Source organism: Engystomops pustulosus, chromosome 8 (assembly GCF_040894005.1).
Source record: "Engystomops pustulosus chromosome 8, aEngPut4.maternal, whole genome shotgun sequence".
Taxonomy (NCBI): Eukaryota; Metazoa; Chordata; class Amphibia; order Anura; family Leptodactylidae; genus Engystomops; species Engystomops pustulosus.
This window is the reverse complement of record NC_092418.1, coordinates 106,872,963-106,945,051: the sequence shown is the minus strand read 5'-3', so window position 1 is coordinate 106,945,051 and position 72,089 is coordinate 106,872,963. Positions and strand designations below refer to the sequence as shown.

General features: G+C 42.7%; 1 protein-coding gene across 2 annotated transcripts; it reads left to right on the top strand.

Annotated features, from left to right (window-relative positions):
• The first annotated feature begins 12,194 nt into the window (after nucleotides 1–12,194).
• Nucleotides 12,195–62,775, top strand: LYPD6 (LY6/PLAUR domain containing 6). Of its 2 annotated transcripts, XM_072122193.1 has the most exons (6): nucleotides 12,199–12,317; nucleotides 42,460–42,586; nucleotides 44,261–44,428; nucleotides 45,379–45,477; nucleotides 60,624–60,754; nucleotides 61,345–62,775. In XM_072122193.1, exons 3-6 carry the CDS (start codon nucleotides 44,311–44,313, stop codon nucleotides 61,513–61,515), a joined length of 519 nt encoding a protein of 172 aa, XP_071978294.1. In that variant the 5' UTR covers nucleotides 12,199–12,317; nucleotides 42,460–42,586; nucleotides 44,261–44,310; the 3' UTR covers nucleotides 61,516–62,775. The 2 variants fall into 2 exon arrangements, with proteins under 2 accessions (XP_071978295.1, XP_071978294.1); XM_072122194.1 differs by lacking the exon at nucleotides 42,460–42,586 and having other exon boundaries at nucleotides 12,195–12,317.
• The last annotated feature ends 9,314 nt before the right edge of the window (nucleotides 62,776–72,089 follow it).

Genomic DNA, 72,089 nt, shown 5'->3' with positions numbered 1-72,089 from the left:
ACACTTTAATTCCTATTATAACTTCTTATTCAAAGAAACAACTACTTGAATAACTGCTGTTTGCTCTTTGCAGCCCAGTCTAATAATATCCCAGCAGTGATGGGTGTGTCGGGTCTAACAATGACGAGATAACAATAACATCATGTAAATACGTGTAAGGTAGTGATCCGTGAACCCAGCCTGGTGCATGCTGGGAGGAGTACACATATATCTACACTATACAAAACGTCATTTATCAGAATTTTATTGTATATTATTGTCATCTTTCCTCCACTGCATCTAAAATAACAGATGAAGTTACTTTGTAAATAGTTTTCATCCTCTTTATAGTTACAGATCCTGCAATCTAATGGCGCTATATAACCCCAAGTCTTGCAGTATAAGAGGGACAATCGCGGGAGCTCAAGCTTTCTTTTTGTGATGCCACCCAGTGTTGCACGCTGCCACCGCTTTAGCCATGATACTATCGCAGGGTGCTGTCAGTGTGGTCACCCTCTGTACTCTGTACTGCACAAGATTTTCCTGCAGATAGCCCTAAAACAATCATTAGTAAAGATGACCGGACCCATTCGGCTTTGCTGAATTTGGCCAAACCTGAACGCTCACCCCCACATGTAGCCCCCGCAATCGGTACTGGCACCAATCACGGGTGTTTCCCTTTAAATGCCACCCGCTTCCATTTTCCATTGTTGCTCCGAGCAAGGGATGATCCTAAAGTACCAGCACTGATTGTGGGTGTTACCGTCAGGGATGAGCCCAAATGCCACATCTGAACTTCTGGCTTAAGTTCAGCAGGTGCCCAAATATTGCAGGTATGGGTCCACTTACCCCTGATCAGAAGTAGGGATGAACAACCTTCTCCGGTTTGCTGAGTTCAGCTGAACCTCAACCTGAACGTTCAATTTGGGTTCTGTTACACTGACGCCCACCCCCTCCTGTAACATCCGTAATCAGTGCTGGTACCCATCATGGGTGCGCTGACGGCATTTAAAGGTTGATCAACTGCAATTGGTGCCAGAACCACTCATGGATGTTACCAGTGGCAGTGAGTCTGGGTCGGGTCTGCTCATCCCAAAACAGGAGCTGTGTCAATTGTTGTTAAATAGAAGGCAATGGGTGGCAATTTAAGATGGGAATCGGAGCACTTGTGGTCTTTGGCCCAGCCCTGGAGCACTTGTGGTCTTTGGCCCACCCCTGGAGCACTTGTGGTCTTTGGCCCACCCCTGGAGCACTTGTACTTCCCAGCTAATTTGCATATATTATGCTGCATTTCTGCAACACAGAAGGTACATTTGTGCTCCTAACAATGACTCAATTACTAAATATTGGGTTATATTATGGCTGGAAATCTCAAAGTTGTGTCCACAGTCCCTATATATAGGAATATGAGATACAACAGGACTAGAGGCGGATCACTGAGAGCCCAGAGAATATTGGGGGACATTTACTAAGGGCTTGGCACCAGTTTTCTCTCAGACTTTGCAGGTCCTTTTAGGTGCAAACTGCTTGCACAGGTATTTAAGAAGTGTCCGCGCTGCCATTGTGTCGCACACAACTGTTTTGTCGCGCGGCTGCATTGCTCATCATGTGACACAAATTAGGGGGCGTTCTGGTGCTGATTCGGACCTTTCACCAGGTTTAACACACAAAGTCTGTTGCACGCCCTGTATTGAAAGTGCACCAAAAAAAAGTTGGTGGACCCAATGCAGGGATGAGCCAGATTCATGATTTCTAGCCCTTGATCTGTCGCACCGAGCATTATACATGGGCAGAGATCTTAGTAAATGTCCTGCACTATGTATATATTTTATCTATAGTCCTCTTTTCTGGCCACATTGGGCCAGATGTATCACTTTTCTGTCTTAAGTGTTTTTGCTGCACCTATATTCTGGCACATTGTTGCACCTGAATTATGAGAAGTTACAATGTGCAATGTTAGATTAAGGCAGTTACATGTGATCCTCCTGGCACAATGTTTTTACAGACAGGAAGGGGTGCGTGGCCGCGTCATGACGTCATCATGCGGCTGCGCATCCTAGTTCATGGAGCGATGTGCGCCGGGGTTGTCTTCCGTCCAAATCTCTCCAGTAATAGTGCTTATACAGACGTTTCCGGCGGCATTGAGCATTTAACAGTAACGGACCGGACGGAGGCCCTTACCCGACTGCCAAAGGCCCCAGCAGGAGCCAAATCAATGGCGCTTTTGGTACGGCAGCTCCAAGAGCACCAATGACGACGGGGGCCGGTCGTAGTTTAGGGATCCCTGTTGTAACGTGTGTAGTGTCTGTAGTGTCTGTAGTGTGTGTAGTGCCTGTAATGTCTGTAATGTCTGTAGCGTGTGTAGTGTCTGTAGTGTGTATAGTGTCTGTAATGTCTGTAGTGTGTGTAGTGCCTGTAATGTTTGTAGTGTGTGTAGCATGTGTAGTGCCTGTAGTGCCTGTAATGTCTGTAGTGCCTGTAGTGTGTGTGGCGTCTGTAGTGTGTGTAGTGTGTCTAGTGTCTGTAATGTCTGTAGTGCCTGTAGTACCTGTAGTGCTTGTAGTGTCTGTAGTATGTGTAGTGTCTGTAGTGCTTGTAGTGTCTGTAATATGTGTAGTGTCTGTAGTGCTTGTAGTGTCTGTAATATGTGTAGTGTCTGTAGTGCTTGTAGTGTCTGTAATATGTGTAGTGTCTGAAGTGCTTGTAGTGCCTGTAGTGTCTGTAATGTCAGTAGTGTGTGTAGTGCCTGTAATGTCTGTAACGTCTGTAGTGTGTGTGGCGTCTGTAGTGTGTGTAGTGCCTGTAATGTCTGTAACGTCTGTAGTGTGTGTGGCGTCTGTAGTGTGTGTAGTGTGTGTAGTGCGTGTAGTGTGTGTAGTGTCTGTAGTGTCTGTAATGTATGTAGTGTGTGTAGTGACTTCAGTGTCTGTAGCGTGTGTAGTGTCTGTAGTGCGTGTAGTGTGTGTAGTGTGTGCAGTGTCTGTAGTGTCTGTAGTGTCTGTAGTGTGTGTAATGTCTGTAGCGTGTGTAGTGTCTGTAGTGTGTATAGTGTCTGTAATGTCTGTAGTGTGTGTAGTGTCTGTAGTGTCTATAATGCCTGTAGTGCCTGTAATGTCTGTAGTGTCTGTAGTGTCTGTAATGTCTGTAGTGTGTATAGTGCCTGTAGTGTCTGTAATGTCTGTAGTGTGTATAGTGCCTGTAGTGTGTGTAGTGTCTGTAATGTCTGTAATGTCTGTAGTGTGTGTAGTGTGTGTAATGTCTGTAATGTCTGTAGTGTGTGTAGTGCAAGTAATGTCTGTAATGTCTGTAATATCTGTAGCGTGTGTAGTGTCTATAGTGTCTGTAGTGTGTGTAGTGCCTGTAATGTCTGTAGTGTGTATAGTGCCTGTAGTGTCTGTAATGTCTGTAGTGTGTATAGTGCCTGTAGTGTGTGTAGTGTCTGTAATGTCTGTAATGTCTGTAGTGTGTATAGTGCCTGTAGTGTGTGTAGTGTCTGTAATGTCTGTAATGTCTGTAGTGTGTGTAGTGCATGTAGTGTCTGTAATGTCTGTAATGTCTGTAGCGTGTGTAGTGTCTGTAGTGTGTATAGTGTCTGTAATGTCTGTAGTGTGTGTAGTGCCTGTAATGTCTGTAGTGTGTGTAGCATGTGTAGTGCCTGTAGTGTCTGTAGTGTCTATAATGCCTGTAGTGCCTGTAATGTCTGTAGTGCCTGTAGTGTCTGTAAGGTCTGTAGTGTGTGTGGTGTCTGTAGTGTGTGTAGTGTGTCTAGTATCTGTGATGTCTGTAGTGCCTGTAGTACCTGTAGTGCTTGTAGTGTCTGTAGTATGTGTAGTGTCTGTAGTGCTTGTAGTGTCTGTAATATGTGTAGTGTCTGTAGTGCTTGTAGTGTCTGTAATATGTGTAGTGTCTGTAGTGCTTGTAGTGTCTGTAATATGTGTAGTGTCTGTAGTGCTTGTAGTGCCTGTAGAGTCTGTAATGTCAGTAGTGTGTGTAGTGCCTGTAATGTCTGTAGTGTGTGTGGCGTCTGTAGTGTGTGTAGTGTGTGTTGTGTGTGTTGTGTGTGTAGTGCGTGTAGTGTGTGTAGTGCCTTCAGTGTCTGTAGCGTGTGTAGTGTGTGTAGTGTCTGTAGTGCGTGTAGTGTGTGTAGTGTGTGCAGTGTGTGTAATGTCTGTAGCGTGTGTAATGTCTGTAGTGTGTGTAGCATGTGTAGTGCCTGTAGTGTCTGTATTTTCTATAATGCCTGTAATGTCTGTAGTGCCTGTAGTGTCTGTAAGGTCTGTAGTGTGTGTAGTGTGTCCAGTGTCTGTAATGTCTGTAGTGCCTGTAGTACCTGTAGTGCTTGTAGTGTCTGTAGTATGTGTAGTGTCTGTAGTGCTTGTAGTGTCTGTAGTGCTTGTAGTGTCTGTAGTATATGTAGTGTCTGTAGTGCGTGTAGTGTCTGTAGTGCTTGTAGTGCCTGTAGTGTCTGTAATGTCAGTAGTGTGTGTAGTGCCTGTAATGTCTGTAACGTCTGTAGTGTGTGTGGCGTCTGTAGTGTGTCTAGTGTGTCTAGTGTCTGTAGTGTCTGTAATGTCTGTCGTGTGTGTAGTGCCTTCAGTGTTTGTAGTGTCTGTAGTGCGTGTAGTGTCTGTAGTATGTGTAGTGTCTGTAGTATGTGTAGTGTCTGTAGTGTTTGTAGTGTCTGTAATATGTGTAGTGTCTGTAGTGCTTGTAGTGTCTGTAGTGTCTGTAATGTCAGTAGTGTGTGTAGTGCCTGTAGTGTCTGTAAGGTCTGTAGTGTGTGTAGTGTGTCTAGTGTCTGTGATGTCTGTAGTGCCTGTAGTACCTGTAGTGCTTGTAGTGTCTGTAGTATGTGTAGTGTCTGTAGTGCTTGTAGTGTCTGTAATATGTGTAGTGTCTGTAGTGCTTGTAGTGTCTGTAATATGTGTAGTGTCTGTAGTGCTTGTAGTGTCTGTAATATGTGTAGTGTCTGTAGTGCTTGTAGTGCCTGTAGTGTCTGTAATGTCAGTAGTGTGTGTAGTGCCTGTAATGTCTGTAACGTCTGTAGTGTGTGTGGCGTCTGTAGTGTGTGTAGTGTGTGTTGTGCGTGTAGTGTCTGTAATGTCTGTAGTGTGTGTAGTGCCTTCAGTGTCTGTAGTGTGTGTAGTGTGTCTAGTGTCTGTAGTGCGTGTAGTGTGTGTAGTGTGTGCAGTGTGTGTAGTGTCTGTAGTGTGTGTAATGTCTGTAGCGTGTGTAGTGTCTGTAGTGTGTATAGTGTCTGTAATGTCTGTAGTGTGTGTAGTGCCTGTAATGTCTGTAGTGTGTGTAGCATGTGTAGTGCCTGTAGTGTCTGTAGTGTCTATAATGCCTGTAGTGCCTGTAATGTCTGTAGTGCCTGTAGTGTCTGTAAGGTCTGTAGTGTGTGTAGTGTGTCTAGTGTCTGTAATGTCTGTAGTGCCTGTAGTACCTGTAGAGCTTGTAGTGTTTGTAGTATGTGTAGTGTTTGTAGTGCTTGTAGTGTCTGTAATATGTGTAGTGTCTGTAGTGCTTGTAGTGTCTGTAATGTCTGTAGTGCCTGTAGTGTCTGTAAGGTCTGTAGTGTGTGTAGTGTGTCTAGTGTCTGTAATGTCTGTAGTGCCTGTAGTACCTGTAGTGCTTGTAGTGTCTGTAGTATGTGTAGTGTTTGTAGTGCTTGTAGTGTCTGTAGTATGTGTAGTGTCTGTAGTGCTTGTCAGTGGCGTAACTAGAGTCCACTGGGCCCCGGGACAAAATTCCTAATGGGGCCCCCCCCCCCTCCCCAACTTTACCTAAAAAAAACCCTCAAAACCCTTTCTGCTAACCGATATTTCAGTGATTATTACATATTCTGCCCCCCCACAATTAATGATTTAATATTCTCTCCCCCCATAATGAATTATTAAATATACTCTCCCCCCCATAATGAGTTATTACATATTCTACCCCCCACAATTAATTATTACATATTCTACCCCCCACAATTAATTATTACATATTCTGCCCACCCCCCACAATTAATTATTACATATTCCCCCACACACACACACTTAATTATTACAATCTCTCCCCCCCACACAATTAATTATTACAATCTCTCCCCCCCCACACACACACAATGAATTATTACATATTCTCCCCCCCCCCACAATTAATTATTACATATTCTGCCCCCCCCCACAATTAATTATTAGATCCCCCCCCCCACACACACAATTATTACATATCCCCCCCCCCCAATTAATTAATTATACAATAAGCCCCATTTAAAAAAAAAACCCTATACTCACCACTGGCAGCGGGTCCGCGTCTTCTATCTTCTTGGCGCGGGCAGGCAGGAAGGGGTGGGCGGCCGCGTGATGACGTCATCACGCGGCCGCGCATCCCAGTTCATGGAGCGATGTGCGCCGGGGTTGTCTTCCGGCCACATCGCTCCAGTTATAGTGCTCGAGCGGCCGCTTACTGCCGCATCGAGCACTATTCAGTGACGGGCAGGAGCTTCCTGTCCGGACGGACGGAGGCCCCTGCCCGACTGCCAGTGGCGTACCGACCGCGGTCGCCATTGAGACGGTCGCCCGGGCCCCCCCGTCCGATGGGCCCGGTCTCAATGGCGACCGCTGCGACCGCGGTCGGTACGCCACTGGTGCTTGTAGTGTCTGTAATATGTGTAGTGTCTGTAGTGCTTGTAGTGCCTGTAGTGTCTGTAATGTCAGTAGTGTGTGTAGTGCCTGTAATGTCTGTAACGTCTGTAGTGTGTGTAGTGTGTCTAGTGTCTGTAATGTCTGTAGTGTGTGTAGTGCCTTCAGTGTTTGTAGTGTCTGTAGTGCGTGTAGTGTGTGTAGTGTCTGTAGTGTGTATAGTGTCTGTAATGTCTGTAGTGTGTGTAGTGCCTGTAATGTCTGTAGTGTGTGTAGCATGTGTAGTGCCTGTAGTGTCTGTAGTGTCTATAATGCCTGTAGTGCCTGCAATGTCTGTAGTGCCTGTAGTGTCTGTAGTGTCTGTAATGTCAGTAGTGTGTGTAGTGCCTGTAGTGCCTGTAATGTCTGTAACGTCTGTAGTGTGTGTGGCGTCTGTAGTGTGTGTAGTGTGTCTAGTGTCTGTAGTGTCTGTAATGTCTGTAGTGTGTGTAGTGCCTTCAGTGTGTGTAGTGTCTGTAGTGTGTGTAGTGTCTGTAGTGTGTGTAATGTCTGTAGCGTGTGTAGTGTCTGTAGTGTTTTTAGTGTCTGTAATGTCTGTAGTGTGTGTAGTGCCTGTAATGTCTGTAATGTCTGTAGTGTGTGTAGTGTATCTAGTGTCTGTAATGTCTGTAGTGTGTGTAGTGCGTGTAGTGTCTGTAGTGCGTGTAGTGTCTGTAGTGTGTGTAGTGTCTGTAGTGTCTGTAATGTCTGTAGTGTGTGCAGTGCCTTCAGTGTCTGTAATGCGTGTATTGTGTGTATTGTGTGTAGTGTCTGTAGTGTCTGTAGTGTGTATAGTGTCTGTAATGTCTGTAGTGTGTGTAGCATGTGTAGTGCCTGTAGTGTCTGTAATGTCTATGATGCCTGTAGTGCCTGTAATGTCTGTAAGGTCTGTAGTGTATGTGGCATCTGTAGTGTGTCCAGTGTCCGTAATGTCTGTAGTGCCTGTAGTACCTGTAGTGCTTGTAGTGTCTGTAGTATGTGTAGTGTCTGTAGTGCTTGTAGTGTCTGTAATATGTGTAGTGTCTGTAGTGCTTGTAGTGCCTGTAGTGTCTGTAATGTCAGTAGTGTGTGTAGTGCATGTAATGTCTGTAACGTCTGTAGTGTGTGTGGCGTCTGTAGTGTCTGTAATGTCTGTAGTGTGTGTAGTGCCTTCAGTGTCTGTAGCGTGTGTAGTGTCTGTAATGTGTGTAGTGTGTGCAGTGTGTGTAGTGTCTGTAGTGGTTGTAATGTCTGTAGTGTGTGTAGTGTGTGTAGTGTCTGTAGTGTTTGTAATGTCTGTAGTGTGTCTAGTGTCTGTAGTGTCTGTAATGTCTGTAGTGTGTGTAGTGCCTTCAGTGTCTGTAGCGTGTGTAGTGTCTGTAGTGCTTGTAGTGTCTGTAATATGTGTAGTGTCTGTAGTGCTTGTAGTGCCTGTAGTGTCTGTAATGTCAGTAGTGTGTGTAGTGCCTGAAATGTCTGTAACGTCTGTAGTGTGTGTGGCGTCCGTAATGTCTGTAGTGTGTGTAGTGCCTTCAGTGTCTGTAGCGTGTGTAGTGTCTGTAATGTGTGTAGTGTGTGTAGTGTCTGTAGTGTTTGTAATGTCTGTAGTGTGTCTAGTGTCTGTAATGTCTGTAGTGTGTGTAGTGCCTTCAGTGTCTGTAGCGTGTGTAGTGTGTGTAGTGTGTGCAGTGTGTGTATTGTCTGTAGTGTCTGTAGTGTTTGTAATGTCTGTAGTGTGTGTAGTGTGTGTAGTGTGTGCAGTGTCTGTAGTGTTTGTAATGTCTGTAGTGTGTGTGGCGTCTGTAGTGTGTGTAGTGTATCTAGTGTCTGTAGTGTCTGTAATGTCTGTAGTGTGTGTAGTGCCTTCAGTGTCTGTAGTGCGTGTAGTGTCTGTAGTGTGTGTAGTGTCTGTAGTGTTTGCAATGTCTGTAGTGTGTCTAGTGTCTGTAGTGTCTGTAATGTCTGTAGTGTGTGCAGTGCCTTCAGTGTCTGTAGTGCGTGTATTGTGTGTATTGTGTGTAGTGTCTGTAGTGTGTATAGTGTCTGTAATGTCTGTAGTGTGTGTAGCATGTGTAGTGCCTGTAGTGTCTGTAATGTCTATAATGCCTGTAGTGCCTGTAATGTCTGTAGTGCCTGTAATGTCTGTAAGGTCTGTAGTGTATGTGGCGTCTGTAGTGTGTCCAGTGTCCGTAATGTCTGTAGTGCCTGTAGTACCTGTAGTGCTTGTAGTGTCTGTAGTATGTGTAGTGTCTGTAGTGCTTGTAGTGTCTGTAATATGTGTAGTGTCTGTAGTGCTTGTAGTGCCTGTAGTGTCTGTAATGTCAGTAGTGTGTGTAGTGCCTGTAATGTCTGTAACGTCTGTAGTGTGTGTGGCGTCTGTAGTGTCTGTAATGTCTGTAGTGTGTGTAGTGCCTTCATTGTCTGTAGCGTGTGTAGTGTCTGTAATGTGTGTAGTGTGTGCAGTGTGTGTAGTGTCTGTAGTGTTTGTAATGTCTGTAGTGTGTCTAGTCTCTGTAGTGTCTGTAATGTCTGTAGTGTGTGTAGTGCCTTCAGTGTCTGTAGCGTGTGTAGTGTCTGTAGTGCTTGTAGTGTCTGTAATATGTGTAGTGTCTGTAGTGCTTGTAGTGCCTGTAGTGTCTGTAATGTCAGTAGTGTGTGTAGTGCCTGAAATGTCTGTAACGTCTGTAGTGTGTGTGGCGTCTGTAGTGTCTGTAATGTCTGTAGTGTGTGTAGTGCCTTCAGTGTCTGTAGCGTGTGTAGTGTCTGTAATGTGTGTAGTGTGTGCAGTGTGTGTAGTGTCTGTAGTGGTTGTAGTGTCTGTAGTGTGTGTAGTGTGTGCAGTGTGTGTAGTGTGTGTAGTGTCTGTAGTGTTTGTAATGTCTGTAGTGTGTCTAGTGTCTGTAATGTCTGTAGTGTGTGTAGTGCCTTCAGTGTCTGTAGCGTGTGTAGTGTGTGTAGTGTGTGCAGTGTGTGTATTGTCTGTAGTGTTTGTAATGTCTGTAGTGTGTGTAGTGTGTGTAGTGTGTGCAGTGTGTGTAGTGTCTGTAGTGTTTGTAATGTCTGTAGTGTGTGTAATGTCTGTAGTGTGTGCAGTGTCTGTAGTGTTTGTAATGTCTGTAGTGTGTGTAATGCCTGTAGTGTGTGTAGTGTCTGTAGTGTGTGCAGTATGTGTAGTGCGTGCAGTGTCTGTAGTGTTTGTAATGTCTGTAGTGTGTGTAATGTGTGTAGTGTGTGTAGTGTCTGTAATGTTTGTAATGTCTGTAGTGTTTGTAATGTCTGTAGTGTGTGTAGTGTCTGTAGTGTGTGTAATGTCTCTAGTGTGTGTAATGTCTGTAGTGTGTGTAGTGTGTGCAGTGTGTGTAGTGTCTGTAGTGTTTGTAATGTCTGTAGTGTGGGTAATGTCTGTAGTGTGTGCAGTGTGTGCAGTGTGTCTAGTGTGTGTAGTGTTTGTAATGTGTGTAATGTCTGTAGTGTGTGTAGTGTGTGCAGTGTGTGTAGTGTCTGTAGTGTTTGTAATGTCTGTAGTGTGTGTAGTTTTTGTAGTGTGTGTAGTGTCTGTAGTGTGTGTAGTGTCTGTAGTGTGTGTAGTGTCTGCAGTGTGTGTAGTGTCTGCAGTGTGTGTAGTGTCTGTAGTGTGTGTAGTGCCTGTAGTATCTGTGGTGTCTGTATTATCCGCACTAGTGTCTGGCTGAGCTCTGCTGCTGGGGATGAGCTGCTCTGCACAGGAGCTCAGTGCTGCTTCTCAGTTTATGCCACCTTTGGGCTGGAGTGTTTTTGCGCCTGAATGAATAGTCACAAGTGATGAATGTGATCAGGCGCAGTAAAGCATCTGGCAATATTACAATCCTGTTACAATTCCGCATGTCAACACCAAGACCAGAACAGTCCAGACATAACACACAGGACTGTACAATGTGCAGAAGAAAGGTAGAATTTGTCAGATGCTGGATTTCTGTCTGGGGCCACAATCAGATGGAGATTTATTACCTGCTGTCTGGGCCCACAGAAACCTCAATATATCACTGTCATCCAGAATCCGGAGCCTGCAGTGACTCCATCAATGTCACCGGCACTGGATACACACATGAGGTCACCAGACCGGTATTCAGGTGTCATACAGATGTCAGACCGGGGACTATAACCTGATGTGTATAGCAGAGAATATTATATGAGGAAGCAAATCAAAGCTAAAATAATACAGACACATCACTAATAAATAATAGAGAGATATGAGAAATATACAAGATAGAGAGATAGATAATAGATATTGCGCCAAATTTGTCTCAAATTGTTAGATCTCATTTGTGAGCAATAATGAAAGGAGATTGAGAAAATGTGACAGAACGTTCAGGGCGTCATCTCTGCACATAAACCTATCATTGTGATGTAACTGCAGGGACTAAAAGTGACAGAGATGGAAAAAAAAAAATTCTTGCTGAAATGAGTCTTTTCCTTTTTTTATTATAATTTACAGTAAATGGAGACTGATAATATTCTCACATCTGTACAATAAGACAATAATCACTCCCAGAGATGATCCTATAGATAGATAGATAGATATGAGATAGATAGATAGATAGATAGATAGATAGATATGAGATAGATAGATAGATATGAGATAGATAGATATGAGATAGATGGATAGGAGATAGATAGATAGATAGATAGATAGAGAGATAGATAGGAGATAGATAGATAGATAGATAGGAGATAGATAGATAGATAGATAGGAGATAGATGATAGATAGATAGATAGATAGATAGGAGATAGATAGATAGGAGAAAGATAGATAGATATGAGATAGATAGGAGATAGATAGATATGAGATAGATATGAGATAGATAGATAGATAGATAGATATGAGATAGATAGATATGAGATAGATAGATAGATATGAGATAAATAGATAGATAGATAGATAGGAGATAGATAGATAGATAGATAGATAGGAGATAGATAGATAGGAGATAGATGATAGATAGATAGATAGATAGATAGATAGATATGAGATAGATAGATAGATAGATAGATAGATAGGAGATAGATAGATAGATATGAGATAGATATGAGATAGATATGAGATAGATAGATATGAGATAGATATGAGATAGATAGATAGGAGATAGATAGATAGATAGATATGAGATAGATAGATAGATATGAGATAGATAGATAGATAGATAGATATGAGATAGATAGATAGATAGATAGATAGATAGATATGAGATAGATAGATAGATATGAGATAGATAGATATGAGATAGATAGATAGGTATGAGATAGATAGATAGATAGATAGGTATGAGATAGATAGATATGAGATAGATAGATAGATAGATAGATATGAGATAGATAGATAGATAGATAGACCGATGATAGATAGTAGATACATAGTAGTAATATATATAGTGCAGGTGTATACATTGTATCAGACAGTAGATAATTCCTGGTGTTTATCTTCGTGTCCTGCAGTTGAACATGTAATTGATCCCCCTCCTCTCCTGTGACACAGGGAAGGGGCAGCCAATGGTGGAGCCCTGTCATGTGTAGCTCCTCCCAGTGGGCGGGGCTCCCTTGTTGTGTCTGCTGTAATGAATTCAGTGCTCTCAGAGCTGCCCATCACACAATACACAGAGTCATTCCTGCTGGATACTGGATCCTGACGGAGCCGCCTATGGAGTAACAAGGTGGGTGATGGATGGCAGCGGTGGGGTCCTGAGCCTCTCAGCGGGGACTTACCTCTTTCTTAGAGTCGTTTCTTCTACCTTCAGGGGTTAATATAGAACTTTTGTTGACTTTGTGCTCCTGTGTGACCTGCCTGGTCTTGTATGATACATTACCCCTCAGCTGTATGTACCGTATGCACTGCCTCCGGTTGTACCAACCCCCCCCCCCCCGGTAGGCCCTTAATGTACTTAAAATTTAGACCAGTCCTTATTGTCCGGTTGTCCATAGTGTCTAAAATATTGTTCTGCAGCTAAGGAAGTTTGTTCTTTTGATCCGGAAAGTTCATTCTTCGGTGTCATTCTCTGTCAACAACAAACGAGTGTAGCAGGTTGTTTACTAACAGGACACACCGGTCTTGGCGGCGATGCCAACCTTGTGGGCGGATGCGGCTCGATGACTAGGTGCCATGGGTCATTGTAAGAAGGTCACGTCTAAGGTTTAATGAAGTTTTAGGGTTACAAGGTCACCTTTGTCTATCAGTCTTTGGTCATCCGGGGCTTCAGCTCAATGCCAGGCTGCTGCGTCTAAAGTCATTCATTTACATTTCCTATAGGGGAATTGTAGTTTTTGAAAAGTCCTATAAGTTGCGGACAAGAACCCGTCTGTTGAGTTGGAGTGTTAGGTATATAATAAGCTTTGTGTTTATTATAATTATGACTTTTCCGGTAGACTTAATGATCTACTTATGTGATCATTTGCTTCTGATCATCCTGGATGCTTGTCCTGTGATGCACCTCACTGTTATTAGGGCTCCTTTGTGTTTTATTATACTTTGTTATACAGATTTTTGGAATGTGGATGTTTTTGTATGTTAATAACAGAATTTTTTACGTTCTATTATCTAATATACAAAGACAGTGTAATGTTAGGTCCCCACTATTTCACTATATGGGGTCCAAGCTACTATAATGTCACCAATATCCATTGTATCCGAGGGCCCCTCGGTGTTTCTAGAGTTGGTTGCCCCTTATATTATAACGATCCAGGCCCCTTGTAATGTAATCCAGCCGTGTCCCCTTATAATAACACTTATAAACTGTTTATACAGTCCCGGTACAGAAGGATGGATGTGATCTCTGGAGTGTAGGAAAGCTCGGAGCTCAGAGCTTTACTGTCTTTGCATTTAGGCCTTGGTCAAGTTTTTGCAATTTTTGGATTTTGCTATTTGTTTGCTTGTTTAGGTTTGTTGTATGTTGCAATGTTACATGGTATACCATCGCGACGGTGGGTCAATGTATTAACCGCAAGGACTGAGATCCTTCAAATTGTTAGTGATGGAAATGCTCGGGTAAAACTATTCAAGTATCTTGAAGGTTGGGACAAAAATTGTGAACAGATCTCAATTATAAGGAGATGGAATATTGGCAGATTGTTAGAATGGATATTGGTGAAGGTAGGGACATCGATGATCATAGGGACATCACAATGATGGTTAACCACTGTATACCAGATGATATATGTACTGATCTGGAACACACAGGGAAGGGCAGGCTACATCTAGAATATTCTAGAAAGTATCCATGATAATCCAGAACTTGATTTAGATGTTATTTCTAACCGTATACATTGTATGTCATCCTATAGAATGTTCTTCAAAATTAGATTTGTGGACAACCACTTGATTTCTTGGGTGGTTTTTAGTTTTCCTAGAAATTGTCTTAAAGAATTTAGAAAATGCAGTCAGTGTTCAGCTGTAGGTACCCAGTCACTTGCAAAATTTGTCTACATTCACATTCCTCCGGTCCACAAAGAACACATGCACCCTCAGTTTGGCTGAGCTCATACCCTGAGATCAAAAGGATTGTGTAGTTGTAATCAAACTTTCAAACCAAATCTGGTATCGGAAAGTTAGGAGGCCCTATACATATTAGATGGTCAGCAAAACAGGGGGCCTAAAGATTCAGGATTCTAGATCCACCACCCGTTGAGGAACGCTGGGAGAGTTGATCTTGAAAACAAGTGGTTTATCCAACATTTTCTTATGTGTATAAGGGTTCTAAGTCATCAAATGTCCAGATGATCTTCCAGACGCCAAGGTACTGACTCTGTGGCTTGGGTCCAAACGGTCCACCAGAATACCAGAGCACCGGATACCAGGATCCTACAGTGGGCTCAGGTTCTAACCCAAGTATGGACCACAGAGATACAGCAAAAGATAATTGAATTTGGAGGCTACTAGATCCTACTGTCTAGGGGATAATGGCTGGTGAGCCCCCAGGATAACTTTGGTGGGCCTGAGGAACCTAGTCCAACAGTGTGAGACCCCAAAGGAGAACTAAATTTTGTAGATGACTTTGAAGCTACCCATCCAGGTAGGGTGGGGTTTATCTTGGTGCTGATCACCTTTTTGGATATTTGGCTAAGTACAATGGGGTTAGGTTCTGAGTTGGATTGGATATCTTTGTAGTGTTCAGGCTGCTGCGTCCCCTCGATCCCAACGTGACAATGAATTGGCGTGAGAATGGTGTGAGAAGAACGGGTGTTATAGTGGCCGCTGGAGCCACTGGAGATGTTGGGAATGTTCCTGAAATGCGTTGACCGTTGTTTTATCGACGAAACTTCATTTTTTCAACATTTTTTATTTATTACTGTATTTATGTTGTTACTGTAGTTATGTTTTATCATATTCTGGGTCCATGAACTTGAAGAACAATGCAGATATGTGTCTCACATGGTTCGCGTGAGGAGCAACTTCCCTAAATATATGTTAAGTTATGTGAGTCGCGCAATCAGGTCTGAGAAACGTCATCAACCTGACAACACATCAGCCGCCATAACCAGCCCACAGGACGAGCGACTACAGAAAATATCACTCACTTACAGGCAAATAGCAGATTCCAGGCCTCGCTCACCGGTGGTGTGCAGCATCTACATGTACATCCACACAGGAGTAACACAGCACAGAGCTCAGCAATGACTCCATAGAACATTTATCTGTTACAGTCTCTCTACAATGTGTTATAGATCCTTCTGTCATCATTTCTGTGAACTGTTTTTAGATATTTTTGCATTTATATATAAAGGATTTCCCTGGGTAATTATAGATACAAGGGAAATATAATCATGTGTGAGAAAGCTCAGTCTCATCTTATAAGGTAAAAGATCTCATGGGAAGGTCAGAAGAAACCACAGAACACTTGTGTCATGGAGAAAAATGTAACTTCCGAAATGCTCTTACCTAATAATTGAGTTGTTATAACTAGAAGTGACCTGTATCTGGAGCTGGAGGATGATAGGTAAGAAGGTCGATAGATGATAGGAGATAGATGATAGATAGATAGATAGATAGATAGGAGATAGATAGATAGGAGATAGATAGATAGAAGATAGATAGATAGATGATAGATAGATAGGAGATATATAGATAGATATGAGATAGATAGATAGATAGGAGATAGATAGATAGATAGATAGATATGAGATAGATAGATATGTAGATAGATATGAGATAGATAGATATGAGATAGATAGATAGATAGATAGATAGATAGATAGATATGAGATAGATAGATAGATAGATAGGAGATAGATAGATAGGTAGATAGATAGATAATAGATAGATAGGTAGATAGATAGATAGATAGATAGGAGATAGATAGATAGATAGATATGAGATAGATAGATAGATATGAGATAGATAGATAGATAGATAGATAGGAGATAGATAGATAGGTAGATAGATAGATAATAGATAGATAGATAATAGATAGATAGGTAGATAGATAGATAGGAGATAGATAGATAGATATGAGATAGATAGATAGATAGATATGAGATAGATTGATAGATAGATAGGAGATAGATAGATAGATATGAGATAGATTGATAGATAAATAGGAGATAGATAGATAGAAAAGTGAAGTGGCAGCAAAGCAAAATATTGTGATATAGAAGAGATTATTGATTATTATTATTGATAGATTTGTAAAAAGTTCGATAGATACATGTGATAAAGACAGATAAAAATAGTTAAGAAAGATAGAAGGATAAAATAGATAGAAGAGTCCATTGTGTGAATGCACAGGATACATATCCCTGGTATATGGTGGAGATACAGTGATGTGCGGCCGGGGTAGAATATCATTAGTGCTGATGTTTATTTTGGGAGTCTGTGGATGACACCTGCTGTGGGGCGGAGGGTATAGGATGATGTACCCCATCCCCCTCCATGTAACTGAGCACATGACTGTATGAATGGGGCTTTACAGGAGGCTGGGAGGACATTTTGGATGAGATCCAGTATTAAACTCATTGGAAATTCATAGTGTAATAAATTACAATGTATCCGTAATATATAATGAAGATGCCGTACGCATGTGCTATACCATAACGTATCCATAGTCCTGCAGATGATCGGTTACTGGATGATTCCTTAGTTTCTATCACTTCTAGAATTCTGATACTTTGTAGTCAGACATCACTATAAATACATCTATAATAAAGTACAGAACAATTAGACGCAACAAATTATACAAGAAGATTGGAGATTCATGTCCAAACAATTAAAGACAGTGACAGTTTTATGACTTTGACTTTATATATATATATTTTTTTTTTGTTTTTTTCCCCCTCAGGAAAAACTTTCACAAACAGGGCGTGAGCCAAACTGCTATCCTATTCAATGTAAATGAGATTCTGAAATAGTTTTCAAAGACGTGAGAAGCGAAAGTTTTTACGCTCACATTAATAAGACGATTAATACATTTATTTCAGATTTTCTAGATTCCTGACAATGTTTTTTTTTTTTCCAATATTTTCTTTCTGTTGCTGTTGTGTTGAGCAGTTACCGTATATACTCGAGTATAAGCCGTTTTTTACTCAAATATAAGCCGAGTTTGGGTTTTCAGCACATTTTTTTGTGCTAAAAACTAGGCTTATACTCGAGTATATAAGGTAATAATAACTTTCTCATGTGGTTTTTTTTCTTAGTGTTAGGTTCTAAAATATATAAAAAAATATGACTTTTGTGTTAGAGTCCCCAAACTTTGTCCCCTGCGATTTGTAAAACGCTCCGGAATATGATGGCGCCATATAAATAAAAAATTGTTATTATTACACAAAGATACGCCCACGTTTATTTTTTTTTTTTAGCTCCGAGGCCTTCACTTTTTACCTGTAATTACCAAACACTATGCAGGAAGTGTACAATTTTTTAAATTTCATTTATGTAATGAACAAAAAAAAAATACAAATATCAATGCCTAAGAGTAAAAAAAAAAAAAAGCTAAAAAATATTTGAGGTTTAAATCTGGAATTATTCAGCTTAATTTGCGGCAAACAATATAAACATTTTTCTTGCCGTTGTAAAAATATATAAATATATATAATATATATATATATAATAAATACATACCGTATATACTCGAGTATAAGTCGACCCAAGTATAAGCCGCGGCCCCTAAATTGACCATAAAAACCTGGTAAAACCTATATTTTTTTTACTCGAGTATAAGCCAAGTTTGGGTTTTCAGCACATTTTTTTGTGCTGAAAAACTAGGCTTATACTTGCGTATATATGGTATATAAAAAATATAAAATAAAAAGCAATAATATGAGAATACCCCTTTATAGATAATTCAAGATACTTTGACTTTACTTAGAAATCCTGTGTCAGGTCCACAAGGGTTTTGTTGGAAACTTTTCTCGGGTTTATGTGACATTTTTTGGGTAATGCTTAAAGAATTTATTATTTTTTTTAAACTATGAAAATATATTTTTAACCTTTGAGCTTATTTGGGGACAAACAATATAAACATTTTTCTTGCTGTAGTATTTTCATAAAAAAAAAAATATATTTTTATAATTTATATATAATATAAATAATATATAATAAATGTACCGTATATAAAAATATACATATACAAAAATCTAAAACAAAAATCAATAATAAGAGAATACCCCTTTAAGGATAATGCAAGAAACTTTGACTTTACTTAGAAATCCTGTGTCAGGTCCATAAGGGTTTCGTTGGAAACTTTTATGTGACATTTTTTGGGAAATGCGTTAAAGAATTTTTTGAAAAACTATGAAAATATATTTTTTACGCACTAATTTTTTTACGCATTAATTGATAGTTTTTTTTTTAATAAAGCCTTAAAAATGAACACCGTGTTTGTACGTTGAGGTTTATGCTACTTATTATAATCTCATTATATGGCAAAACCACAACCCACCCATCACTTACGTTCCCTTTAGTAAATTATAGGGTTGGTCCCTGCAGATTACAGAGCGGGGGGGGGGGGGGGGGGGGGGGCGGCACTTCACTAAAGATTTCACTTGTGAATGAAGCCTCGGGCCTTGAATCGGCTCCCATACATCATGTAGCAGTCCGCTGCGTGTTATCTCTCTGCTTTGGTTTGTCCCCTTATCTTGCTTGTAATATGGGAGTCACGATAACCGCACAGGTGCAGGGTGCTGGGTGCTGCTACATCTTATCAGCTCCGAGCTTCCTATGTGGTTTCACAAAGTGGCAGAATTTTTAAACCCCCCCTTCCCCCCCCAAAAATTACTTTCATTCCGTTGGACTCTTTGGGGATCATTTACTAAGGGTCAGAATCGCGCACTTTCCGTCGGGTTCCTTAGGATTTCCGAATTGCCCCGGGATTTTGGCGCATGCGATCGGGTTGTGTCGCATCGGCGCCGGCTTTCACGCAACAGAAATCGGGAGGGGGGCGTGGAAGTCGGACAACCCGACGGATTCGGAAAAACAGCGGAATTTAAAAAAGAATTTGTGTTGCAAGATCAGCACTTACATGCATCGGGAAGAAGAAGGTGAACTCCGGCGGACCTCAGCGCAGCAGCGACACCTGCTGGATATCGGGCGCACGGACCTTAGTGAATCCCGGCAGAACCGAATCCTCGTCGGACAACGCGCCGCTGGATCGCAACTGGACCGGATAAGTAAATCTGCCCCTATGTGTTCTTCAATAGTAGAAACAATTGGATCTCCCAAAAAATTCCACAAGAACAAGGGTGAAGGGGCAACTTTGGAACAAAACTAAAGCTCTCAGACATGATGGGGGCATGAGGGCGAGAGGGAGGGGGGGTGAGGAATGGATAGTAATTGGACTGTGGCCCGAGGACTCGCGTTTTCTGTATGTTATAAAGTTGATGGAGGTGAAATTTTGTTTTGTTTTTTAACTGGGTCCAGGAAGGAAATCCGTGTGTGGTCTTATCTCCTCGTCTACAAAATAATTTCACAGGTCAAAGTTTTGCGTCTTCACACCTTGATGTAACTGACCTACAGGTCGACCCACATGGCCCCAGACCTCTCTGTATATGACATTTCGTGACGTCTTTATACTCTGACAGCCGACACCATGAGGGTCCATCAAGACGGCTGGAATCTTCATCTATCCGTTGATGACTCGTCATCATGGGATAGAAAATGTGGCATAGAATTTATGATTGTTTATGGTAGAATCATAGTTCATACGGTTAAAAAAAAGACACTTGTCCTTCAAGTTCAACCAAGGAAGGGAAGGGATTTAGGGGAAACGATTCTTATGATGGCTAAGTGGCTAAGAATTTATTACCAACAATTTTATCGACTTCACGAATATCATAAGACACAAACTTGTGTAACTTTATTTGGCTGGTTCAATCCATCACCTAATATTTTTTTTATTTTTCTTTTAATTCTTATTTAATATATAGGACATTAATTTTGTCTTTTGAAGATGCGTCATCTGCAAATTCATATCTTTGTTTAGACGTTAAAAATGTGTAATAAAATGTTAACGGATAGAAAGACAGAGGAATAGATAGAGGAAAAAGGGATGGATAGAAAAGACTACATATAGATAGATAGGAGATAGATAGAAAGATATGAGATAGATAGATAGATGATAGATAGATAGGAGATAGATAGATAGATAGATAGATAGATAGATAGGAGATAGATAGGAGATAGATAGATAGATGATAGATAGATAGGAGATAGATAGATATGAGATAGATATATAGATAATATACAGATGATAGGTAGATAAATAGTAGATAGATATTACATTACATAAATGTTACATAAAATGTGATTGATTGAGTAAATATCATAATACAATAATACCTATAATGTCTATAGAGCATATACTGTATATATATATATATTAAACTAAATTAAATCTTAAATATAAACATTGGGCCACATGTATCACTCTTTGTTCTGTTGTTTTTGCGCCTTTTCATTCAGGCGCACCGTTTTTGCGCCATTTTTGTGATTAAACGCCAAACTAGCCGCGCAGCACAAATAACCAGCTTTCCCTCATCTATCTTACCAATCCAGATGTGTTGCTGCGCCTAATGATATTCATCACTTGCAACGTTTTCATTTAGGCACAAAAACGGGCGCAAAAACACTCCAGCCCGAAGGTGGCGTTATCTGAGAAGAAAGCACTGAGCCCCTTTGCAGAAGAGCTCATTTCTAGCAGCAAAGCTCAACCAGACACTGGAACATATAATAGATACATTACATACACTGCAGACACTAGAACATATAATAGATACATTAGATACACTGCAGACACTGGAACATATAATAGATACATTAGATACACTGCAGACACTGGAACATATAATAGATACATTAGATACACTGCAGACACTAGAACATATAATAGATACATTAGATACTCTGCAGACACTGGAACATATAATAGATACATTAGATACACTGCAGACACTAGAACATATAATAGATACATTAGATACTCTGCAGACACTGGAACATATAATAGATACATTAGATACACTGCAGACACTAGAACATATAATAGATACATTAGATACACTGCAGACACTGGTACAGATAATAGATACATTAGATACTCTGCAGACACTAGAACAGATAATAGATACATTAGATACACTGCAGACACTAGAACATATAATAGATACATTAGATACACTGCAGACACTAGAACATATAATAGATACATTAGATACTCTGCAGACACTAGTACATATAATAGATACATTAGATACTCTGCAGACACTAGTACATATAATAGATACATTAGATACACTGCAGACACTAGAACATATAATAGATACATTAGATACACTGCAGACACTGGAACATATAATAGATACATTAGATACACTGCAGACACTGGAACATATAATAGATACATTAGATACACTGCAGACACTGGAACATATAATAGATACATTAGATACACTGCAGACACTAGTACAGATAATAGATACATGAGATACACTGCAGACACTAGAACATATAATAGATACATTAGATACACTGCAGACACTAGAACATATAATAGATACATTAGATACACTGCAGACACTAGAACATATAATAGATACATTAGATACACTGCAGACACTAGTACAGATAATACAGTCATTAGATACTCTGCAGACAGGAGCTGCAGACTATTTACAGTTCATCACCTTCTATTTACAAAACATTCTGCAAAACGCTGAGCTCACAGCAAGAGAGCAGAGAACTTTGTACAAGTTTGCAGAAGTTTGCAGAATGTTGCAGATACTACAAACAAGTGTCCCCCATGTAATTCTGCACAGTATCACCAGTGTGTCTGAGGGGGATATTGTGCAGAATTACAGGGGTGCAGCAGGAGACCAGCACTGGGGGATCCCCTCCAGGAGAAGCCCCTGCTGAGGAGGTCAGTGGGTGCTGGGTGTCACACACCTGGGTGCTGCTGAGGAGGTCACTGGGTGCTGGGTGTCACACACCTGGGTGCTGCTGTGAGTGTTATTCTCATTCTGGGCTGTGGGAGAAGCAGAGAGGAGCTTGTAGCAGGATCACATGTAACTGCCTGAATCTAACATTGCGCCTAAACTGCGCCAAAATTGCGCCTAAACTTTGTTAAAGTAAAGTGATTAATAAGAGGCAGAAAACATACTTATCACAGATGGTTGTAGCTTGTGATAATTCTGGCAAAACAGTGCGCCAGAATTTAGGCGCAACTACTACACTTAGGCGCCCAAAAGTGATAAATGTGGCCCCATGTATTGATGAATGATCTTAGTCTATAGGTTCTCCTATAATGGGGAGAATGGTAATTTATGATCTCTATTGTATAAAAAACATCAGAAAGGGACAATTCCTTCCCAGAATTATTTTGGTACTTTTTTACACCTTACATAACATTATCAGCTACACTTATATCAGTGTTACTCCCCCCCCCCCCCCCCCAGCTCCAGGGCCATTCATTGTGTTTGGGGTTTGGCAGGTGAAGGAGCAGAACAATGAGATCCTAATGACACGTTTATCTAATGACAAGTTTTGCTCAATCTTCAAAGTCACAGCTGAGACAATTCATCATCTCCGATTGTTTTTCTAGTGAAGTTATTAGGAGGGGAAGATGTTTACTGAGTTTTCATCGTGCAACAAAAAGCTAAGAAATTGCAGAGGTTGTTTTTTTTTTTTTTTTACATATAAATGTTTGCATCATCTGTCAGGAAAACTTTATGTCCTCACATTGGGGGAGATTTACCAAGCTGCCGAAGAGTGAGAATGTGCTTAACCAATCACAGCTCAGCTTTCATGTCACCAGCGCTCATGAATATTTTAAAGCTGAGCTGTAATTGGTTGCCATGGGCAACTAAGCGCATTCCTACTTGATAAATGACCCCCATTAACTTAATTTCTTGGTCATTAGATCATTAAATGGACATAAAGACGCTAATAATTGCATCGTAAACTACTCAGAGTCTGTCTCTCTCGGACAATAGCCATTAGGGGCAAGTAATTAGAGATGAGATGAGGTTGCGGGATGGGCTCTAACATTCAAGAATATTAATTGGGACCACACAAAGCACAAGAACAAGAAAAATCCAAGTCTTTTACCATCCAGGGGGAGATTGGTTTTTGGTTATTATTACATTCAGTAAATATTCTGATAATTAAAACTTTTTTTCCGCAGCTTTTCCAAGCATCATATTTCATTACAAAAATGACAGGGACAGGGAGTAGAGTAAGAATGCTAGCAGAAATAGCAATATAGTATAACACAAAGTAAATGAACAATAGAGAAGGTTAAGGTCATTGGTATTTGGTGTGACCACATAGACTAGTACACAGTCTATGAAGGACTCAGCAGGGAGGTTGTTCCAGACATCTTGCAGAACTCAGCATAATACTTCTGTGGGTGAAGACTTGCTCTAATCCCAGACACATTGTAGATTGGGACTCTAGGGAGCCATAACATCACTTCCTGGACTTCTTACTCTTCTAGGTACACTTACACATAGTTTATGAAGGAACTAAGAAGGGAGGTTGTTCCAGACATCTTGAAGAACTCAGCATAATACTTCTGTGGGTGAAGACTTGCTCTAATCCCAGACACATTGTAGATTGGGACTCTATGGAGCCATATCATCACTTCCTGGGCTTCTTACTCTTCTAGGTACACTTACACACAGCTTATGAAGGAACTCAGCAGGGAGGTTGTTCCAGACATCTTGAAGAAGTCAGCATAACAGTTCTTACTCCCAAACCCATTGGAGATCAAGACTCTTTGGGGCCATATCATCATTTCTAAGAGCTCTTTCTCTTCTAGATACACTTGCGAACATAGTTTATGAAGGAACTCAGCAGGGAGGTTGTTCCAGACATCTTGCAGAACTCAGCATAAGACTTCTGTGGGTGAAGACTTGCTCTAATCCCAGACACATTGTAGATTGTGACTCTATGGAGCCATCTCCTCACTTCCTGGACTTCTTACTCCAAAACCCATTGGAGATCAAGACTCTTTGGGGCCATATCATCGTTTCTAAAAGTTCTTGCTCTTCTAGATACACTTGCACATAGTTTTAGAAGCAACTCAGCAGGGAGGTTGTTCCAGACATCTTGCAGAACTCAGCAAAAGACTTCTGTTGGTGAAGACTTGCTCTAATCCCAGACACATTGTAGATTGGGACTCTATGGAGCCATATCATCACTTCCTGGGCTTCTTACTCTTCTAGGTACACTTACACACAGCTTATGAAGGAACTCAGCAGGGAGGTTGTTCCAGACATCTTGAAGAAGTCAGCATAACAGTTCTTACTCCCAAACCCATTGGAGATCAAGACTCTTTGGGGCCATATCATCATTTCTAAGAGCTCTTTCTCTTCTAGATACACTTGCGAACATAGTTTATGAAGGAACTCAGCAGGGAGGTTGTTCCAGACATCTTGCAGAACTCAGCATAAGACTTCTGTGGGTGAAGACTTGCTCTAATCCCAGACACATTGTAGATTGTGACTCTTTGGAGCCATCTCCTCACTTCCTGGACTTCTTACTCCAAAACCCATTGGAGATCAAGACTCTTTGGGGCCATATCATGGTTTCTAGAAGTTCTTGCTCTTCTAGATACACTTGCACACAATTTTAGAAGCAACTCAGCAAGGAGGTTGTTCCAGACATCTTGGAGAACTAAGCATAACACTCATGTGGGTTTAGGCTTACTCCAATCCCAGACACATTGAAGAACATGACTCTACAGGGCCCATATCATCACTTCCAGAACTTCTAGCTCTTCTAGCTCTCACTTTCGCACCATTTTTAAAGGAACTCAGCAGGGAGGTTGTTCCTCACATCTTGAAAAACTAAGAGTGCCACTTTGTCACAAACTTTTTCATGTTAAGATAGTTCTTTCAGTGGTATTGTCACGGTAGCCATAAAGATCAGGTGAATATTGGTTCAACTGCCCAACCATCCACTTTGTGTGGAGACGCCCCGATTTCCCGAACTACAGACCTGGGTTTAGGTCACCCACATTGGACTTCATCTGTTCTCATGGGACATAAGTTACTGTCAGAGGTGTCTGGCTACGGCTTATTCCTCTCTCCCTCTGTAAGGCAGAGTCAGAATCGGGAGGGTGTGTATAGTTATGCAAACAACACATACAATTTGTCATGTTTAATGATAAATACAGTCATTGTAAAGAGACAAATGTGGTTGTAAGGAGGCAGCAGTTTATGTTTATTGCTCTAATCATGGAACGTCAAGCAGGTTTTTTTTTTTAATTTTTATTTGTGCCTCTATCTAGATTCAGTGAGTCTTGTAAGTGACACCCCCCCATCCACACGCTGTGACCCTTCCCATCTCATAGCGGAGTGACAGCCGCAGACCCCCTGACGTCTACACAATAACAGCTTTGATATGCCGATAAGGTTTTGGAAACACCCGTCATTGTTAGGCAGAACTCGCTGCCTCTCCCTGAAATGTACACAATTAGCATCAGAAAGCTGAATCTACCTGTCAGGCGGCTGCTGCCAGGGAAGTTTTCAGGGAATGAATATTCGTTGTGTGTATTCGACGTCTTCATTGTGGTCATTGAACCCTCAGGTGGAATCAAGAAACCTTTAGGGGGTCACAGATACAATGGATCATTATAAGCTGTCAGTAAGTGACTTGTTTTACCCAAGTGACAGATACAATGTAACAACCTACTGCATCAGGGGCGGAGTCAGGGATAGCGGAGGCAACCGGCTCTGGTGCAAGCGGGGGTGTCACATGGGGTTTTGTTACAGATATTTATTTGGGGTCTAGGGGTCTATTTGCTTCCCCTCTTCCTCGGGTAGATGTATAAATGTGTGTTCCTAAAAATGAGAGGTCAACCAAAGTGTCCAGCCCTAGAGCCCCAAAACAATAGTATCAGTAAAGGGAACTGTAAGTGGTACACACCTTGTTCTGTGTACCTAGGTAGGGGCCACAACAAAAATTCCAGCACCTAGAATTTGAAAAAAATTGCAAAAGATCGTTGTATTATGTCGGCTCTTCTAAAGGGTCCCAACTACTACACAAATTGAATGATTGAAATGTTTATTTTGGCAAAGGGAAGACATAGAATAAAAATAATATCTTATAAATTCCACATGAATTATTACACTGCTAGCGATGAATACAGTATAATCACTAATATATGATACACAACAAGGTGAAACAAACTGATGAAAATATAGAATAAGACACAGTGCCCCATAATGGCAACAATGGGGGTCATTTACTAAGGGTCCAAATCACGCGATTCCATCAGGTATCCCAGCAATTTTCCCTTTGGGTATCCTGCCGATCGGGGGGCGTGCCCGTCGGCAAACCCAACGGATTCGGAAAAACCGTGGTATTTTTTTTAAAAAAGTGTCACCCTGACATGCGCTTACCTGCACCAAGAAATAGAAGGTGAACTCCGGCGGACCTCGGCGCAGCAGCGACACCTAGTGGATATCGCTGCACGGACCTTAGTGAATCGCTGGAAGACCCGAAGAATGCGCCACTGGATCGCGACTGGACCAGGTAAGTAAATCTGCCTCATAATGTCTATAATATTGCCAATCTCAATGCCCCAGTGGAGCATCAAGGATAATGGGGCTCATTTACTAAGGGCTCCGCGGCCACACTTTCATAGGGTTTCCCGACTTTTTCCGTTTTGCGACGAATTCTGCTGGGAATTTGGCGCACACAATCGGATTTCGGCGCCGGCTTTCACGCGACAGAAATCAGGGGCGTGGCCGTTGGAAAAACTGTGGAATTTAAAAATCAAAGTGTGTCGCAAAATCAAGCACTTACATGCCCTGGGGACAAGATGGTGAACTCCGGCGGACTTCGCCGCAGCAGAGACACCTGGTGGATATCGGACTCACGACCTTAGTGAATTGCCGGAAGACACGAATCCTCGTCGGAGAACGCGCCGCGGGATGGCGACAGGACTGGGTAAGTAAATGAGCCCCAATATGTCTATGAGTTCTCTAGATTTGGTGACCCATGACAATATTGCAACACTTTGCCCATAACAGTACCACACAATGGTAATATGCTCTCTCAGACCAACACCAGAAACAGTGCCCCATAACGCTAACAGCAACAATGGGGCACATTTACTTTACTTACCCGGTCCTGTCCCTATCCCTGATCCGGACTGTCCGATAAGGATGAAGTCCGTCGGGATTCACCAAGATCGTGCGCCCGATATCCTGCATGTGTCGCTTCCCCACTCAGGTCCCCGGAGTTCACCTTCTTCTTCCCGGTGCATGTAAGTGCTTTGTCTTGCGACACAATTTGCATTTTGAATTGTGCGCTTAGCCCGAATCAGTCTGGTTGTCCGACGGCCGCCCCCTGATTGTGTCGCATGAAAGTCTGCGCGATTGTGCCAAAATTCGATCACTTGCGCCAAAAACCCCTGTTAAATGCGGCGCAAATCAGAAATAGTCGGGAAACCTGACGGAAATGCGGTCCGTGGAGCCTTAGTAACTGTGCCCCATTATGTCTATGATATTGCCAGTGCCCCATTGGAGTATCGAGGATAATTTGCCTATGAGTTCCCTAGATTTAGAGCCCCATGACAAGTACTGCAACACTTTGCCCATAAATGTACAATGACAGAACCAGTCCACCCATCATAGTGCCCCCATAAGAATGATGTGCTTCCATGGCAGAGCAGGTCGCTGCTCCCTATTATAACACTAACCATAGTGCTACATAATAAGGATAGCAAGAATATTCTTATAATATCGCAGTGCCCTGTGGTGTGCGCCACCTTACAGCCCCCAATGATGCCCCCACACTAATAGAATAGTATTATACAGTAACTTAGAGTGTGAAAGCTTCAGTTTATTGGCACAATCACGCACCTTTATACATGTATTATGGGTTATGACTTGTGTTATTAAAGGGACCAGCCAATAACTATAAGAAGGCTACAATTACCCTTCCCATTACTGCGGGTCCGGGGCGTGTGTTGCTGGTGGCTTGTGATTTTAGACTCATAAAATCCTCCATTAGTGGTTTTCTGCTTTGATTCCTTGTACTTCTGCGTTTGTCAGTCTGTCGTTGGCTTTTATAGTGTCTGCAATGAACTTGAGCTCATAGGAACACGTGTAATTGCTCTGCAGAGGACAAGCAGCTACAGGTCACCTGCGAGGATCTATCATTATGAAACCACAAGAAGACTTTCATCCATCAGGATTCCTCGCTGAACCTGATTACTTGAGACGATTGTCTCCTCCACCTGCTCCGCGATGGCCCAGGAGTGACACAACGTTATCATTACCATGTGTCTATAATGCGCCTCGTAATAACATAAGCTTTATGGAAACACCCAAACATCAAGACGGCAGCCGGTTTAACTCATGTGTAACTCTTTAATATCGGGGAGATTTGTGGGTAATACCATCGGAGCAGGTCACTAGTTGGGATCTGCCCTGTTATGGACACACCCGCAACTAATGAGGTCAAAGAGAATTCCAAGGAAACTTCAGGAAATATTCATGGAATCAACTTGTAAACATGAGGTGGTTGTATCCACTACTATAGTATTGAATGGGAAGTATCAGATCCGGATAGTCCGCTCACCTGGGTCTGTGATCAGGTGTCTGAGCAGAATAACATCAGTAAGGACAACGTCAGAGTTTTATTATTATATATATATAAGATTCCAAAAACAGATTAAGACCCCAGACCCTAATACAATGATATCCCTGACTAGACTGCAAAACACATTTAGAGATCTCAACAGTCCCCGCAAGTCATTCATATTCCAAATCAGACCCCTACACTCTATCAGACCCCAAATCCGATCCCTACACTCTATCACATCCAAAATCTGACCCCTACACTCGATCATATTCCAAATTAGATCCCTACAACCTTTCACATTCAAAATCTGACCCCTACACTCGATCACACCCAAACTCAGAGCCCTACATTCTATCAGACCCAAAAGCAGACCCCTACACTCTCTCGGATCTAAAATCAGACCCCTACATTCTATCAGAACCAAAATCAGACGCCTACACCCCAACAGAACCAAAATCAGACCCCTATACTCTATCAGATCCAAAATCCAACCTCTACACTCTTATCAGACCCGAAATCAGACCCCTACACTCTATCAGATCCAAATCAGACCCTTACACTCCGACAGAACCCAAATCAGACCCCTTCACTCTTCACTCTTATCAGACCTGAAATAAGGCCCCTATACTCTATCAGCAAAAAACCCTAAATCTATTAAGACCTCAAACCACACACAAAATATGGGCAGAAATGATCCCATTGTTGTATGAAATAACAATGAAACACAATAGATGACTTACAGCAAACTCCAATCCTCTACTACCCGTACAGGACCTTCCGATGGGTCTGGATATACTCTGTAGTACAGTGGTGGCGAACCTTTGGCACGGGTGCCAGAGGTGGCACTCAGAGCCCACTATATGGGCACCCTTGCCATCACCCAAGGGCAGAGTTTGCCAGACAGGACTCAAGGCCTCTTGCAGTCCCAGGGAGCCCAGGACCCTAGAAGGAAGCTACAATGATAACCAAACTTCTTTCTACTGTATTGGTGTCCTCAGGTGCCTATACAAACATGTAGGGTGTAATAAGTTACTGCTTAAATTGTTGCATTGGCACTTTGTGAAAAAATATGTGGGTTTTGGTTGTAGTTTGGGCACTCGGTGTTTTAAAGGTTTGCGATCACTGCTGCCCAGGGGACAAGCTGCAATGCTCTGCACCTGATGGTCTCGGCCCCTGTACCATCCCTACAGATGTTTTCATCGGCGTCTAGATGGACCGCACTGTCTGCTCTTGTTTCGTGACTCAGATTCTGCTTTGTTATCACTGACCTTACATCTTTGTGGTTGTCTTCCTATTAGTCATATGTCAAGTTTGTAAAGTGCAGTCATTCAGCCGTGGAGCCTGAACAAAGATCTCGGCGCCTCATGAGGTTATGATCTATCATATCTCTAGTTTGGGCACTCTAAAAAGTTTGCCATCACTGCCCTAAGGGTTCACTTACTTCCCATTTAGATTATAGTTCCCTTGAGAGCGGACCATAGAGTCGCTTCCTTTTGTAACTCGAAAATACCAACCACCATAGTCATCAGGAGTCAAAAATACTACAGCAACAACAGGAGTCAAAAATACTACAGCAACAACAGGAGTCAAAAATACTACAGCAACAACAGGGGTCAAAAATACTACAGCAACAACAGGAGTCAAAAATACTACAGCAACAACAGGGGTCAAAAATACTACAGCAACAACAGGGGTCAAAAATACTACAGCAACAACAGGAGTCAAAAATACTACAGCAACAACAGGGGTCAAAAATACTACAGCAAGAACAGGGGTCAAAAAATACTACAGCAACAAGAGGGGTCAAAAATACTACAGCAAGAACAGGGGTCAAAAAATACTACAGCAACAACAGGGGTCAAAAATACTACAGCAACAACAGGGGTCAAAAATACTACAGCAACAACAGGAGTCAAAAATACTACAGCAACAACAGGGGTCAAAAATACTACAGCAACAACAGGGGTCAAAAAATACTACAGCAACAACAGGGGTCAAAAATACTACAGCAACAACAGGGGTCAAAAATACTACAGCAACAACAGGGGTCAAAAATACTACAGCAACAACAGGAGTCAAAAATACTACAGCAACAACAGGGGTCAAAAATACTACAGCAACAACAGGGGTCAAAAAATACTACAGCAACAACAGGGGTCAAAAATACTACAGCAACAACAGGGGTCAAAAATACTACAGCAACAACAGGGGTCAAAAATACTACAGCAACAACAGGAGTCAAAAATACTACAGCAACAACAGGGGTCAAAAATACTACAGCAACAACAGGGGTCAAAAATACTACAGCAACAACAGGAGTCAAAAATACTACAGCAACAACAGGAGTCAAAAATACTACAGCAACAACAGGGGTCAAAAATACTACAGCAAGAACAGGGGTCAAAAAATACTACAGCAACAACAGGGGTCAAAAATACTACAGCAACAACAGGAGTCAAAAAACACTACAGCAACAACAGGGGTCAAAAATACTACAGCAAGAACAGGGGTCAAAAAAATACTACAGCAACAACAGGGGTCAAAAATACTACAGCAACAACAGGAGTCAAAAAATACTACAGCAACAACAGGGGTCAAAAATACTACAGCAAGAACAGGGGTCAAAAATACTACAGCAACAACAGGGGTCAAAAATACTACAGCAACAACAGGGGTCAAAAATACTACAGCAACAACAGGAGTCAAAAAATACTACAGCAACAACAGGGGTCAAAAATACTACAGCAACAACAGGGGTCAAAAAATACTACAGCAACAACAGGGGTCAAAAATACTACAGCAACAACAGGGGTCAAAAATACTACAGCAACAACAGGGGTCAAAAATACTACAGCAACAACAGGAGTCAAAAATACTACAGCAACAACAGGGGTCAAAAATACTACAGCAACAACAGGGGTCAAAAATACTACAGCAACAACAGGAGTCAAAAATACTACAGCAACAACAGGAGTCAAAAATACTACAGCAACAACAGGGGTCAAAAATACTACAGCAAGAACAGGGGTCAAAAAATACTACAGCAACAACAGGGGTCAAAAATACTACAGCAACAACAGGAGTCAAAAAACACTACAGCAACAACAGGGGTCAAAAATACTACAGCAACAACAGGGGTCAAAAAATACTACAGCAACAACAGGGGTCAAAAAATACTACAGCAAGAACAGGGGTCAAAAAAATACTACAGCAACAACAGGGGTCAAAAATACTACAGCAACAACAGGAGTCAAAAAATACTACAGCAACAACAGGGGTCAAAAATACTACAGCAAGAACAGGGGTCAAAAATACTACAGCAAGAACAGGGGTCAAAAATACTACAGCAACAACAGGGGTCAAAAATACTACAGCAACAACAGGGGTCAAAAATACTACAGCAACAACAGGAGTCAAAAAATACTACAGCAACAACAGGGGTAAAAAAAATACTACCGCAACAACAGGAGTCAAAAATACTACAGCAACAACAGGGGTCAAAAATACTACAGCAACAACAGGGGTAAAAAAATACTACCGCAACAACAGGAGTCAAAAAATACTACAGCAACAACAGGAGTCAAAAATACTACAGCAACAACAGGGGTCAAAAATACTACAGCAACAACATGGGTCAAAAATACTACAGCAAGAACAGGAGTCAAAAATACTACAGCAAGAACAGGGGTCAAAAATACTACAGCAAGAACAGGGGTCAAAAATACTACAGCAACAAGAGGGGTCAAAAATACTACAGCAACAACAGGGGTCAAAAATACTACAGCAACAACAGGGGTCAAAAATACTACAGCAAGAACAGGGGTCAAAAATACTACAGCAACAACAGGAGTCAAAAATACTACAGCAACAACAGGAGTCAAAAATACTACAGCAACAACAGGAGTCAAAAATACTACAGCAAGAACAGGGGTCAAAAATACTACAGCAACAAGAGGGGTCAAAAATACTACAGCAACAACAGGGGTCAAAAATACTACAGCAACAACAGGGGTCAAAAATACTACAGCAAGAACAGGGGTCAAAAATACTACAGCAACAAGAGGGGTCAAAAATACTACAGCAACAACAGGGGTCAAAAATACTACAGCAACAACAGGGGTCAAAAATACTACAGCAACAACAGGGGTCAAAAATACTACAGCAACAACAGGAGTCAAAAATACTACAGCAACAACAGGAGTCAAAAATACTACAGCAACAACAGGGGTCAAAAATACTACAGCAACAACAGGGGTCAAAAATACTACAGCAACAACAGGAGTCAAAAATACTACAGCAACAACAGGGGTCAAAAATACTACAGCAAGAACAGGGGTCAAAAATACTACAGCAACAACAGGAGTCAAAAATACTACAGCAACAACAGGGGTCAAAAATACTACAGCAAGAACAGGGGTCAAAAAATACTACAGCAACAACAGGGGTCAAAAATACTACAGCAAGAACAGGGGTCAAAAAATACTACAGCAACAACAGGGGTCAAAAATACTACAGCAACAACAGGGGTCAAAAATACTACAGCAACAACAGGAGTCAAAAATACTACAGCAACAACAGGGGTCAAAAATACTACAGCAACAACAGGGGTCAAAAAATACTACAGCAACAACAGGGGTCAAAAATACTACAGCAACAACAGGGGTCAAAAATACTACAGCAACAACAGGGGTCAAAAATACTACAGCAACAACAGGAGTCAAAAATACTACAGCAACAACAGGGGTCAAAAATACTACAGCAACAACAGGGGTCAAAAAATACTACAGCAACAACAGGGGTCAAAAATACTACAGCAACAACAGGGGTCAAAAATACTACAGCAACAACAGGGGTCAAAAATACTACAGCAACAACAGGAGTCAAAAATACTACAGCAACAACAGGGGTCAAAAATACTACAGCAACAACAGGGTCAAAAATACTACAGCAAGAACAGGAGTCAAAAATACTACAGCAACAACAGGAGTCAAAAATACTACAGCAACAACAGGGGTCAAAAATACTACAGCAAGAACAGGGGTCAAAAAATACTACAGCAACAACAGGGGTCAAAAATACTACAGCAACAACAGGAGTCAAAAAACACTACAGCAACAACAGGGGTCAAAAATACTACAGCAAGAACAGGGGTCAAAAAAATACTACAGCAACAACAGGGGTCAAAAATACTACAGCAACAACAGGAGTCAAAAAATACTACAGCAACAACAGGGGTCAAAAATACTACAGCAAGAACAGGGGTCAAAAATACTACAGCAACAACAGGGGTCAAAAATACTACAGCAGCAACAGGGGTCAAAAATACTACAGCAACAACAGGAGTCAAAAATACTACAGCAACAACAGGGGTCAAAAATACTACAGCAAGAACAGGGGTCAAAAAATACTACAGCAACAACAGGGGTCAAAAATACTACAGCAACAACAGGAGTCAAAAAACACTACAGCAACAACAGGGGTCAAAAATACTACAGCAACAACAGGGGTCAAAAAATACTACAGCAACAACAGGGGTCAAAAAATACTACAGCAAGAACAGGGGTCAAAAAAATACTACAGCAACAACAGGGGTCAAAAATACTACAGCAACAACAGGAGTCAAAAAATACTACAGCAACAACAGGGGTCAAAAATACTACAGCAAGAACAGGGGTCAAAAATACTACAGCAACAACAGGGGTCAAAAATACTACAGCAACAACAGGGGTCAAAAATACTACAGCAACAACAGGAGTCAAAAAATACTACAGCAACAACAGGGGTAAAAAAATACTACCGCAACAACAGGAGTCAAAAAATACTACAGCAACAACAGGGGTCAAAAATACTACAGCAACAACAGGGGTAAAAAAATACTACCGCAACAACAGGAGTCAAAAAATACTACAGCAACAACAGGAGTCAAAAATACTACAGCAACAACAGGGGTCAAAAATACTACAGCAACAACATGGGTCAAAAATACTACAGCAAGAACAGGAGTCAAAAATACTACAGCAAGAACAGGGGTCAAAAATACTACAGCAAGAACAGGGGTCAAAAATACTACAGCAACAAGAGGGGTCAAAAATACTACAGCAACAACAGGGGTCAAAAATACTACAGCAACAACAGGGGTCAAAAATACTACAGCAACAACAGGGGTCAAAAATACTACAGCAACAACAGGAGTCAAAAATACTACAGCAACAACAGGAGTCAAAAATACTACAGCAACAACAGGAGTCAAAAATACTACAGCAAGAACAGGGGTCAAAAATACTACAGCAACAAGAGGGGTCAAAAATACTACAGCAACAACAGGGGTCAAAAATACTACAGCAACAACAGGGGTCAAAAATACTACAGCAAGAACAGGGGTCAAAAATACTACAGCAACAAGAGGGGTCAAAAATACTACAGCAACAACAGGGGTCAAAAATACTACAGCAACAACAGGGGTCAAAAATACTACAGCAACAACAGGGGTCAAAAATACTACAGCAACAACAGGAGTCAAAACGTTCGGTAAACCCAACGGAAATGCGTTCCACAGAACCTTAGTGCACCATCGTCTCAATTTCCTCAAATTCTCTCAAACATAAAAGTAACAATCTAGAAATTAGTAAAAGGAAAAAAAAAAATCTGTTTTCTATCTTACACCGATGACAAGGAGATGGAGGGAAAGTAACGCGTCTTCATAAATACCCCCCATGTTTATCCCATTGCATGTTAGATATGTAGTAAGATAAAATATCTTAAAAGTGACTGATCTCGGAAGTTTTAGATGAAATCTTCTAAAAGGGCCCCACTGGCTGAGTTAAGATTTTAAAAACAGATGACATGTGAAGTATCCCTTTAAGCAAGGATTAAATTTCAAAGTTTTTACAAGTTTTTGGTCTGGGCAAACGAATAGAGCAGGGGTGTGACATGTGCCCCTGGCATTTTGTAATGGACTACAGAGACTTAGTCTAGAAATGTGACATATACTTAATAGTAACACAAGTCTCTAGAATGTCTTCAATATTGGCTGTTGTATGTAAAGACAAAGATTTTTAAAAATCACATAGGGAGGGGAGCTCGGCCCCTTCCATAATGGTCAACTGCGCTATGAGACATAAAGAGAGACACATGTAGAGACAGAAATACTTGGGTGGTGAAGGACACAAAACTGCCCTTGTCTAGTTTTCCGCAGTGTCCCCTGAGGTATCACCTGACTCCAGATGTGAACGTTGTGACTTTTTAAAAAAGTCACAAAAAAGTCACAAATCTGTAAGTGTCCATGACCAGGCGTAGAAATAAGCTTAGACCTGATTGAGACTCTTGGAGACTTATGAAAGCAAAAGTCGCAAAAAAGTCTCCGGAAGTTGTAACAATCTAAAGACCAAACGCTGCATGTATCAAAAACACTCAGATACATCTGACCATCAGAAAAGCTAAGAAAAGTCCCAAAAACAGATGGACTTATGAAACATGTGCCAATGGGGCTCACTGTTGTCACTACTCACTTTTGTCGGACTGTTTGCTGTTTTCCGTGGCGTGGCTGCACTTCTTTCATGCGACAGAAATTGGAGGGTGGGCCGGCTGACGATCCGACTGATTCGGACTGAGTGCGGGATTTAACTTTCAAATTGTGTCACAAGATCAGGCACTTACATGCACCAGGAGGAAGAAGGTGAACTCCGGGGACCTGAGCGGGGAAGCGACACATGCAGGATATCAGGCGCACGATCTTAGTGAATCGCGGCACAGTGCATTATACACGGACAATGCACTTTCAGGGAACTCACCGACCGGGTAAGTAAATGTGCCCCAATGTGTCCACAACTCCCCCAGCTTGAAATCTCCAAAGGCTTTTACCGAGACGTTCTCTGTAGTGGAGAAGCGAAGATTTCCTTGAAGATAGCAGCATCTTTTTTATTTTACACAATATCCATTGAAAAAATATTTTGAGTTGCACACTCAGCCCTTTGGGAGCTACTTTACAGTCAAGGACCGATCCCACATCCACAAGAAATAAAAAACCATATCCATTGAGTAACCAAGAAACCAAACAAACTCTCCCTGACCCGAAGCTGAAAAATATTATTTTACCCTCTTTGAAAATACTAAACTTCTGCTTATTTAGCTGATGACAGGGTTTTGCCAGGAAAGTGCACACGGGGCGTATTTTCCCTTCTGTTCGAGAGGAAATCCATAAATCCGGAGCTTAGAGGAATTAAAAAAAACATAACAAGAATATCTTGAGTTGTTGGGATGGACAGGTGACTCTGGACCGGGGAAGCCAATGATATCATTGTTATATTTTAAATGGATTGTTTTTTAAATTTTTGTAAAAATTAAAGCAAAATGTAAAATGATAACTTCCACATATCATATATATTCATATTTTTGTTTGTGGACGGCAATTATATTTTGTGGGAAGGGTCCATAATAAGGGATGAGTAGACCCGACCAGGTTCACTATAGTTTGGTTCCTGTACCTAAACGCTCACTCCCATCGGTAACACCCATGATTGGCGCTGGCACTGATTGTGGGCGTTACCCTCCTAATGTCACGGCAAAGCCGCCATTCTCCTTAGGATCGTTGCTTCCCCATGCCAGCACCGATTGGTGGGGAGACAAACACCGAACTTCTGGCTGAACCCGCAATTTTCAGCACAGACCCCAATCTCTCTCCATAATCCCTGTCTATAGAACGTTGTAGGACAAGATAAAAATGTTGTATTACTTGATAACGGAATTATTATTTCTTATTCTTATTAATCTCGCCTGAGTAGAGTTTGGGGTAAATTTGGGGTGAATATGAAGCCATAGCTGTACGCTACAGCTCTGGTGGCCAAGCTAAGGGTCAGGTGGTGGACTGAGACTACTATGGGCCCTTGGCTGGATAAAACTTTTGCTTTTCACTTTCCACTTTTACCGCCTACATACAGTACCAGAACAAAGCTTCTTGGGAGGAGAAGGGGGTCTTTTCAGTAATCAACTCTGCAGTTTAAGGATCTTCAAAGAAGACCATCAAAGGTCCTTGAAGGGTCTTGTATACATATTTGTTGGGGGATGGCACAAATGTTTGAGGGTTTAACGTCTGGATGTCTATCACTTCATTATCCCTTTAAGGTAGAAACAGATGTGGCGGGTGGCCATGGGCCCCCAAGTAGTCTTGGGCCAGGAACTACAGACAAAACTGGCCATATTATAATCCACTTCTTCTAAAGATTGTTTAGAAGATCTAAAGATCCGTAAGACCTCTACCATCTCTCTACATGACCCTAATTTTGATTTTCTTTATGGGATGGTGGAGCCATAATTTATAATGAGGTATATTGCTCCACTGGGACAAGGGATATTACTTACGATCAGCAAAAAGAACTCCCAACATGATAATTGTCCCACGTGGAGTCTTCATATATTGAGAGGGCTCCGCCATGTTCTTGAACCCCCCCATTAGGTCAAATCCGGTCAAACACTTGTGGGGGGATTGGCTGATAATCTAATCTGTATATGAAAAAAAAAAATTACAGTTTTTAAAAAATGTCAAAAAAATTTTAAAAGTAAGGAAAAAAAAATTGATAAAGTTGAAAATGAACAAAGTAAAAGAATAAAAAAATCAAAAATATTTAGCAAAAAAATTCCTGATCACATGATACTGACGCATGCCTGATGTGTAATAGAAATTAATTAACTTTCTCCCATCGGAATCTCATCTTCAGTTTGGTAAAAGCCTAAAATATTTTTTTCACTTTGACCTTCCACCTCCCCTGGGGTGTGATGCAGCCTCATTATCTCGCAGATATCTGCGGTGCCCTGTCCCTGCAGCTGCTCTTCTTCAATTATTTAAATTTCCTTTGATGAGATTTGAAAGGTGAGAAGTTTGTAGACTGTACGTCACCCCCGGCTGTTATCCAGAAGTCCACTTTTTGGTTGATGAGTTGGATAAGTTTACAAAACAGTTGTGATGTTACTAAGATTTTAACACCAGGATGACAGGGCAGACACGATGAGAAGGTCAATCTACGACGGCCCTCAAATATGTGCCGGGGGGTGGGATTAGGGCTGCAGTAAACCTCTACTAATTATTTTACGGTCAATCATAATCCAATTTTTTTTGTCTTTTTTAAAAAAACATTTGTCATATTTGGTGACCTACGCTCATCCAAAAGGTCAGAGTCGGGACTGAAATTCTGTCAATCTCATCCGGAGATGTTAAGATTTTACAAACGCATCTAAAACCTAAAAAATGTAGTCTAGTGCTGGGGGGCATTTGCCTTTCTCTGACACATTTCCTTGGTTGGTTAGATAAAAGGCAAGGGCAGCTAAGTAAATATTTGCCCCAAATAATGGAAATCCAAACCACAAGGTTCCGGTTAAAGGTCTCGATGGCTCCCAATGACAGTCCTTCAAAAGTAGCCAAAAGTCCAAAGTCCTCTGAAATCTAGAATGTTTTGCCTTTCTCTGGATCAACATCATAGGGTTTTAGGGTGGACTTGATGGATCAATGTCTTATTTCAATCTTATCTACCATGAAACTAGATACAATGTTTAAGACCTTGTTAGTCTTGTGGAAAGCTGGGTGGTCTCATCTTGCTTCTGTGCAGGGGGTTTTCTGGAACCATGGATCTAGAACCGTGAACCCCCAACCCGATTCAGTATCCTGTATCCTGCTTGATCCGGAACGCTGAACCCCAACCTGATCCAGAATCCCAAGCCCATACCGGAGCCTGCATCTTGTCTAATCTGGAACCCTGAACCCCAACCTGATTCGTAACCCCGTGTCCTGCTTGATCCGGATCCCTGAACCCCAACCTGATCCAGAATCCCAAGCCCATACCAGAGCCTGCATTCTGTCTAATCTGGAACCCTGAACCCCAACCTGATTCGTAACCCTGTGTCCTGCTTGATGTGAAACCCTGAACCCCAAACTGATCCAGAATCACCAAGCCCATACCAGAGCCTGCATCCTGTCTAATCTGGAACCAAAGAATAAAGCTGAGGTGTTATTTTGAGTGCACAGTCAAAGTCGAAAAAACTGAGCCCACAAGAACGTTTTTTTTTTCAGTTTTTCCACATTTGGAATTTTTTTTCAGCTTCGCAGTACACGGCATGTTAAAATAAATAACATTACGGGAAAGTAAAATTTGTTACGCACAAAATAAGCCCTCACACAGGTCTGTACACGTAAAAATGAAAAAGTTATGGATTTTTGAAGTTGGAGAGCGAGAAATGAGCGGAAAAACCCTGCGTCCTTAAGGGGTTAAACTCCAATTGTCACTGGTGCCAAAATTTTTTTGGACTGGATCTACAATTATAAAATATACAGTTTCGACTTACATACAAATTCAACTTAAGAACAAACCTCCGGACCCTATCTTCTACGTAACCCGGGGACTGTCTGTATGTAGCTTTAATTAAATAAAAAGCGAAGAAAATTCCTGTGTCTGCATTTTTCCTTGGAAATATCTGCAGAGTAATCTCCTGGAAACTCTGGTTTGTCTGCAGAGAAGGAGCAGGAGGTCAGGTGTCAATTTAGAGTCTTAATCTGATAATGGGGCAGATTTACTTACCCGGTCCTGTCGCGATCCAGCGCCGCCTTCTCCATCGAGGATTCGGGTCTTCCGGCGATTCACTAAGGTTGTGCACCTGGTGTCCACCAGGTGTTGCTGCTGAGCCGAGGTTCGCCGGTGTTCACCATCCTATCCTGGGTGCAGGTTAGCGTGTGTCAAGCGACACGTTTTTTTTTTTAAATTCTGCGTTTTTTCTGAATCCCTCGGGTTTTCTTATGGCCACGCCCCCGATTTGCGTCACATGCATGCCGGCGTTGTTGCGCCACAATCAGATCGCGTGCGCCTAAAACCCGGGGCAAAATGCAGCAAAATGGTAATTTTCGGGAAACCTGACAAAAAATTGCGATTCGGGCCCTTAGTTAATGACCCCCAATGTGTTCTTGGGTAGTTAGATTGAAGAGTAACAAAGAGTTTGATCTCAAGGATGTTTCAAGTTATCGTTATCTTGGGCTCCTGTCCTGAAGTCCAAAGTCTAAACTTTTCACTATATAATTTCTTTAAGGGACAACAATCAAGTTTTGAGACAAAATTATCTACAATATCCAAACAACAGAATATAAATTTACAATTTCCGTACAGTAATGTAAATCCCTAGAGTTGCCGTTGTGGTAAACCCCATGGCGGTTCCACATCTTTGTTACACAAATATCACTATTTAAAGGGAACCTGTCACCAGGAGACCCATTTTTAGCAGTCCCCAAGTCCCCACAGAGCATAGTACACACACTGCCAAAGTGTTTTTGTATTAAAAATAGGTTTTACAGAAAAAAAGATCTGTTATATTGTACCTTTCATTAGCATCTGCTGTGTGACTAGGCACTTGCCTTTTGGGAGGGTCTGTAAAGGAGCAGTTCCCCCCACCCTTGGGAAACAGCTTCTCCATGTGACCTTTTCAAATATATGAAAACACCCATCACTGGGCTTAGCAACGCCCCCTGCTCCTCTACAGCCAATCCCGAGTGTGGGGAGTTATTCATATATTTGAAAAGGTCACATGTTTCCCAAGGGTGGGGGGGGGGGGCTGCTCCTTTCCAGCTCCTCCCAAAAGGCAACTGCCTAGTCACACAGCAGATGCTAATGAAAGGTACAATATAACATATCTTTTTTTCTGTAAAACCTATTTTTAATACAAAAACACTTTGGCAGTGTATGTTCTATGCTCTGTGGGGATTGGGGGAGGGCTAAAAATGGGTCTCCTGGTGACAGGTTCCCTTTAAAGTATCTTTATAGCAATTTTTCTGTCTTGAGGTTTGTATGACAAAAACATCCTCAAAAAGCAGCATGGCCTAAATATTACATCATTTCCAAGTGATTAGTGATAAAAATAACCTAATGACTATTAATAATGGATCCTGTTTATTTTATACAGAAAAACTTATTGTCATTGTGACCCAAAATATCTGTTTTTGGTAAAGTTGGGTGACAATTATTTTGTTTAGCATTGGGCTCCCGTAACGGGTTGTCAGGCAGGTTGACCATAAATCTCTCCAGCTATATGGTGGATGATGAGTCGGGCTGATTTGGGGGTCTTGAGTGATGCTCCATTTTGGTCTTGATGTGTATAACCTACCGTATTTTTCGGACTATAAGTCCACAAAAAATCCTTTGATTTTCTCAGAACCGTACTTACAGACAACAGCTGCCTTGTACTGTGCACAGGTCTGCCACCTGCTGGTCATCCATCCTTATAATCAGGTGCGCCTTATAATCAGGTGCTCCTTATATATGAACCGTACTTACAGACAACAGCTGCTTTGTACTGTGCACAGGTCTGCCACCTGCTGGTCATTCATCCTTATAATCAGGTGCGCCTTATAATCCGGTGCGCCTTATATATCAACCGTACTTACAGACAACAGCCGCCTTGTACTGTGCACAGGTCTGCCACCTGCTGGTCATCCATCCTTATAATCAGGTGCGCCTTATAATCTGGTGCTCCTTATATATGAACCGTACTTACAGACAATAGCTGCCTTGTACTGTGCACAGGTCTGCCACCTGATCATCCATCCTTATAATCAGGTGCGCCTTATAATCCGGTGCACCTTATATATGAACCTAGACCTTTTAGCAGGCATTTATTGATGGTGCACCTTATAATCCGGTGTGCCTTATAGTCCAAAAAATACTGTATATTACAATGTAGAATAAGACTTGACTCCATGTACCTGAAGCTGAGGGACACTTGACATAAAGGTCCATGTTTGTCTCTTCCAGGCTATGGATGGACATTCAGAATTGGGCTGGAAAGTGAACAATTTGTCATCCAGAAGACTGAAAACGTGAAACAGAAGTGTTATAAATCTGCATGTTTTTTGGGGGGGATTCCCTCGACACTGGACCGGTAAGTTCCATTCATATCCACATTACATCATATACATAGGGGCACATTTACTTACTCGGTCCTGTCGCGATCCAGCGGCGCGTTGTTCGACGAGGATTCGGGTCTCCCAGCGATTCACTAATGCACCGGTGTCCACCAGGTGTCGCTGCTGCGCCGAGGTCCGCCGGAGTTCACCTGGTTCTTCCCGGTGCATGCGAGTGCTTAATTTTGCGACACAATTCGTTTTTTAAATTCCGCGGGTATTCCAAATCCTTCGAATCCAATTTCTGTTGCGTGAAAGCCGGCGCGATTGTGCCGAAATCCGATTGCGTGCGCCAAAATCCCGGTGGAATTCGGTGCAAAACAGAAAAAATCGGGAAACCTGATGAAAGTGCGGCCCCCGGAGCCCTTAATAAATGAGCCCCATTCAGGAGATAGGGGTGGCTCCTACAGTTTAGATCTACATCTATCTATTCAGGCATATGCTGTATATGCAAAGTTTGTTAAAGGTGTTGTGCACAGCTTAGGGGATAAGTATCTAATCGCTAGGGGTTGGAGTATCTGAATCTTCGAAATCAGAAAAATTTGGGTCTACAAATGGCCGGAGTTCTCCATACAAATGGAGTTGGTGCTCATGCCCAACAATTCCTCTATCTAAGGGGCTTCTGGGGCAGCTATCTCCTGCAGCCCCGTCAGAGTGAATGGAGCATAAATTGGACACGTGTAGACCCCTGCTCTTGTGTAGGACCCCACCAATTTATAGATAATTACAAGAGCCAACTCCACTATATCGGGATCCTGCACACCGCCCCTTTAAGAGCTCCTGTATTGATGTCATGGACGGGGCAAATGGATTTGGGTCAGCAAAACAGTTGGGTGTCTACTTCTATCCAAATAAACAGCAGGAAGAGCGTTTCTGTTTTTTCAGGACTTTTTTTCTGTGGATTAATTGTGGAAAAACATCCTGTGAATCTCCGCCAAATAAAATAGCCCCGACGGCTGCGGCTCGGAGATTACGTGTTATGTTTATTCCACAAGTTCTCTGCGGATAATGTGCTGATCCGGGCAAACGGCTTGAATGGATTTGGTGGATGTCATAGAAGGGACTGATCACCGGCACTCTTTCAGGTTCTGATGATATCACTGAGCGGGCGAATGTACAGAAGTGATATTACTCATTATGTCGGGCACTGCGCAAAAGTTTTAGAATACTTAGATGCATTTATAGATTATTTTTATCAATTTATACCCCATCAGTATTTGGTTTGACCATCCTCTTCCTTCAGAACAACATTAGTTCATTTAGCTCCACCTGAAAACAGTTTTTGTAGGAACTCGGCAGGGAGGTTGTTCCAAACATCTTGGAAAAGCTAAGCACAGATCTGTTGATGTGATCTTTCTCTGATCCTTCCATCTCTTCATGTAGTCCCAGACAGACCAGATGATGTTGAGATCATGACACCCGAGATCTTCACTTTGGGAACTTCTTGTTCTTCTTTACCTAGGAGATTATTTTGGGTCATCATCCAGTTAACACTTCTATTCACATAGTTTTTATTTTTACTTTGCAGGCTTGTTTCTACACCTGCCTAAAATTTTTGCACTTTGCTCTACATACACTGCTCCGATAAGCTGCTTATACAGTAATACATTATACTTGATACAGGTTATAGATTGTCTGCATTATATTCCCAGGTATTAAGAAGGTGGCACCGATGGCTGCATGAATTGGACTTTGTTCTGCGATGGAAACGTGGCCGGCGGTGGCCTGGTTTTTACTCTTTAGTCACATCGCTGACTGGCTGCAAGCAGTTCACTCCCGGGACTTTACAGTGCAAGATATCATCTTCCTCTATCCATCAAGTAAGCATCTGTCCTGACATTTATTAGACTGTTAAATTAAAGGGGTTGGACACTCTTAAGTTGCCCATGTTCCTTTAATAATAGTCTATGACTGATGCAGTAGTCTTGCTACTTACATTTGTGATGTGTGCAGACTCTCCATGATCATTTGTTTACATGTTTGAGCAGTTTCCAAGAATGTATAAAAAAAACAAAATTTGAGTTTGTCAACTCACTCACATATCTTCAATCCCAAATGGCGCGGTGGAGGGTGCAAGGGAGCAATGAGGCTGTGTCGATCATCTGAAACAATCCAAAGGAGAAGCGAACTTGGGATCCAGCACTTCAAAAAAAGATATATAGTCATTTTTATTCCATCCATTAAAAAAAATAAGTCATCATCAGACGCGTCCATTCAGGAAGGACTCATCTGATGATGACTTTTTTAATGGATGGAATAAAAATTACAGTTTCCAAGAATGGGCTTGGTGGTTACAGTCTTACTAAAGGCAACAGGCTTAGTGGTTACAGCAGACTTTCAATGAAGGAGTATTTAGTAGTCCAGAACATAGTCTTGCAGAGTACCCAGTCTTTTGCCAAATTTATTCATCAGTGTTGTAGATGCCAGGCGGTGTCTGACACAGCTTAGAACCCCTTAGCTTAAAGGGGTTGGCCAAGTTTTATATATTTTTTTAACTGCCCCCACAATTAATATAATACACTGTTATATTTTTTTACCTACACTGCCGGCCTATATACTGTATATATGCTGCCAATTTACAAAATATGTGGTTCTGAATTCTTTCACTAGTTATGGCGGACAAGGATATGCCGCTGTCTGCGCCATCGCTTGTGTCGCCGCAGGTCTCGTCCTTAAGCACATGATGTTACATTCCTGTATTATGAACCTTTAATGAGCACCTTGGTGACATAGACGTGTTTCCTAACAGTTGGGTGTACTGTTTTTATAGCAACGCCGTACCCCGGGGGATTTAAATGTTTCACCTGCGAAAAGGCAAAAGATAATTACGAGTGCAATCGCTGGGCCCCAGATGTCTACTGCCCAAGAGGTAAGTGCTCTCATGCATGAAATCGTGTTCTCTAATCCTTTAATGACTGTCACACTATGAATTTTTTGCCCTGGTTGATGAAAGCACATCGGTTACACTCGTACGACGCGTTGCTTCAGAACTTCGCCTCCGTGTCACTTTAAATCTGACGCCCCCGACTTTACGGACCCGGTTAATTGTAAGAATTTTAATCTGTTATTTAGAAGGTTTTGAAGTTTGTGTCACTTTTAATTTCTGGATGAATAGAAAGTTAGGGAATTTCTTACCTTGATCTGATTAATACGTAAATTAATGATGGAAAAGCACCAAGAAATCCTGCGCTGTACACCCTGTGATCTCCGGGGGTCCGGGACACAGAACACTAATAGTAATGGAACCTCCCGAGTGGTTAATACTGGATTATTCTTACTTTATGGATGAATAAGGTCTTAGAGCTCTGGCCTGGAGCCTGAATGGAGAAATCCTTCCGCTATATGGTGCCATTTTTTCTTTGTTCACCTCCAGAGTGAGGATCTCTGAGCATCACCTTTGGTCTGAATACTTGTAAATTACATCTTCTCATAGCCAAAGTGAATGTTTCTGCAATATAGAGCCAGAACATCTCTGGTGGAGAACATCTCCAGTAGAGAACATCTTCGGCAGACAACATCTCTGGTAGAGAACATCTCCGGTAGACAACATCTCTGGTAGAGAACATCAATGGTAGAGAATATCTCCGTTAGAGAACATTTCCGGTAGAGAACATCTCCGGTAGAGAACACCTCTGGTAGAGAACATCTCCGGCAGAGAACATCTCTGGTAGAGAACATTTCCGGTAGATAACATCTCCAGTAAAGAACATCTCCGGTAGAGAACATCTCTGGTAGAGAACATCTCCGGTAGAGAATACCTCCGGTAGAGAACATCTCCGTTAGAGAACATCTCCGGTAGAGAACATCTCCGGTAGAGAACATCTCTGGTAGAGAACATCAATGGCAGACAACATCTCTGGTAGAGAACATCACCTGTAGAGAACATCTCCGGTAGAGAACATCTCCGTTAGAGAACATCTCCGGTAGAGAACATCTCCGGTAGAGAACATCTCTGGTATAGAACATCTCCGGTAGAGAACATCTCTGGTAGAGAACATTTCCGGTAGATAACATCTCCAGTAGAGAACATCTCCGGTAGAGAACATCTCCGGTAGAGAAACCTCCGGTAGAGAACATCTCCGGTAGAGAACATCTCCGGTAGAGAACATCTCCGGTAGAGAACATCAATGGCAGACAACATCTCTGGTAGAGAACATCACCTGTAGAGAACATCTCCGGTAGAGAACATCACCTGTAGAGAACATCTCCGGTAGAGAACATCTCCGTTAGAGAACATCTCCGGTAGAGAACATCTCCGGTAGAGAACATCTCTGGTAGAGAACATCAATGGCAGACAACATCTCTGGTAGAGAACATCACCTGTAGAGAACATCTCCGGTAGAGAACATCTCCGGTAGAGAACATCTCCGGTAGAGAACATCACCTGTAGAGAACATCACCTGTAGAGAACATCTCCGGTAGATAACATCTCCGGTAGAGAACATCTCCGGTAGAGAACATTTCCGGTAGAGAACATCTCCGGTAGAGAACATCTCCGGTAGAGAACATTTCCGGTAGAGAACATCTCCGGTAGAGAACATTTCCGGTAGAGAACATTTCCGGTAGAGAACATCTCCGGTAGAGAACAACTCCGGTAGAGAACATCTCCGGTAGAGAACATTTCCGGTAGAGAACATCTCCGGTAGAGAACATCTCCGGTAGAGAACATTTCCGGTAGAGAACATTTCCGGTAGAGAACATCTCCGGTAGAGAACATTTCCGGTAGAGAACATCTCCGGTAGAGAACATTTCCGGTAGAGAACATCTCCGGTAGAGAACATCTCTGGTAGAGAACATCTCTGGTGGTTTACACTAGTGTAGGGCAGTGGTATTTGAAGAAATATTCTTAATTTGAGCCAGTTTCTCATTCGAAAAGGTTTTGGACCACTTGTTGAAGGGGTAAAAAAAAACCTTCTTGTGATCTTTGGTCATAAAACGAATGATAGGTAAATCCCTTGTGTTCTAGGTCAGTGAAGTGGTTGCTTAGAAGATCCCTGGTGGTCTAGAGCACTGACAAGGTTAATGTTAAAATCCTTGATGGAATACATCAGTGAAGTGGATAAAACTAACAGCCTTTGTGTTCTAGGGCAGTGAAACGGCTAATTGTAAAATCCTTGTTGGTCTAGGTCCGTCTAGTGGTTAATGGTAACATTGGTGGCCTAGAGCAGTGAATCGTGAGTAGTAACATCTCTGTTAGGTCAGTGAAGGTCAGTGAAGTAGGTCAGTGAAGTGGCTGATGGCAACATTTTTGGTAAAAAAATGTTGGCACTAAAATGGGTAAAGGTTACATCTCCCATGGTCTAGGACACCAAAATGGTTAATGGTAACAACCCTAGTGGTCAAGGTGAGAGGTTTATGAAGTTGTTTCTGGTGTTCTAAGGTAATGAAGTGGTTAAGAGTAACATCCTTGGATGCAGAGGGCAGTAAAGTGGTAAAAATTTACATCCATGGTCGTCTAGGGTAGTGAAGTGCTTAAGGGTAACACGATGGGTAAAATAGTGGTAATACAAAACTGCAGAGATCAGGAGACGAGTGGAAGGAGGACCCTGCCCATGAGGGCTCACAATCTATACGGAAGGAAGATGGAGACACGAGGTGAGGGAGCAGAGCAGTTATTGTGCTGTAGGTGATCCTGAAGAGGTGGGTGGTTTCAGCCTATATTTGGTAAAGCGTAACATCCTGAGGAGTTTTAGACGTCAAAGTGGTTAGGTATAACATCCCTGGTAGTCTGGGGCAGTAAAGTGGTTATGGGTAACATCCGTGGTGGTTTAGGGCAATAAAGTGGTAAAGGGTAACACCATTGGTGGTCTAGGGCAATGAAGTGGTTTGAAGTAACATCTCTGGTGGTCTAGGGAGGTGAAGGTAAAATCCATGGTCATCTACTGCAGTGAAGTGGTTACGGGTAACATCCTTGGTGTTCTGGGTCGGTGCAGTGGTATATGGTAACATTCCTGGTGGTCTGTGGCATATTAAAAAATATAAAATTCGTCTGACTATAAATTTGCATTGTAATCTATAAAAAAAATAGAGGGATTAGAGAAGCAGCTCATATGTATAGTAACTGGGCCCCTAGGCCACCCTGGGCCCTTCTATGGTTCCACAGGCTCCATGGTTCCGTACAATGTGAAGGTGGCGCAGAGCCATTAAACATTAGTGTGCATGATCCTTACAGGACCGTTATGGTGAAATGGGTCCAATTATTGGGGAGTCTGAGAGGAGGAGCCTTCAGAGTGTATTATAAAACTCCATCTCCAGCCGTACGGCGGTGATGTCAACCTTCTTCTCTGAGGTCGGTTGTTCATATCTCCGGTGATAGACAATGTTGAGACGTCTGAATCTTATCAGATGATCATCTGCGCAACCCAATATTCTGATCTGCACTTAGTGTCTGGGATCTGATAAAACATTTCTTGGATTACATGGGATTTACCCGAGGGGCCGAGGAGATGAACTGAGACTGGAACATTCTATACAGTTATAGTGTATCAGCCCTTTAAGTCTCCTCATCCAAGACGTCTCACCCCACCGTGTCCCGCCGCCAGTCTGTGCAGACGGCGCACAAACACTCCACACTCAATGGTTTTATTCCCACGGACAGAAGCCAGGAAAAAAAACCCTACTTTTTGAGTCAACAGAAAAAATCCATTAATAGCGCGGAGGCTGATGCCGGCCTTCAGCTTTCTTTACTCAGAACTTCTCACCGAGGAAATGGCCTGGAATTCCTCCAGTTACTTGAGACTTCTACTTTACATTCACAGTCTTACAGAACACCCCTCGTGTCAGTGGGAATTTCAGTTATTGAGAGAATAGGGGTCCCTTGACTCCCCAATAACAGACTAAGGGGTCCACAGCAGCCCTTCTAACGTGTCCTTCTCTATCCACATTTTTTGCTGCAAATTTGCTAAAATTCTTATTTTCGTAAGTGTTTAGGAGCACCATTAATTGTCTCTGGCCATTTCCCAGAATCCTATATAAATCTGCCCTTTCCCGTTCCTGACTACTCTCCCGTCTGTCCCCTGACTACGACTCTGCTTAAAGGACACCTGTCATCAGGTCTCTGCCACTAGTCCTGTCACCTCTACCTGTTGGAGCAGCTCACAAGGATCCCATCCCAGCCTTTATCTAGTTATTTCATACATTAATCATTGTAAAATCATCTATTCTTTATCATGTAAATGAGGCTGGTCACATGGTCAGAGGCAGTGATGTCACCCCTGTTACCCCTCCCCTCTCCTCCCCATGCTCATGTCTGTGTGTAATGTATAGTAAAGCATGGCTAGTGTGTGTGCTGCATCTGCTGACATGCTGCATCCTCCTAATATACAGGTGAGAGACACAGACATCAGCTACACATGAATCTGACATGTTCTGCTGTAACATGGCTGCCTGGAGCTGCTGTATCTCTCCTATACACACACACATGCACACACAGGCTGCAGGGGGCGTGGCCACCAGCACCAGGAAGCACATCATTATACAGCCTCACATCATTATACAGGCTGTCAGTCAAGCACTGGGGGTGTGGCTGTGCCTCCCACTCATGAATAGAGTGGACAGCTTGAATATGCTAATGCTTCATTGGACATTTCACAGGTCATTTGCATACAGCTTTAGGACCTCATTGCTTAGGTTTACAGGCATGTAGAGGGACAATAAAGGGATAGAGGCAATGCTCTCTAATGGCAGTTTATGAAAATATATTTAGTTTAGGGGGGTTATTTTGCATGACGGGTTCTCTTTAACGTCTTTGTACCTCCCCTTGGCTGCCACCGTGGACATAGTTGCACCTGTGGAATGGCCTGGTGGTACCACTCCATGGCAAGTCCAACCTGCTTTGCACGGGGCTCTGGTGAAAACCGGGTGCCACCTAGATTCCAGTCCCAGGTGTCGGCTTACGTCATCGTCCGCGGTGGTCCAGTGGGTTGACTAACCCAGAAGCCTGACAGTTGCACTAGGTGCTCTAAGCCTCGCGTTAGTCCCCCCATACAAAGGTAGAGCTAGCATGTGTTTTAACGGGCGAGGGGAGTAAGTCATTGCCAGAAGACATTGGTGGTGGGTTATTACACCTGAGAACAAAAGGATCAGAGATTGCAAATCAACATCCCCGATCCTTCATTCCTCAACACCAGAGATCGGAGAAAGGTGGGTAGGCCGCCATATACATAATCTAGTTGGTCATTGCCACCAAAGTGGACAGGTTCAGGCATGTTGCTTTTACAGAGGATGTTCCCTATTCATAGGACCCTCATTGATCAGGAGAATGGGGGACCCCCCCACCCCCCAATGAATGCAGTTCTAGTGTTTATGTTTGACCGGCGCATCATCAACTTCAATATGGAGAGATAGAAGTGAATGGAGTAATGTCAGCCCAACGCCCCTTTATTCACGTAAATACTCACATTCTCCTAATCAATGGTTCCAGTAGTCAGACCCCCAATAATCTACATCTGTATTCATTAAAATCCTGCCCCCTATAGACAGTACTATGTATTTGCATGTTAACATTGAACTGGTTTTCATATATAACACTTGTGTAATACTATCAGCTATATGAGAACTACTTGACCTCGCTGGAGGTAGTTGTAGCCGTAATCAGGTCTGTTATGTCGTCAGTGTTAGTTTATGTTTTTGCTACTACGCCGGTTTAACTCCGTAAACGCAGGAATCTGGTTGCAGTGCGGTGACCTACTACCTCATTCCTTCTGTCTTACTTCTTTACATTGGGCTCCTCCACTGCCTTGAGGCAAGAGTTGTCCTTTATTCGCCTCCGCACATGTCCCATACAATAGAAAAGCTGGTCAGGATGAGGTCATACCCTACTACAGGTAAAGTCAGCACATGGCGGCCGGGACATTGTACAAATTAGGTCACAAAGCGTAAATTTCTAGTTCTATCGGCTGCGAAATGCATAGGCTCCTTGTAATCCGTAATTGGCTAAGGAATTGTCCTGGGTTTTTAGGAACAATTTTAACTAATTTAGGCCCAGAAGGTGACAGGGTTTCTAAAAACCTGCCTCAAAAGTGGGTGTTTTAAGTTGCTTTGGGGCCATTCTGGGGGGAGGAGGATGATGTGAAATTTACTGGGGTCTCAAAGAATTGGGAAAACCGGTAGCACGTAGTTTTCCAATAGAAATAGAAGAAAACCCCATAGTGACCCCACTGACCACCAACCGGTTCTTCCAGTCCCCTTGGGGTCGGAATTGTTGAGGTCACTCTCATTATGTGACTACTGAGCCAATCCCTGCCCTCAGTGGTCACACTGCCCAATGGGGCCATGGTAATGGATGCCTGGTAATTAAAGTAGAGTCGAAACAGCAGCACCATTATCAGTGTAGTGGCCAAGATGGGTTACTGCAGCTTTGCCATTACACACCGAATGTAAAACATTTCGTCAATGGTGGCTGTCAACTGGCACATGTCGATGAGCAGATCTGAACCACAAAATTCTGGCATACACCAAACTTCATTAGAAGTTTTGAGATTGGATGTGGGTTCCGTTCACCTCCCTCTTACCCCCTACGCCTGCGATTGCTGCTGGCAACCTGAATTTTTAAGGGTCCGCTCATCACTATTGCCACACCATAACTTAGATTATTGTATGTTGGTACACGACTCCATTCATGTTACCATGAAACATGATGATCATCATCAGGTAGACCACGTAAGAGCTGAAGATCCCCAATGTGTCTCCAATGTGTAGCCTATTGGGAGACACTTGTATAAAACTCAATTCAGCTACGTTGATCCCAAAAATCTTAAAATGTGTCTGGTTCACGTGGAGGCGCCGATATGGGTGCTATGTGAACGTCTCCTGCTGCTAATAAACACATTGGGACAGATTTACTTACCTGGTCCATTCGCGATCCAGCGGTGCGTTCTCTGCGCTGGATTCGGGTCCGGACGGGATTTATTAAGGCAGTTCCTCCGCAGTTGCTGCGCTGAAGTTCCCCGGAACGCACTGGAATACACCGAGCCAGGCTGAGTGAAGGTAAGTGCAAGCTCCGCAACACATTTTTTTTTAAAATGCGGCGGTTTTTCTGAATCCGTCGGGTTTTCTTTCGGCCACGCCCCCCGATTTCCATCGTGTGCATGCCAACGACGATGCACCACAATCCGATCGCGTGCGCCAAAATCCCGGGGCAATTCAGGGGAAATCGGCGCAAATCGGAAATATTCGGGTAACACGTCGGGAAAACGTGAATCTGGCCCTTAGTAAATGACCCCCATTCTCTCTTTTTGGCGTAGCCAGGGGGAGTGTAGAAGAAGCCATCACACCTGGGTCCTAGTGCCTTAAAGGCCATCAACCATCGTTATTACCGACACACACAGAGGTTTCCCGTCGGGGGCCCAGGAGGTATAAGTTGCGCCTCTATGGTGGCCCCTCTAGGTATTACATATGAATGACTACCCTGTTACTCTACATTCATCTCACTATCCGTGTATCTATGATTTGTTGCTGCACTTACAGGACATCTGTCAGCCTTGCGTGCACATATCTACCGCTGAGTGTGTCAGGTAACTGGATATACCTGGAGTTTTGCTAGCTCGGGGGCAAAAATTAAGGTCGAAAAGAGCCCTCGCTGCAGAAATGAACCCAAATAACAGTGGCCATGTTGATTTCTGGTATTTCAGACTACACTACGTCCCCCTGGGGCCATGTAACCTTCTGGAGCTAAGATCTCCAACTTTCACTGTAAATCTGCTGTAAGTACAGCTATGGGGGATGTACGGCCTGTCAGAGCCTGGAAACAATAACTGTGTCTTATGTTATTAGTAATCTACGAGCAGAAGGTCATTGTGAGGATTGCGATGGAGAGCATCTTATCGGTGGAGATCCTTGATTTACAGACGCCATTAGTAGATGGAAATCTCCTGCCCTGACCTTAACATAATGAACTTGTCTACGGTGATGTCTCTTCTTCTACTGTCTTCTGATATGTCCTTTTCCTCCAGGAACTTGACCCTATAATTAGAAGGGATTTTCCCTAAAAAATCCTCTTACGCAAACCTCTACGACCTCCACAAATCTCAAATAGTGTTTGCTGCTGGCGAGGACCTGACAAGTCTCCATCCTGTGCAACACAACTCCAAACATGTCCTGTATATAAGAAAAGTCTAATGGGCCAAATATGGTGCCCTCTAGTCAGGGGGGGCGTCATCCATGAGACCAGTTGAGTCTCTTGCCTCAGGCAGCTCTTCCTGCAGCAAGGTGTGGGGGGCATCAGGTGAGCAGGATCTGGCACACCCAATGTCCATGTGGACTTAAGACTTCATTGAGAACCTACCTACTAAAAAACTGATATATATTGATTGCATAGGGTGGAGGGGGTGCCTTCCCGTATTTCATATCAGGCAGCAGAGAGTTTAGGTTCACCCCTAACCCTAGTAGGAAACTTACGTATTTCAAAAATTTCAACTAAAAATTTCATAACTTTATTTGCCCGTTTGGATTTAATCGGTTGCCGTCCACATCTGGATTTGCACATTGGCCGTGTCTTCCAGCATTGAACGTGTCTGTACCCATCGGTAGTATAAAAGAAAACCTCCTCAGGCGTCCGTGGATGTATACATTACATGTAATGGCGCGGTCATAAATATACTGTGTATCTCTGATATTCAGACTTTTTCCCTTTGCTACTTTCTAGAAATGTACATTTTTGCCGGGTCAGCGCTTCTTCTTGGTGTCATGTTACCAATGGGCTCTGAGCCAATCAGATGCCTCCCCCAATGGATCTCGTCCTCGTGGTTTTCAGATACGCTACTCCCTCCCTAACCCCGCCCTCCAGTCTTCTATCTATAGAATTACACTAGATGGATTGTTAGGGAGGAAAGAAGAGGAAGGAAACTTCAGGAAGGCTAAAGAGAAGACGATCCCTAATCTCGTCATAAGGTTCAACGTTATCTTTCAGAAAAAGTTATCGATCAAGTGTCACGGTCTAAGTAGACCATACCATCTAAAGGGTTAAAAGGGGTTAAAGTCCATTGTTGCTTTTGCCTCTAATCGTAAAGCATTGCCCCGGTCTCTGCAATGTAAAGCGGAGCCATCAATGGCATCTGCTCAGCTATTGAGCCGGTGTCTATGTTTATACCGTACGTGTCTGGTGACTGTCATCGAGGAGTAACAGGAATCTTAAAGGGAAAGTCCAACTAATTGTGCTGCTCCTAAATGACCCAATATAACACTAGGGATGCAAAAGAGCATCCAAAGGTCTGATACTTACATCTGCACCGACAACTTTAGCTGAAGAGAGGTCCTCAAGCTACGGATAAAGGCCCTGGTGCTGGTGGATCATAGGTGAGTGCAGTGAAAGATCTACACTAACATCAACGTGAATGTCCCACAGAATAAGCCAAAACATAAAAAATACTAGAGTTAATGTGATAAGTTGAAAGCAGAAATCTCTCCGATGTCCAATGTCCAAGATATACTACGATAAGTGTTGAGCGGAGGAGCCCCAGCCGGTGGCTCAACTCCAATACTCTCCATGTGACACAGCAATGTCCAATGCATTATGAAAGACTCAGCTTTCTTCATCAGGGATTTTTAAGAGCTTCTTCCTTCCAAAATAGAGGACCCCCAGGCATAGTCCTTTCCTCGTGGGAGATCCAATCCAACTTATAATAATAAAGATCATAAACTGCACTACGTAAATGAAGGTTTCTAGAACTAATATTTAGGCCAATGTACCCAAAACCAAAGTTTTATTATGGAACTATAAGGGAAACATATGGATGGACTTTATTTGCATAAATGAATATTAAAGGGAACCTGTCAGCAGAAATTTACTTAATAAGACACTACCAATATGTTGCCAAGCAGCTGAGCACCTTCCAGATCGTGTTTCTTTCATGGTCCAGTGTGGTGGCATCATCCAGAAAATCAACTTTGAATTGAGATGTAAACTGGTTGTATAAAGTCAAGGAGGCGGAGAATTTAACACTATAGTCAAGCTCTCTCTCCCCCAGAAAGCCTCCTTCATTGTTACTGAAGGTCCTGCATCCAGAGAAATCACGATGCACAATGTCAAACACAGAGGAAGAGGCGTTCAGAGCTCCCGACCTGGACACTGTTAAACTCTCCGCCTCCTTGACTTTATACAACCAATTTACGTCTCACTTCAAAGTTGATTTTCTAGGTGATGCTACCACACTGGGCCATGAAAGAAACAAAAACTATAAGGTGTTACGCTGTTTGGCAATATACTGGAAGTGGTTTATTGGGCCATTCGCTGATGACAGGTTCCCTTTTATAAGGCTCATATTCAAAACGTAAAATTAATCTTCTCAGCTCTTGGAGACCACCATATCGACTATAGTAGTTGACTTCAGTTGGGTTCGGCTGACCATGTAATGTGTATAGGGCCTCCTGACTCTCCACTCCGGCACCCTCCACTCAATCCATGTGTGCATGTGGATGACCAAGTCACGGGAGATGGCTGTTGGGCAAATGGTTGGAGTTAGTCAATCTGTAAGATGCCAACTGGAGCCTCACTGACCGGGTGCACCAAATGTAAGTTAGATCTCACTCTTCTGTCCCATTGGGGCGTCTTCTAGATATCGGGTCACACTGAAGGTTATCACTTTCCTCTGAGAGAGTCATTGTGTGCCGTAGCCATGTTTGCGTCTCCCGACTCGTGACAGCTCCAATGATTTATATGTTACCTGCTGGAAATCACTCGGCACCTCACCTGGCGTCTGCGACTAGCGAGGAGACAACGTTTCAGCATGCCCTCAAAGTTTTCTTTATTTTCGGGAGGAAAGTGGCTTTTCTATTTACCAAACATCAACATCCGTAAAGAATGTGTTTTCTCCACATGATAAAATGCGTCTGGAAACCACGCGCAGTAATTCATCAGCGGACAATGGCGTTCTGTCCCCGGGCGGATTAAACCCGTAGATTATCGTAAGACTCGATTGTTTCATTTTAAGTGACTTTGACAGGAGATTAGAATCGGGGAGACAGGAGGAAACCCGGGAACAGAAGGTCAGTGACCCCCAAAGTGAAAGAATTTAAAATAACAAATAATAAAAAATATAATATAAATAACATTATAAAATATGCAAATTTGGACAACATTTCAAAAATTTCCTCCGCTTTGGGTTTGCAAGTTTTTGGAATGTGAATTATTAACCGATACGATGACCGATTGGCGATATGGGGCACAAACTCAAAGTTTTCAGGCATAGTTGTGCCCACTAAGATTCCTCCCCCAACCCAAAATCAGAGCCGTAAGCAAATTTACCCCAACAAAAAAGAATAAACTATAGACCCTATGGGGCGATGTGACTTTTTGTAATTTTGTAATTTTTCTCTTTTTGCAATTTTTTCAAATGTTATAACTAAGAGATAAAGTCGTGGAAAATTTTGAAAATATTTTATTATAATTTGCTATTTATTAAATTTTTGCCCCCATTTTTACACCTTTTTACAATTAAAGGAAATCTCTACCATCGGGAATCTACTTTCTGAAGTAGTTCTAGATTCCCCCTCCCTGCTGAATACCGATTTTAGCTAACTCTGGTATGCAGCCTTTTCTAAAATAAACTTTATTTCTTCTTTATGCAAATTAATTGCAGAGGCTACTGAGGGCGTGGCAGTAGCCTCAGAAAGCTCCATTGGTAAAGGCTACTCCCCGCCCCCTGTAGCCCCTGCAGATCCACCGACTTTCTCAATTTTTACTCTTTGGGAGGGTCTCCGGCAGCAGACGGTTTCTGCGCATGCGCAGTGGCTCCTCCTCTGCTGTCGGCAGACAAATTGGTGCTACTTTGCATCCGCAGAGCTGTAGGTGGTTCCCAGCAGCAGAACATGAGTTTCTGAAATCTGGGTTTGTGTTCTGTGGACCTGAACCCCGGCGCATTCATCACTAGTCATATAGAAACATATAATAGAATTTTTATTCACTCTTAGTTTTGGTTTCAAAAACTGCATGAAAACCCGAATAATTGTGATGATCATACAACAAAAACAGCATCTGGTACCATATAAATAGACTTTACTCTCATCTCCATTGATCTCCTGCCGCTGCTATTCTGACCGATCTGTTCTCCACTTCCTGTCCCGCTCCTGTCATGATAGGAATGGGCTGGAACTTCCTGCTTATCCAAGTTGTTGATTGGTTGAGAGGGAATCACCAGCCATTTCCTGTCCAGTCTGGATTTGTACAGGAAGTGGAGAGTAGCAGGGATCGGGCGCCATTGCAATGGTTTTCAAACCCCTGTATACCCCTGCCTAATTTTTATTTGTAATTCGAACGCCCCTTTCACCACAATCTGTAAATACAAGCTACCAGCCAAATTTATATCATAAACATGTGCGGTCACGAACAAAGGCGTCAGTATATATGATACGGTAATTACGTTGACATATTTCCCTACAGATTCTCATTGTCTTACACATCACTTATCGGTTCCGTCATTCCGCGGCGCTGCGATTTCTCCTTATACTGGATAAATATTTTCCTTAGATTCGTAGCTTTACGTGTCGGGGATAGAGATGAGAGATTTGTCAGACGACATGTAAAGACACAGAGCGGGGGCTTCGGTAGCGAAGGTCTTGTGGCCGTCTTGTTTCGACACAGACTTATTGGGAAAGAAAAGGACCTTGTGGATTTAAAGGGATTTTCCATTTTCAAGATATTGGGGCATATTTACTTACCCGGTCCAGCCGCGATCTAACGGTGCGTTCTCTGACGTGGGTTTGGGTTCTGCCGGGATTTAATAAGGTCGTGCACCCGATATCCAGTAGGTGTCGGCGCTGCGCTGAGGTCCGCCAGAGTTCACTTTCCTGGTGCATGTAAGTGCTTGATCTTGCGACACAATGGGGCAGATTTACTTACCCGGTCCAGCGGAGCGTTCTGTGTGAAGGATTCAGTTCTCCCGGTGATTCACTAAGGTTGTTCCCCCGATGTCCACCAGGTGTCGCTGTTGCGCTGAATTCCGTCGGAGTGCACTGAAGTTCACCAAGCCAGGCCGGGTGCAGGTAAGTGCGTGTCAAGCAACACTTTTTTTTTTTTTTTAAATGCTGCGTTTTTTCCGAATCCGTCGGGTTTTCGTACGCGTGAACGTCAGCGCTGATGCGCCACAATCCAAAAACAGGGGCAATTTAGGGAAAAATCGACGCAAAACGGAAAAATTTGGATAACCCGCCGTAAAAACGCGATTCGGGCCCTTAGTAAATGACCCCCCATTTAGTTTTTTAAATTCCACAGTTTTTCCGAATCCGTTAGGTTGTCCGACAGCCATGCCCCCCCCATTTCTGTGGCATGAAAGCTGCAGGGGAATTACAATTGCGTGCGCCAAAATCCCGGCGGAATTCGGCGCAAAACTCAAAAATTCGGGAAACCCGACGAAAGTGCGGCCGCGGAGCCCTTAGTAAATGAGCCCCATTGAGTGATATTTATCATTGTTTTTCCTAGGCTTTTCTGGTGTAAAAAAGTCTCAAAGTAGTCACATTGGGGGATATTTATCATACGCTGGCGCTCGTGCAGCCCGATACATGAAGAGGCTTCTGCCTCTTGATGTATCGGGCTGCCAGTTGCGCAGCGTTTTTCCTACGCCAGGCAGGGCCTGGCGTAGAAAAGAGACGCAACCGGCGACTTTTCACGTATGAAAAGTCGCCGGCAGCAGCGAGTGCGCAGGCGTGGGGACAGTAACGCCCCGCGCCGGCCCCCCGCTCGGCCGGCCGCGCCCCCCCTTTCACGCCCCTTCACGCCCCACTGGCGTGAAGGTGGCGGATTGTGAAAAATAATCGCAAAAGCTAGCAATAAGCTAGCATTTGCGATTATTTCAGGGCCTCTGCGCCACTGGCGGTGCGCAGAGGTCCTGATAAATATCCCCCATTGAGTTATTTTTGAGGCTTTTTACTACTAAAAAGTCTCACAGGACTATATACACTTCTTCATTAATATGGTGTAAACATAGAACTACTGCTGGTGCAACACCGTGCAAACATGACTTGAGACTTTTGCAAAAAGTCTCATAAAAAGTCTCATAGTCACTCCAGTCCCCTTGCTGAGACTTTTTATGCATTTTGAGACTTTTTGGGGATTTTTTGAAAAAAAAATCCCAAACAGAAAATAGACCATAAGAACATTTATTAAAGGGCCAAAACCACTTTAATGAATCTGATGGGCAGAGGAGCTCCAAAAATAGACATAGAACTGTCCCAACGACAGTCTAACGATAAATAACCCCCATTGAGTATAGGAGGGTTCATCAGTATCAAATTGGTGGGGGTCTGACACTTGGGACATCTTTATATAACAGCCTCCTGTTCTGTAATCAGAAAATGGTGCTAGAAGAACAGCTCCATCCTAAGTATAGTGGCCAAGCTGTGTTACTACAGCTCAGATCTAAATCTTTGTGAATCATTGCAGCCGTTTCTACTGTTGACCAATAGGAATCCTGAGTTCTACCAATTCGGGCTGTGACTCTGTTATTCCTCCTGGAAATTTCTGAATTCATGAGGATGTAGCAATCTCCTTGTCATAGGGATGTGTCTTGATTGGACAGAATCGGGCTGCACAAGGCCACACCCCCAATTAGTAACACCCAATTGTCAATTTATTCATAATTTATAATGAAACACAGATATTTCAGAAAAGCAATTTCACTGCAAATATGCAAGATGTCAGGCGAGGTGAAGGATCCTCTTTAAAATCGGGAATTATTTCGAGATTTAAGGGTTTAATATAAATAATCACTGTATAATTAAAGGTTCTGCAACTTTCTAATCCCCTCTGGATTATAAAATGATTAAATTCATTCTACATAAATCCTCTGAACTGCATGAACGGTGACTTTATTAGAGAAACAGTGCCACCTCCGTCTGTGGTCAGCATCTGGTATTGCATCTCATTCCTATTTCATTAAATAGTTGCAATACCACAACTGGCCAGTAAATTGGGATGGCGCTATTTCTTTTATAACCCCTTTAAGATTCCCTTGCACTGATTTTTCGGATTTCATGGAGGATATTAAGGCTTTTATGTAAGTAACAGAGTTTTTGTTTTCCCAGATACCAGATATTGTTACTCCCAGCACATCATGGACGTCACAGGAGAGAGTTCATCAGTGACTAAGAGCTGTGCGTCACTGGAGCAGTGTCTGAACACAGGATGTAGAGAGTCCGGCCTTCATGGTCACAAGGTATGTACAGTCACATATACAGTGGTTATATTCTGCTTGTCCGGTGGTCAAAGTCTGGATATTCACTAGAAATTCAAAATGGAATCAGCCTTAAAGGGATTGTCCTCCTTGGTATCTGGACAGGAAGTGCCAGAAGATACTGCTTAGCCAATCGTTGGTTGGAACAGTCACCGGCCTCAGCCTTTGATTGGCTGAGTGGAATCCTCTAGCACTTCCTGTTGTGTTGGGTGGTAAACAGGAAGTGGAGTGCAGTGGGAGTGGCAGTAATGAAACGGCAAGAAAGCTGAATGGACCTTTTAAAGGGTTTCCAGAACCATGGCAGCCATCAAAAGGCCATCAATATATGTCTGCCTCCCTATCAGCTAATAAAAGGAATTGGGGTATCTCCTTTTCCAAGAACAGCGCCACCGACTACATAGTGTTAGTATTTGGTACTGCAAGCCAATGAGCTTGAGCTGCTGTACTAGTCCAATGAGACTGATCTGACATGGAGGCTTTGGGTGATAGGATCTTACCTCTACTAGTTTTATCTATGATTTTATGTGCAATGTTTTATGGAGTTTATTACTCATTACCCTTTTCTCTCCCAGGTCTGCACTTCGTGCTGTGAAGGAAATATCTGTAACATGGCCGTACCCAGAAATGACACAGATGCCGTTTTTGCAACAACGTCCCCACTGAGTCACTCAGAGAGACACTCTGCCCACAGCGCCACCTACCTGCTAGGCTTAGTATTGACTCTGTGGCTGTTAGTAACGTGAGCCCGATCCGTGGACGTGTACATAGGACTTATTTATATCATTCCCGGTGTAATTTTGTATATAACGTCTGTACATAATTATTTTATACGCTTTGATATGACAGAACAAAGGTATTATTATTATTATTTAGCGATTTTATTACGGACGGATGACCCTCATGGGGCAGGAAAGTGGAGTCGCTGTCCGGATGTTATTGACAATAGATGATTGCGCCCTTTAAGGAACCGAACCTATAATTGGAACCAGAAATGATGTCAGCTTGCTGTCAGTGAATGGATAATCCCCCCATTTCGAAAAATTTCATTTTTAGGATTTTGGCTTCAAATGTCCCCAAATTTGTTGGGGTTGGGGCATTATAGGTTATTACGGTGATCAGGGCAGAATTTAAGGGGTTTTTCCCGGCTAAAAATGTTGTTAAGTTATCCAAAGGATGGGTTCCACAATATCAGAGCTATATTTTGCACCCCCATAGATCAGCTAAACGAAGAATAGAACTGGAAGAAGACAGCTCCACTCACTGTGTAGTGGTTGTATCGAGTAACTGCAGATTTACATGAACTGAAAGTGATCTGCAGTACCCTGATCTGACCACTACACTAAGATCGGTGCTGTGTTCTTATATTAAGAAGAACTGCTGGTTAATTCAAGTGATTGGAAGCTGAACTGTAGTAACATAGCCCCGCCACTAGTTAGAGAATGGAGACAGTTCAGAGACAGTTCTGTTCTCTGTGTTGCTTAGGCAGTCTGAATCGGCTAAACACTGGGGGTCCTATATGTTAGACTCAACAAATTTGATATAAATATTCTATCCTATGGATAGATCAAGAAAACCACTTAGCTGGAACACCCCTCTAAAATACAGAATACAATTTTGCTGCCTGCAGTCACCACTAGGGGGACCCTAGGAGCTCCCTGAATACAGTTTTATCACTGATTTCAATGGATAAACTGTATGCGGTAAACGGCTGAGCTCCCCCTAGTGGTGACTGCAGACCAACATTATCACATATCATAACCCAAGAGCCGTACTGATGGTTTGGAGCTTTGAGCTATCAGCACAGGACTCGGGCGGGACTTTAGGGCAATCGTGTTACTATTGTCATATAATAGTATGGGGAATTATAGAAAGAGTACGAAGTGCCAAGTACAGGAGCATCTTAGTGTTTTCTTATACCCTGAAGCCCTTCCTACCCAACCAACAAGTGATGCACTTACCATGAGAACTAAGTTCTGCTTAGATGAATAAATCTACACAATGAAGCTTTGTACTTGTGGTTTTTATACATTTTATAATTCTGAATGCATGAAGGAACCACTAGAGTGTAACGATAGATGATGTATACATCTGTATGCAGTAAGCTCCACCTAGTGGTGACTCCATATCATGGATGATATTCCGTCTATCCCACATCCATTGTTGAAGGAACCACTAGAGCAGTGGTGGCGAACCTATGGCACTGGTGCCAGAGGTGGCACTCGGAGCCCTCTCTGTGGGCACCCAGGCCATTACCAGAGAGGACTCCAGGTATCTTCCTACAGTCCCAGGCAGCCCAGGACTTGCTGTGTACAGAGCTATTTTAATGTGACAGTGCTACCTTGGACTACTGGAGGAGTGGGAAGGTGTGGACAGAACTGGATTATCATTGTAGCTGTGACAGAGCAGGGAGTGTAAATCACTCATTACATTTCTGTGTTGGCACTTTGCGATAAACAAGTTGGTCTTGGTTGTAGTTTGGGCACTCGGCCTCTAAAAGGTTCGCCATCACTGCACTAGAGTGTAACGATACATGCTGTATACATCTGTATGCGGTGAGCTCCACCTAGTGGTGACTCCATATCATGGATGATATTCCGTCTATCCCACATCCATTGTTGAAGGAACCACTAGAGTGTAACGATACATGCTGTATACATCTGTATGCGGTGAGCTCCACCTAGTGGTGACTCCATATCATGGATGATATTCCGTCTATCCCACATCCATTGTTGAAGGAAGCACTAGAGTGTAACGATACATGCTGTATACATCTGTATGCGGTGAGCTCCACCTAGTGGTGACTCCATATCATGGATGATATTCCGTCTATCCCACATCCATTGGTAAAGGAACCACTAGAGTGTAACGATACATGCTGTATACATCTGTATGCGGTGAGCTCCACCTAGTGGTGACTCCATATCATGGATGATATTCCGTCTATCCCACATCCATTGTGGACAGGACATTTTCACATTTACAAAATCACTAAAAGGAGCAATTGTGACTTAAGATAGGCAAAAAAAAAAACCCAGAAACGGTCTCAGAGAACCCCTTTACCTAATTGCCTGCTGATTTTATTTTGAATTGTGTAATGCTTCATTTCTCCACTGGGGGCACTAGAGGGGATTTGACTAGTTTTTCTGATAGATATCATGTAACTCCTAGAGGTCCCGCTCCCCTTTGTCCATGTTTAGGGCGTCCTCTTCATTTCCAGGGATGATCTACGTCCTGTGTATACTGTATCACAGCGAGGTACATTCACTACCTGTATTATTCCTGTCATCTACAGATATTTATTTGATGGAAACCTCTATATAATGTCCACTCGCTTATATACTGTATATATCATACAATAGCATCTACATTATATGAAGAGGCTTCTATGTGAGAGAATAAGACCTAGCGCTGAACCCCCTGTATTCATAGATAAAAGATAGATATGCGATGGATATATCCTCTGCCCACAAAAGGCCACATGCAGGGGCCCCTTTAGAACAGGCGGCATAGACAAATGCCTAGTTTTCCGCCTGGTGCTTATTTGTCTCCTTTCTCTTTACTGGTCCATGCAAATATCAATGTCTATGTCCATCAATCTTTCTATATCTATATCTATCATCTATCTATCTATCTATCTATCTCATATCTATCTATCTATCATCTATCTATCTATCTATCATCTATCTATCTATCATCTATCTATCTATCTATCTATCTATCTATCTATCTATCTATCTACCTATCTACCTACTAACTATCTATCTATCTATATCCTATCTATCTATCTACCTCCTAACTATCTATCTATCTATCTATCTATCTATATCCTATCTATCTCATATCTATCTACCTCCTATCTATCTATCTATCTATCTATCTATCTATCTATCTATCTATCTATCTATCTATCTATCTATCTATCTATCTATATCCTATCTATCTATCTCATATCTATCTACCTCCTATCTATCTATCTATCTATCTATCTATCTATCTATCTATCTATCTATCTATCTATCTCCTATCTATCTCTTTATCTATCTCTCTATCTATCTATCTATCTCTCTATCTATCTCCTATCTATCTATCTATCTATCTATCTCATATATATCTATCATCATCTCTAACTTCCTATGAAACTACCGACTTCATATGTATCTTTCTATCTTGAAACGATATCACCTGATCGTCTGTCTATCATTCCTCTGTCTTTCTGTCTCTTGCTTTGTGTTATAGATGATTCAGGGATTTGATTGATGATGAAATTACGTTAAGAAACATCTTCAGGAATCCACTGGAGGTTTCGGTTTTGTCTACGATTTGGGAGATTATAATATTTTCATTGTTACTGAGAACCAGAACACTAAATGACAGGTAAAAGGCGTCGGAAGTCCCCAATTAGCGGATTACTGTCGGAGCGCGGTTATTCCGGGGATATTGAAGTCATCACTTACTGATCTGAGATGGGAAATAACGGAACGTCATCATTATTGGGGTTTGATCTCCTTCCTCAGGATCTGGACCTTAATTTACGTATCGACTTTTGTTGTAGAATTTGAATGTTTTTATTTTCTGCAACTATTTGGTGTCAAGTAAGAAAATTTTCTTGCCATCACGTGCAGAGAAAGAGAAAATTTTCGGCGTAACGTGCGGCGCTCACCGCCTGTGGGGACAAGTGTGCGACACTGTGACGAGACGCCCCTAAAGGCCATTCCTTTCTCTACATGGAAACAACAATTCCAAAAACTGAGCAACTCCGGAGCAGAATGCGGTCCGACCTGTCACCGGCCTCAATGGTAATTCATAAGCAGCAGGAATGTGACTTCTGGGGTCTGGACCTGCCATTGTTCCTCCAGGAGATTTCTTAAAGGGTCACTAACTTTGAAGAAAAGAGCAGAAGAATCTTTGTAATATGTCTCATACGTAGCTTTCTCCCTCCTATCACCTTCCCTGCTGCCTCCCCAATCTCCTGTCCATTCTGAAGTTTCGGCTGAATTCCCTCTTGCTAGTAAGAAGCTCAGGGAGATGTCAGGTTACATTGAAGTCTATGGAAAGGGGAGGGACTAGGAGTGAGTGACAGCAGCTAGAGCTCCGCCCATCCACAGCTACAACATAAAAGATTACAAATCGCATAATGAACCGAAACAGTGTAACATCCGCCGGATTCCTGCAAAATTTTGTAACGTGACGAGAAGCTTTCACTGCAGCAACTACAGTTTTTTTGCATCCTTTTTTTTTGGATACATTTGAAAATATTATCTGTAGCATGTTCACATTCAGGGTGTGTCAGTAAGCCAATCAGACACCATACTGTCAAGTGGGCGGTCCGATGCTGTATCCTGGCACCACCCACCTGAAAGTAAATAACCTTATTAGCATACTGGGTGCTCGGCCGGTCTCATGCCAGGACAGACAGCAGCATCAGTAACCGTGTCCCTGTTTGATCTCTGCTTTTGTGGACATTGTGGCTGATATTGTTAAAGGGGTCGTCCACCGTCAGCAAACAATATTGTTCGTGTAATGAAAAGTTATACAATTTTCCAATATAATTTTTGCATCAAAGAAAAAACTTCATTATTTACTTCTTGTTGATAAAAAAAACACTGTATTGAGCCGTGCACCTGTGTGACATCACATGACCAAAAATATTATGAGTTGTGCACCTATGTGACATCATATGACAGGGGATATAATGAGTTGTGCACCTGTGTGACATCACATGACAGGGGATATAATGAGTTGTGCACCTGTGTGACATTACATGAGAGGGGATATAATGAGTCGTGCACCTGTGTGACATCACATGACAGGGGATATAATGAGTCATGCACCTGTGTGACATCACATGACGGGATATAATGAGCCGTGCACCTGTGTGACATCACTTGACCAGGGATATAATGAGCCGTGCACCTGTGTGACATCACATCACCTGGGATATAATGAGCCGTGCACCTGTGTGACATCACTTGACCAGGGATATAATGAGTCATACACCTGTGTGACATCACATGACCAGGGATATAACGAGCCGTGCACCTGTGTGACATCACATGACCAGGGATATAATGAGTCGTACACCTGTGTGACATCACATGACCAGGGATATAATGAGCTGAGCACCTGTGTGACATCACATGACCAGGAGTATAACGAGCCGTGCACCTGTGTGACATCACATGACCAGGGGTATAACTAGCCGTGCGCCTGTGTGACATCACATGACCAGGGGTATAACGAGCCGTGTACCTGTGTGACATCACATGACCAGGGATATAATAAGTTGTGCACCTGTATGATGTCACATGACCAGGGATATAATGAGCCGTGCACCTGTGTGACTTCACATGCCAAGGGATATAACGAGCCGAGAGCACCTGTGTGACATCACATGACCAGGGATATAACGAGCCGTACACTTGTGTGACATCACATGACCAGGGATATAACGAGCCATGCACCTGTGTGACATCACATGACCAGGGGTATAACGAGCCGTGCACCTGTATGACATCACATGACCAGGGATATAATGAGCCATGCACCTGTGTGACATCACATGACCAGGGATATAATGAGCCGTGCACCTGTGTGACATCACATGACCAGGGATATAATGAGCCGTGCACCTGTGTGACATCACATGACCAGGGATATAATGAGCCGTGCACCTGTGTGACATCACATGACCAGGGATATAATGAGCCGTGCACCTGTATGACATCACATGACCATATACTCTGAAAAAAAAAAAAAAATATATATATATATATACATAGTATAAATATAATACTCTGACCCTCAATCATAGGTAAGACCCTAACTTATGTATCTGCCATAAATGTGACTTGTGTGTTTAATGGGATCAGAAGATGCAGAAGATCACACACCATAAATAGAAATAGACCTGAATCTGAAGACGATGACCTTCCTCAGGATCTCAACTCCAGAATGGTGGCCCACAAAAGGACACATTGGGGGTCATTTACTAAGGGCCCGATTCGCGTTTTCCCGACGTGTTACCCGAATATTTCCGATATGTGCTGATTTTCCTTGTATTGCCCCTGGATTTTGGCGCACGCGATTGGATTGTGGCACATCGGCGCTGGCATGCATGCGACGGAAATCGGGGGGCGTGGCCAAACGGAAACCCGACGGATTCAGAAACACCGCCGCATTTAAAACAAAAAATTGGTCGCACGGGCCATACTCACATGCACCAGGAAGAGATCAGTGAACTCCGACGCAACTCAGCGGACCTCGGCGCAGCAGTGACACCTGGTGGACATCGGGCGCAGGACCTTCATGAATCGCCGGAAGACCCGAACGCTCGTCCAAGAAGCCGCCGCTGGAACGCGAATGGACCGGGTAAGTAAATGTGCCCCATTTTGTTAATTTCTATCAATTTCCTTCCTTAATTTTTGGGTGTCAGAAGAGAGAATAATCTTGACATAACGTGCGAAAGCATAAATAACTTTTACATAGCTTATTAGCGCTTGTCTTTGATGTCTGTCGGCACGAGCGTGTGACAAGTCTACTGTTCTTCACCGGAGACGCCCTGGAGGCCATTCCTTTCTGTACATATGATGGAGACAGCCAATCCATGATCTCTACTTATGGACGTGATTATAATTTCTCAGTTCTCCAAAGCGGTAGAAGTGTCCTGATGGTTCACATAAAGACCAAGTCTCTTGCCCTCAGAAGAGGGAACAACACAATGGGGCAGATTTACTTACCCGGTCCATTCGCGATCCAGCGGTGCGTTCTCTGCTGTCGATTTGGGTCTTCCGGCGATTCACTAAGGCAGTTCCTCCGACGTCCACCAGGTGTCGCTGCTGCACTGAATGCACTGGAGTTCATCAAGCCGGGCCGAGTGAAGGTAAGTGCGTGTCCAGCGACACTTTTTTTTTTTAAATGTTACTCCGATTCTGTCGGGTTTGCGTTCGGCCACGCCCCCCCCCCCCCCAATATCCGTTGCGTGCTTGCCGGCGCCGATGTGCCACAATTTGATCGCGTGCACCAAAATGACCCCCGATGAGTTTTCATAAAGGACCGAAGGCCAATATATGTGTAAACACCAAAGGATGAAGAGGTGTCTGCGGGTACACCTGGTTGTATAAATCACAACGGAGGCTACAAATATCTCTAAAGTCAAGTATATAGTCAAGATGTAGTGAAGAGGTCTCCCGAGAGGACACTTATGTAACTGGAGTGGAGTTATTCTTACAACTCCAGTGACCTCGTCTCGTTACATTGGGGCTCATTTACGAAGTGTCCGAATCACGCACTTTCGTCGGGTTTCCCGGTGATTTCTGATTTGCCCTGAATTCCGCCGGGATTGTGGCGCTCGTGATCGGATTGTGGCGCATCGGTGCTGGGGGGGGGTTTGGCCATCGGACAACCCAACGGATTCAGAAAAAACGCGGAATTTAAAAAATAATTAGTGTCGCAAGATCAAACACTCACATTCACCGGGAAGAAGGTGAACTCCGGCGGACCACGGCGCAGCAGCGACACCTGGTGGACATCGGGTGCATGACCTTAGTGAATCCCGGAAGACCCGAATCCTCGTTGGAGAACGCGCCGCTGGATCGCGACAGGACCGGGTAAGTAAATGTGCCCTATTGTTTCTGTTGCTCAACTTAGTAATGAGTCAGGGTCAGTGGCCACAACTCCAAAAGATGGCTTCATCTGCTGCCCCCACATCTGGTGGTGTCCTCCTTGGGCTGTATGTCCACCTTGTCATTCCTGGACACAGATGGAGATCTCTTCCATTCTTGGCCTATTCGAAGGCCGTTCTGTCTTCAATGTCTCCGTATTTCGCTCATCTGACTCGTGTTCCTTGTGTTGTTGACACTTGGCCTTGTGGCTTCTGGCCACTCCTTCTGACTCAAATTTTAAGTACCTCATCTTCTCCAGCCTTAGAATTGCTCTCACCTATGCTACTACTTCATCAGGTCTACTGCCACCACTCTGTGACAATCTCGGGAGGGACCACCTTCCAATGGAAAGGAACACCTATCTTTGATGCTGTTACCGGGGTTGACCGAGATTTTTTTTTTTTTTTTACTATTGGCCCAAGGAGGTTTTAAAATAATAAAAAACGTACATGTACCCTGGTCCTTACAATCATCCTACGCTGAGTCTAATAATGAATGCAGTCAGAGGCTATAGTGGGTCCTTACTGTCACGGGGAGCTTACCTCTGGGCCTTTGTATACCAGCGGAGGCTGGTGGTGATTGGAGGAGCTACTGAGCTGAAGGTGAGTTTTTTTATCATTTTTTCACCTCTTGGGGTAAATTGTGAAAAAAAAAACCATACCTGACAACAGCTTTAAAGGACATCTGCTACCAGGATGAAGGATTGTAAACCAAGCACACTTACATGCAGGTGTGTCCACTTTCTGGCAGGATTCGCTCTTCTTGTAGCTTCTTAAGCTTTTGTTTTTAAGAAATAAAGGTTTTTAAAATTATGCAAATGAGCCATAGGCTTAATTTGCATATTTTTCTAACTTTTTTCCCCTGAAAACAAGGGCCTAAGAAGCTAAAAGAGGAGCGGATCCTGGCAGAGGGGGCGCACAACAGCATGTAAGTGTGCTTGGTTTACAAGCCTTCATCCTGGTAGTAGATGTCCTTTAAGAAGTAACGCTTTAAGAAATGACACAAATTTCTACTATTTTGTGTTCACAAGTTCAGTGCGGACTATGACAGAGGGAACGTTACACCACCTTCTCCTTTGCCCCCTCTTGCTAAGCGTAGAGAGGTGAGATGAAAAGAAATAACAACTGTTTGATCAGACTACGCTGGCTTGTAGTCTGTTACCATGGAGACTAATAGGTCTGCATAGAAGCTGTATACACTAACATAACATACAATTATTTTCTCAAAAAATTCTATTTTTTTAAATTAATATCAGTTATAAAAAATGGATGCATATCATTAGAGTGTTTACAATATCCCTTTAATATACACAATAAGGTATTTATAATACCGGAATTCTTTGAAAAACACAATATAGATTTAGATTCTGCAACTAAATGGCTGGAATCCAAAGAATATCCCCAAAAGAGTCGGTAGATGTGCCCCGGGCGGGTCGGGGGTGGGTGGGGTAATTTGTACAGGTGTTTATCATAGTGTCAGCTTTTCTCCCATTCACAGGCCGCTCTATAAGCCAGCGTCTAGGGGGTGTTGACTTTTAAAGGAGAAAAGATTTATTTTTCATGAGTAATGATTTTTTTGCAGTCAGGAATGTGACCTCTGACCCGACTTCGCTCTAACTCTTGACACCTTTTTAACGGCCGCTGTCAGCCCCCTCCCCAGCCGGCAGCGTAGCCCCCCGGGCCGACATAAATTGCTAATGTTCTTACAAATATCTCATTTATCGTCTCAACCTGATCCTTCAGCGTCCTCCACTCGTGCAGGCAGGCGGCACACTTCACCACACACACGACACTCCATACACAATGAGCGGGCACTTCACACACACTCACGGTGTAGCCCTTCAGCGCATGTTATACACTTCACATAAGGATACGAGGAGACTCTGAAATAGTGGTCATCGGGAGAAGCAGTGCCCCACTGAACTCTTGCCGCTCCGATCCAGTGCTTCCTGCTTGACTTCCAACTTCCTGGCCACGCCCAGCACACAAGAGCTCCTTAGCTCCCCCTAGTGTTGGCTTCCATCAGCTAGAATTGTATAATTACTTCTATGCTGATCAAAAAATGTCTAATAATTATTTCTAGACGTTATTAACCAGAGAATAAAAGAAGGTGTGAACGATGAACCAAGAACAGCAGTGAACATATGTGGTGTTAGTCCTGGAAATTTGGATACAATTTGCTCTACATGCCAGTATTCTCTGTTTATTAGTTCATCTGATCTGTGGGGCGCTCGTTGTTAGACCCCCTAATATTGAGGACCTATTCTATAGATTTGGAGGCCAAATCTCCATCAGAACTTCACAGTTACATCATGAGATCTTCTGAGGAACATTGTCACGGTTGAAGGCTACTCTCCGATCCAAGACATGTAAGGAATACTAGTTATTAGGCTAAAAACTTAACCAAAATCCTAGAATCTGGGCCAGGACAAGGGGATAGACAACTCTCTTGTACTTGAACTTGTCTTCCAATTCCTGACTTGGTTCTGATCTTCTTAGTCCCATCAGTGCACTCACTCTGTAAGCTTTAGATAATCAGGTGCCTCAGGTCAGCCGCTCACTCCCTGTCCTCCCTATCACTCCGAACTATCACTCCCGACACACTAGCTCGTCTCTGCCCACCTCTGGTGGCCTCTTTCCTCATCCCAATGGCATCTT

Excerpts from the sequence above, each read along its gene's own strand:
- LYPD6 (XM_072122194.1), top strand. The coding sequence starts at position 44,311 with ATGGAAACGTGGCCGGCGGTGGCCTGGTTTTTACTCTTTAGTCACATC. Across the intron at positions 44,429-45,378 it reads CATCTTCCTCTATCCATCAA|CAACGCCGTACCCCGGGGGA; the intron begins GTAAGCATCTGT and ends CTGTTTTTATAG. Across the intron at positions 45,478-60,623 it reads AGATGTCTACTGCCCAAGAG|ATACCAGATATTGTTACTCC; the intron begins GTAAGTGCTCTC and ends TTGTTTTCCCAG.